General features: G+C 41.1%; 2 protein-coding genes and 1 pseudogene across 3 annotated transcripts in view; all 3 read left to right on the top strand.

The window, feature by feature from the left end:
* The first annotated feature begins 9,959 nt into the window (after positions 1 to 9,959).
* LOC132344316 (cyclin-C-like) lies at positions 9,960 to 35,127 on the top strand (annotated as a pseudogene).
* A 20,422-nt stretch (positions 35,128 to 55,549) lies between these two features.
* UXT (ubiquitously expressed prefoldin like chaperone) lies at positions 55,550 to 61,959 on the top strand. Its single transcript, NM_001037471.2, is given in 7 exon segments — positions 55,550 to 55,570; positions 55,756 to 55,862; positions 56,857 to 56,938; positions 57,074 to 57,141; positions 57,408 to 57,515; positions 61,590 to 61,653; positions 61,869 to 61,959. Coding segments are annotated over 6 exon segments (471 nt in total). The 5' UTR covers positions 55,550 to 55,570; positions 55,756 to 55,764; the 3' UTR covers positions 61,920 to 61,959.
* A 1,134-nt stretch (positions 61,960 to 63,093) lies between these two features.
* ELK1 (ETS transcription factor ELK1) overlaps positions 63,094 to 66,832 on the top strand; it is a 15,480-nt gene continuing 11,741 nt past the window's right edge. The window contains exon 1 of one of the 2 annotated variants that reach the window (XM_010821919.4): positions 63,094 to 63,258. The gene's annotated coding sequence lies outside the window, so the exon portion shown is untranslated. The remainder of the gene's footprint in view (positions 63,259 to 66,832) is intronic. The other variant, NM_001191236.1, reaches the window with a different exon arrangement.

Raw genomic sequence — 66,832 nt, 5'->3', positions numbered from 1 at the left:
TGCTGGGACTGCCACAGCCTGTGCCCTGGCCTACATCAAGTGTCTGCTCCAGCCCCTCTTGCTCCAGCATTGCTCCCCATTGGGGCAAGGCTGCCAGTGCTGAGAGGGGGAAGAGCACACACTTGAAGGAAATGGAGCCAGCTCAAATGCTCCAGACATGCTCCCACAACTTAGGACCCAGCCCCACTCCCAATTGGGTAGTGTTGGCCACTAAGCAGAGGCGAAGCCCTAGCCCACACCTGGCCCTTGCTCTAGCCCCTCCTTCTCCAGTCCCATCTCCTACCAGAAAGGGAAAAATCACAATAGGAAAGGCAAATGTATAAAAGGATTAATGATCACTTAAATAAGCCAGTACATGGATTAAAACGCAATCACCAATACAATATTGTAAAGTAAAAAGTAATAATAATAATAAAATAAAGCAAAAAATAAAAAAAGCAATTAAAAATTTTTGTAAAAACAAATATAACTACAATTAACAGAAAAAGCATAAGCGTGAAGATGTAAAATAGAACATCAAAATCACAAAATGGGGAGGGGAGTAAAAAATGTAGATCTTTTAGAAAGTGTTTGAACTTAAATGATTATCAGTTTATAGCAAGTAAATATAATTATGGATCAACATATATGAACCTCATGGTAACCACAAATCAAAAACCTACAGTAGATACACAGAAAAACAAAAAGAAGGTAATTCAAGCAAACTACAAAAGAAAGTAATCAAACCACAAGAAGAAAAAGACATGAACAAAGAACTACAAAAAGATCATGGCATCCAATCCCGTCACTTCATGGCAAATAGATGGGGAAAAAATGGAAACAGGGACAGACTTTATTTTCTTGGGCTCCAACATCACTGCAGACAGTGACTGCAGCCATGAAATTAAAAGATGCTTACTCCTTGGAAGAAAAGCTATGACAAACCTAGACAGTGTATTAAAAAGTAGAGACATTGCTTTGCCGACAAAGGTCCATATAGTCAAAGCTATGGTTTTTTCAGTGGTTGTGTACAAATGTGAGAGATGGACCATAAAGAAGGCTGAGTGAAGAACTGATGCTTTCACACTGTGTGCTGGAGAAGATGCTGAGAGTCTCTTGAACAGCAAGGAGATGAAACCAGTCAATCCTAAAGGAAATCAACCCTGAATATTCATTGGAAGGACTGATGCTGAAGCTGAAACTCCAATACTTTGGCCACCTGATGTGAAAAGCTGACTCACTGGAAAAGATTGTGATGCTGGGAAAGATTGAAAGCAGGATGAGAAGGGGATGACAGAGGACAAGATGATAGGATGGCATGACCGACTCAATGGACATGAGTTTGAGCAAGCTCTGGGAGATGGTGAAGGACAGGGAAGACTGGTGTGCTGCAGTCCATGGGGTCACAAAGAGTCAGACACGACTGAGCGACTGAACAACAACAAAATTTGCCATGAAGTGATGGGATCAGATGCCATCATCTTAGTTTTTTTAACAATGAGGGTTTTTTTAATTAATTTGCTTATTTTCATTGGAGGTTAATTACTTTACAATATCGTGGTGGTTTTTGCCGTACACCAACATAAATCAGCCATGGGTGTACAGGTGTCCCACCATCCTGAACCCCCTCCTACCTCCCTCCCCACCCCATCCCTCTGGGTTGTCCCAGAGCACCAGCTTTGAGTGCCTTGCTTCATGCATCAAACTTGCACTGGTCATCTATTTTACATATGGTAATATACATGTTTCAGTGTGGGAGAAGGCGAGGGTGGGACGATATGAACGTTGAGTTTTAAGCCAGGTTTTTCACTCTCGTCTTTCACCTTCATCAAGAGGCTCTTTAGTTCCTCTTTCCTTTCTGCCATAAGGGTGGTGTCTTTTGCATATCTGAGTTTACTGTTATTTCTCCCAGCAATCTTGATTCCAGCTTGTGCTTCATCCAGCCTGGCATTTCGTATGATGTATTCTGCATATAAGTTAAATAAGCAGGGTTACAGTATACAGCCTTGACATACTCCTTTCCCAATTTGGAACCAGTCTGTTGTTCTATCTCTAGTTCTTTTTTTTTTTTTTTTTTTCCTCTAATTTTATTTTATTTTTAAACTTTACATAATTGTATTAGTTTTGCCAAATATCAAAATGAATCCGCCACAGGTATACATGTGTTCCCCATCCCGAACCCTCCTCCCTCCTCCCTCCCCATACCATCCCTCTGGGCCGTCCCAGTGCACCAGCCCCAAGCATCCAGCATCATGCATCGAACCTGGACTGGCAACTCGTTTCCTACATGATATTTTACATGTTTCATTGCCATTCTCCCAAATCTTCCCACCCTCTCCCTCTCCCACAGAGTCCATAAGACTGCTCTATACATCAGTGTCTCTTTTGCTGTCTCATACACCGGGTTATTGTTACCATCTTTCTAAATTCCATATATATGCGTTAGTATACTGTATTTATGTTTTTCCTTCTGGCTTACTTCACTCTGTATAATAGGCTCCAGTTTCATCCACCTCATTAGAACTGATTCAAATGTATTCTTTTTAATGGCTGAGTAATACTCCATTGTGTATATGTACCACTGCTTTCTTATCCATTCATCTGCTGATGGACATCTAGGTTGCTTCCATGTCTTGGCTATTATAAACAGTGCTGCGATGAACATTGGGGTACACGTGTCTCTTTCCCTTCTGGTTTCCTCAGTGTGTATGCCCAGCAGTGGGATTGCTGGATCATAAGGCAGTTCTATTTCCAGTTTTTTAAGGAATCTCCACACTGTTCTCCATAGTGGCTGTACTAGTTTGCATTCCCACCAACAGTGTAAGAGGGTTCCCTTTTCTCCACACCCTCTCCAGCATTTATTATTTGTAGACTTTTGGATCGCAGCCATTCTGACTGGTGTGAAATGGTACCTCATAGTGGTTTTGATTTGCATTTCTCTGATAATGAGTGATGTTGAGCATCTTTTCATGTGTTTGTTAGCCATCTGTATGTCTTCTTTGGAGAAATGTCTATTTAGTTCTTTGGCCCATTTTTTGATTGGGTCGTTTATTTTTCTGGAATTGAGCTGTAGGAGTTGCTTGTATATTTTTGAGATTAGTTGTTTGTCGGTTGCTTCATTTGCTATTATTTTCTCCCATTCTGAAGGCTGTCTTTTCACCTTGCTAATAGTTTCCTTTGATGTGCAGAAGCTTTTAAGGTTAATTAGGTCCCATTTGTTTATTTTTGCTTTTATTTCCAATATTCTGGGAGGTGGGTCATAGAGGATCCTGCTGTGATGTATGTCGGAGAGTGTTTTGCCTATGTTCTCCTCTAGGAGTTTTATAGTTTCTGGTCTTACGTTTAGATCTTTAATCCATTTTGAGTTTATTTTTGTGTATGGTGTTAGAAAGTGGTCCAGTTTCATTCTTTTACAAGTGGTTGACCAGATTTCCCAGCACCACTTGTTAAAGAGATTGTCTTTAATCCATTGTATATTCTTGCCTCCTTTGTCGAAGATAAGGTGTCCATACGTGCGTGGATTTATCTCTGGGCTTTCTATTTTATTCCATTGATCAATATTTCTGTCTTTGTGCCAGTACCATACTGTCTTGATAACTGTGGCTTTGTAGTAGAGCCTGAAGTCAGGTAGGTTGATTCCTCCAGTTCCATTCTTCTTTCTCAAGATCGCTTTGGCTATTCTAGGTTTTTTGTATTTCCATACAAATTGTGAAATTATTTGTTCTAGCTCTGTGAAGAATACTGTTGGTAGCTTGATAGGGATTGCGTTGAATCTATAAATTGCTTTGGGTAGTATACTCATTTTCACTATATTGATTCTTCCAATCCATGAACATGGTATATTTCTCCATCTATTAGTGTCCTCTTTGATTTCTTTCACCAGTGTTTTATAGTTTTCTATATATAGGTTTTTAGTTTCTTTAGGTAGATATATTCCTAAGTATTTTATTCTTTCCGTTGCAATGGTGAATGGAATTGTTTCCTTAATTTCTCTTTCTGTTTTCTCATTATTAGTGTATAGGAATGCAAGGGATTTCTGTGTGTTGATTTTATATCCTGCAACTTTACTGTAGTCATTGATTATTTCTAGTAATTTTCTGGTGGACTCTTTAGGGTTTTCTATGTAGAGGATCATGTCATCTGCAAATAGTGAGAGTTTTACTTCTTCTTTTCCAATTTGGATTCCTTTTATTTCTTTTTCTGCTCTGATTGCTGTGGCCAAAACTTCCAAAACTATGTTGAATAGTAATGGTGAAAGTGGGCACCCTTGTCTTGTTCCTGACTTTAGAGGAAATGCTTTCAATTTTTCCCCATTGAGGATAATGTTTGCTGTGGGTTTGTCATATATAGCTTTTATTATGTTGAGGTATGTTCCTTCTATTCCTGCTTTCTGGAGAGTTTTTATCATAAATGGATGTTGAATTTTGTCAAAGGCTTTCTCTGCATCTATTGAGATAATCATGTGGTTTTTATTTTTCAATTTGTTAATGTGGTGTATTACACTGATTGATTTGCGGATATTGAAGAATCCTTGCATCCCTGGGATAAAGCCCACTTGATCATGGTGTATGATCTTTTTAATGTGTTGTTGGATTCTGATTGCTAGAATTTTGTTAAGGATTTTTGCATCTATGTTCATCAGTGATATTGGCCTGTAGTTTTCTTTTTTTGTGGGATCTTTGTCAGGTTTTGGTATTAGGGTGATGGTGGCCTCATAGAATGAGTTTGGAAGTTTACCTTCCTCTGCAATTTTCTGGAAGAGTTTGAGCAGGATAGGTGTTAGCTCTTCTCTAAATTTTTGGTAGAATTCAGCTGTGAAGCCGTCTGGACCGGGGCTTTTGTTTGCTGGAAGATTTTTGATTACAGTTTCAATTTCCATGCTTGTGATGGGTCTGTTAAGATTTTCTATTTCTTCCTGGTCCAGTTTTGGAAAGTTGTACTTTTCTAAGAATTTGTCCATTTCTTCCACGTTGTCCATTTTATTGGCATATAATTGTTGATAGTAGTCTCTTATGATCCTTTGTATTTCTGTGTTGTCTGTTGTGATCTCTCCATTTTCGTTTCTAATTTTGTTGATTTGATTTTTCTCCCTTTGTTTCTTGATGAGTCTGGCTAATGGTTTGTCAATTTTATTTATCCTTTCAAAGAACCAGCTTTTGGTTTTGTTGATTTTTGCTATGGTCTCTTTTGTTTCTGTTGCATTTATTTCTGCTCTAATTTTTAAGATTTCTTTCCTTCTACTAACCCTGGGGTTCTTCATTTCTTCCTTTTCTAGTTGCTTTAGGTGTAGAGTTAGGTTATTTATTTGACTTTTTTCTTGTTTCTTGAGGTGTGCCTGTATTGCTATGAACTTTCCCCTTAGGACTGCTTTTACCGTGTCCCACAGGTTTTGGGTTGTTGTGTTTTCATTTTCATTCGTTTCTATGCAAATTTTGATTTCTTTTTTGATTTCTTCTGTGATTTGTTGGTTATTCAGCAGCGTGTTGTTCAGCCTCCATATGTTGGAGTTTTTAATAGTTTTTCTCCTGTAATTGAGATCTAATCTTACTGCATTGTGGTCAGAAAAAATGCTTGGAATGATTTCTATTTTTTTGAATTTACCAAGGCTAGCTTTATGGCCCAGGATGTGATCTATCCTGGAGAAGGTTCCATGTGCGCTTGAGAAAAAGGTGAAATTCATTGTTTTGGGATGAAATGTCCTATAGATATCAATTAGGTCTAACTGGTCTATTGTATCGTTTAAAGTTTGTGTTTCCTTGTTAATTTTCTGTTTAGTTGATCTATCCATAGGTGTAAGTGGGGTATTAAAGTCTCCCACTATTATTGTGTTATTGTTAATTTCTCCTTTCATACTTGTTAGCATTTGTCTTATGTACTGTGGTGCTCCCGTGTTGGGTGCATATATATTTATAATTGTTATATCTTCTTCTTGGATTGATCCTTTGATCATTATGTAGTGACCTTCTTTGTCTCTTTTCACAGCCTTTGTTTTAAAGTCTATTTTATCTGATATGAGTATTGCTACTCCTGCTTTCTTTTGGTCCCTATTTGCATGGAAAATCTTTTTCCAGCCCTTCACTTTCAGTCTGTATGTGTCCCCTGTTTTGAGGTGGGTCTCTTGTAGACAACATATGTAGGGGTCTTGTTTTTGTATCCATTCAGCCAGTCTTTGTCTTTTGGTTGGGGCATTCAACCCATTTACATTTAAGGTAATTACTGATAAGTATGTTCCCGTTGCCATTTACTTTATTGTTTTGGGTTCGAGTTTATACACCGTTTTTGTGTTTCCTGTCTAGAGAATATCCTTTAGTATTTGTTGGAGAGCTGGTTTGGTGGTGCAGAATTCTCTCAGCTTTTGCTTGTCTGAAAAGCTTTTGATTTCTCCTTCATACTTGAATGAGATCCTTGCTGGGTACAATAATCTGGGCTGTAGGTTATTTTCTTTCATCATTTTAAGTATGTCTTGCCATTCCCTCCTGGCTTGAAGAGTTTCTATTGAAAGATCAGCTGTTATCCTTATGGGAATTCCCTTGTGTGTTATTTGTTGTTTTTCCCTTGCTGCTTTTAATATTTGTTCTTTGTGTTTGATCTTTGTTAATTTGATTAATATGTGTCTTGGGGTGTTTTGCCTTGGGTTTATCCTGTTTGGTACTCTCTGGGTTTCTTGGACTTGGGTGATTATTTCCTTCCCCATTTTAGGGAAGTTTTCCACTATTACCTCCTCAAGTATTTTCTCATGGTCTTTCTTTTTGTCTTCTTCTTCTGGAACCCCTATGATTCGAATGTTGTAGCGTTTAATATTGTCCTGGAGGTCTCTGAGATTGTCCTCATTTCTTTTAATTCGTTTTTCTTTTATCCTCTCTGATTCATTTATTTCTACCATTCTATCTTCTAATTCACTAATCCTGTCTTCTGCCTCTGTTATTCTACTATTTGTTGCCTCCAGAGTGTTTTTAATTTCACTTATTGCATTATTCATTATATATTGACTCTTTTTTATTTCTTCTAGGTCCTTGTTAAACCTTTCTTGCATCTTCTCAATCCTTGTCTCCAGGCTATTTATCTGTGATTCCATTTTAGTTTCAAGATTTTGGATCAATTTCACTATCATTATTCGGAATTCTTTATCAGGTAGATTCCCTATCTCTTCCTCTTTTGTTTGGTTTGGTGGGCATTTATCCTGTTCCTTTATCTGCTGAGTATTCCTCTGTCTCTTCATCTTGTTTAAATTGCTGAGTTTGGGGTGTCCTTTCTGTATTCTGGCAGTTTGTGGAGTTCTCTTTATTGTGGCGTTTCCTCACTGTGTGTGGGTTTGTACAGGTGGCTTGTCAAGGTTTCCTGGTTAGGGAAGCTTGTGTCGGTGTTCTGGTGGGTGGAGCTGTATTTCTTCTCTCTGGAGTGCAATGAAATGTCCAGTAATGAGTTATGAGATGTCTATAGTTTTGGGGTGACTTTGGGCAGCCTGTATCTTGAAGCTCAGGGCTGTGTTCCTTTGTTGCTGGAGAATTTGCTTGGTATGTCTTGCCCTGGAACTTATTGGCCCTTGTGTGGTACTTGGTTTCAGTGTCGGTATGGAGGCATTTGATGAGCTCCTGTCAATGAATGTTCCTTGGAGTCAGGAGTTCCCTGGAGTCAGGGTTTGGACTTAAGTCTCCTGCTTCCGATTATCGGTCTTATTTTTACAGTAGTTTCAAAACTTCTCCTTCTATACAGCACCATTGATAAAACATCTACATTAAAGATGATAAGTTTCTCTACAGTGAGGGTCACTCAGAGAGGTTCACAGGGTTACATGGAGAAGAGAAGAGGGAGGAGGGAGTTAGAGGTGACCCAAATGAGATGAGGTGAATCAATAGTGGAGAGAGTGGGCTAGCCAGTAGTCACTTCCTTATGTGCACTCCACAACTGGACCACTCAGAGATGTTCACGGGGTTATACAGAGAAGAGAAGAAGGAGGAAGGTAACAGAGGTGGCCAGAAGGATAAAAGGGGGGAATGAAAAGGAGGGAGACAGATCCAGCCAGTAATCAGTTCCCTAAGTGTTCTCCACCGTCTGGAACACACAGAAATTCACAGAGTTGGGTAGAGTAGAGAGGGGTTATGGAGGAGACACAGGCGACCTGGTGGAGAAAAAGGAGGGTCCAAAGGGAGAGAGAGCAGTCAAGCCAGTAATCTCACTCCCTAGTGAAAAATGGGTCCTGAAGATTGGGTCCTTAAAGGTACAAAATTGGTAACAAATACATAAAAGCAAAAATTAAAAATCTAGAGTAGAGTTTGGAATTTCAAAAATATGATGTTAAAGAAAAGTAGAAGGAAAAGAAAGAGAGAAAGAACGAACAAACAAAAACAAACAAGGTCGCGAAAATTATAAAGAAAGTACAGGTACAAAATTGATAACTAATACCAGAAAGCGAAAATTAAAAATCTAGAGTAGAGTTTGGAATTTCAAAAATACGATGTTAAAGAAAAGAAGAAGGAAAAGAAAGAGAGAAAAAATGAACAAACAAAAACAAACAAGGTCACGAAAATTGTAAAGAAAGTACAGGTACAAAATTGATAACTAATACCAGAAAGCAAAAATTAAAAATCTAGAGTAGAGTTTGGAATTTCAAAAATACAATGTTAAAAAAAAAAAAAGAAGAAGAAGAAGAAAAATAAAGAGAGAAAACAAACAAACAAATACGAACAATGTCACAAAAATTATAAAGAAAATACAGGTACAAAATTGATATCAAATACCAAAAAGCATAAATTAAAAATCTAGAGTAAAGTTTGGAATTTCAGATATACAATGTTATATAAAAGAAGAAGAGAAAGAAACAGAGAAGAAGAAAAAAAAAAAAGTCACAGAAATTATATAAAAAAAAACTATAGGTACAAAATTGATAACATATACCAAAAAGCGAAAATTAAAAATCTAGAGTAGAGTTTGGAATTTCAAAAATACAATGTTAAAGAAAAGAAGAAAAAAACAACAACAAAAAAAACAAGGTCAAAAAATTATAAAATATATATATATGAAGTTTGCTGAAGAAGAAAAAAATAGGGTCTTTTTTTTTTTTTTTTGCAAAGTAATAGGTTATAAAAGTGAAAATTAAAGGAACAATAGAGGACTTAAATTTTTTTTTTTAATTAAAAAAAAAAGAAAGAATGATCGTAAAAATAATAAAAATATATCTAGGACTTTTTTGTTTTTTTTTTTTTTGTGGGTGTTGTGGGTTCAGTTCATTTTTGGCTAGTTCCTGGGTCAGATTTATATTTCTCAAGATCTATAGGCCCCTTCCTATGTAGTCCGTAGTAACCACAGGGTTTTGATCTATTGCCTGTAGCTTCCAAGGCGTTTCCCTCTGTTATATCTTCTTCTGTTTGCTAGTCTCTTCAGTATCTGGTTTCCGCCCTGACTCAAAGGGCACGGTGGAGGACACTTTTTTTTTTTTTTTAGGCTTACTTGTTCAGTCGCGCTGTGGGGAGGGAGGGAGGGATGCTGCAAACAAATAACACTGGCGTGGGCTCGCAGTGCCTCAGCCACCCTGGGTCTGCCCCCGCTCACGGCGCGTGTAGCCTCCCTGTCCACACTGCTCGGACTCTAGGTTGTTCCGCCGGGAACAATCCGAGGCTGGCCCTGGGCTGCATGCACCTCCCAGGTCCAAGCCGCTCAGGTTCAGGCGCTCGGGTAGTCCTCAGAGGCGCAGACTCAGTTGGGCCTGCGTTTTGTGCTCTTCCCAGGTCCGAGCGCCAATTTGCTCTTCCCAGGTGAGCGCCAATGCTGCGACTTATCGCCTCCCCGCCACTCGGTTATCTGGATGTAAAACCGGCGCACCTTCTCAGGCAGATGTTGACCGTCCAGACCCCCAAGAAGTTTTAGTTAGCAAAGAAGCCTGCTTACAATTTTATAGATAATGTCTCTCTGGGGCTGCGATTGCCTCCTTCCGGCTCTGGCTGCCTGTCACCGGGGGGGCGGGGGGGGGGGGGAAGGTCTGCAGCCGGCTATCTCTGTTCAGTCCTTTGTTCCGTGTGCGGGCCTGGCGGTCTTAGGTTAGGGCTGGCTTTTCGCGTGGTAGGTATCCCACAGTCTGGTTTGCTAGCCCAAATTATTTCACTCAGATAGCGCTCAGGGTATTCAGGCCAGATTCTTACTCTCAGCGATGCAGCCCACGCCGCGCCTCCCTGCCCAGCCCCGGTTTGCTAATGGCGGATGCAGGCGTATCTCTAGTTCTAACTGTTGCTTCCTGACCTGCATACAGGTTTCTCAGGCAGCAAGTAAGGTGGTCTGGTATTCACATCTCTTGAAGAATTTTCCAGTTTGTTGTGATCCACACAATCAAAGGCTTTAGCATAGCCAATGAAGCAGAAGTAGATGTTCTTCTGGAATTCCTTGCTTTTTCTATGATCCAACGGATGTTGGCAATTTGTTCTCTGGTTCCTCTGCCTTTTCTAAATCCAGCTTTTATATCTGAATGTTCTCGGTTCACATACTATTTGAAGCCTAGCTTGAAGGATTTTGAGCATGACCTTGCTAGCATGTGAAATGAGTGCAATTGTGCAGTAGTTTGAACATTATTTGGCATTTCCTTTCTTTGGGATTGGAATGACAACTGACCTTTTCCAGTCCTGTGGCCACTGCTGAGTTTTCCAAATTTGCTGGCATATTGAGTGCAGCACTTTAACAGCATCATCTTTTGAAGTTTGAAATAGCTCAGCTGGAATTCAATCAGCTCCACTAGCTTTGTTCGTGGCAATGCTTCCCAAGGCCCACTTGACTTCATACTCCAGGATGTTATCTGGACCATTAAGATCTTTTTTGTACAATTCTTCTGTGTATTCTTGCCACCTCATCTTAATCCCTTCTGCTTCTGTTAGGTGCATACTGTTTCTGTCCTTTATTGTGCCCATCTTTCCATGAAATATTCCCTTGATATTTTCAGTTTTCTTGAAGAGATCTCTTGTCTTTCCCATTCTATACTGTTCCTCTATTTCTTTGCATTGTTCACTTAAGAAGGCTTTCTTATCTCTCCTTGCTATTCTCTGGAGCTCTGCGTTCAGATGGGTATATCTTTCCTTTTCTCCTTTACCTCTCACTTCTCTTCTTTTCTCAACTATTTGTAATGCCTCCCCATACAACCATTTTGCCTTGTTGCATTTGTTTTTCTGGGGACAGTTTTGGTCACCACTTCCTGTACAATCATACATATACCCCAATGTTCATAGCAGCACTATTTACAATATCCAAGACATGGAAGCAATTCAAATGCCAATTAAGAGATGACTGGATGAAGAAGATGTGGAACATATAACCATAAAAATGAAATGCTGCCATTTGAAGCAATGTTGATAGGCCTAGAGAATACTGTGCTTAGTGGAATAAGTCAGAGAAAGGCAAGTACTAAATGATATCAGTTACATGCGGAATCTATAAAATTAATACAAATGAATGCATGTACAAAACAGGAACACACTTATAGATAACAAATTTGGGTTACCAAAAGAGAAAGGGAAGTGGGGATGGACAAATTAGATGTATGAGATACAAACTACTATATAACCTATAATGTAATATAATCTGAAAAAATACTGAATCACTAAGCTGTATACCTGAGACTAACACAATATTTTAAATCAACTATACTTAAAATTAAAAAATCACTTTCACAAAAAAGTGGAGGAAAAAGGGACAGGGTTTTTTATAATTGGTTTTGGGGAAACTGGGTAGCCATTTGGCAAAAGGTAAAATTAGATTCATATCTCATACCATATAAGAATAAACTCCAAATGAATTAAGAACCTAAATGTAAAAAAAATGTACAAATACTAGAAGAACCAATGCATTTCAAGTCATCGTGGGAAATAATTTCTAACTATGGCCCAAAATCCAGAGACAGTAAGAGAAAAGATTGATACATTTGACTAGATTTAAAATGTATTCATGTGTATGGCAAAATACACTATAAAATCAAAAGACAAACTGGTAGAAAATATTTGCAACATATATCACAGACAAGGACTTTAAGATATAAAGCAGGAGCCAGCAAGTTTTTTCTGTAAAAAGCCCAGTAGTAAATATTTCTTATTTCGGTCTCTTTAACAATCAACTCTGCAGTTGCAGAGTGAAAGCTGCAGAGACAAAATGTAAATAAATGTCTGGCTGTGTTTCAATAAAACTTGATTTATAAAAACTGGTGATGGGGGGATGGGAGTAGGGGACTTCCCTTGGTGATCCAGTGGTTAAGAATCCGTCTTCCAGTGCAAGGGACACGGGTATGATCCCTGGTTGGGGAACTAAGATCTCACATGCTTCGAAGTTAACTAAGCCTGCATGCCACAACTACTAAGAGCCCACAACTTTAGAGCCCATGCTCCACAAGAAGAGAAGCCTACACACCATAACTAGAGAAGCACCCACATATCACAGCTAGAGAAAGCCCACATGCCACAATGAAGACCTAGAGCAGCGAAAATCTGAAAAAAGAAAGAAAAACATGAACAGACAATTCACAGAAAGAAAAGGAGGTGTAAGATGGTGACCAAACATATTTTCAAAGTTCAAACTTATAATTAGAAAAATGCACATTAAAATAACACTGAGATGCCATTTCACATTTGTCAGAATGGTAACAATTAAAAATATGACAAGTTGGTGAGGCTGTGAGGAAACGAGCATTCTAGTATATTTCTGGTGGGAATACAAACTGGTTCAATCCTTCTGGTGAGAAATTGGGCATTATCTAACTAAACTACCTTTATTCTTACCTCATGAATCAGTAATCCCACATCTAGAAATTTACCCTGAAGATCTCCAACAAAAGGAAGATTATGAATGGATATGGAGAGATTTCATACTGTTAAATGAAAAAAGCAGAGCTTTAAAGACTATCTAGAGTGTGCTACCCTTCATAAAAAGAAGAGAATATAAGAAGACACACATGTTCTTGCAAAAGAAATACTGGAGGATAAACTAAAAACTAAAGAGCTCACTTATCAATAGGGGATGGGAAAGGGCTAGTAGGAACAAGGAGGTGAATGATCTTTCTCTGAATATACCTTTTGGTGTAGCTCTGACTCATGGAACCATACTGTTTCACATATCCCAAACAAATAAAAATTAAAATTAACTACAATGTGGGGGTGAATCTTAAATGGCAAACTACCGAATCAGCCTACCTATATTTAAAATGAATAGTATAAAAATAAAATATCTTTATATTAAAAAGTAATCTAAAAATACACGCCCCCCCCCCAAAAAAAATAGTACAACACTAAAGAGGATGGGAAAGAAAATAAATTAGTCTAAGTATTCCAGGTATCAGTAGAGGGCACTAGAAAGACACTGACTTCTCTTCCTGGTTCTGGTGTGCTGCTCTCACCAGGCTCTTGCAGCACCCATGGCTTCTGCAACGCATCCCTAGGTGGACAGCAACACCCAGTAGCCATGAGCATGTGGCACATTCCATAAACATCTTCCCCCATCATCTCAGAAGGCAGATTTCCATCAAGCCCTGTCAATCAGTTGAGCAAACTTCTCTGCCATCCAGTGGGCCATGGTCATGCCCTTTCTAATGAGATCAGATTTCTAAGCCGGGGTGGAGAGATGTGAAATGGCCTCTTTTGCAAGTGCTTAATCTCAGCACTAAGGACAAAAGCTATTACCCATAGTTGCTATTCTTTGAAGTTCTCTTTACCACTTACTAGCCAATCTCCCATTACTCCAATTCCCCGTTATAGTTCAGTTCAGTTCAGTTCAGTCGCTCAGTCGTGTCTGACACTTTGCAACCCCATGAATCGCAGCACGCCAGGCCTCCCTGTCCATCACCAACTCCCGGAGTTCACTCAAACTCACGTCCATCGAGTTGGTGATGCCATCCAGCCATCTCATCCTCTGTCATCCCCTTCTCCTCCTGCCCCCAATCCCTCCCAGCATCAGAGGCTTTTCCAATGAGTCAACTCTTCGCATGAGGTGGCCAAAGTACTGGAGTTTCAGCTTTAGCATCATTCCTTCCAAAGAAATCCCAGGGCTGATCTCCCTCAGAATGGACTGGTTGGATCTCCTTGCAGTCCAAGGGACTCTCAAGAGTCTTCTCCAACACCACAGTTCAAAAGCATCAATTCTTCGGCACTCAGCCTTCTTCACAGTCCAACTCTCACATCCATACATGACCACAGGAAAAACCATAGCCTTGACTAGACAGACCTTTGTTGGCAAAGTAATGTCTCTGCTTTTGAATATGCTATCTAGGTTGGTCATAACTTTCCTTCCAAGGAGCAAGCGTCTTTTAATTTCATGGCTGCAGTCACCATCTGCAGTGATTTTGGAGCCCAAAAAGATAAAGTCTGACACTGTTCCACTGTTTACCCATCTATTTCCCATGAAGTGGTGGGACCAGATGCCATGATCTTCGTTTTCTGAATGTTGAGCTTTAAGCCAACTTTTTTCACTCTCCTCTTTTACTTTCATCAAGAGGCTTTTTAGTTCCTCTTCCCGTTCAGCCACAAGGGTGGTGTCATCTGCATATCTGAGGTTATTGATATTTCTCCCAGCAATCTTGATTCCAGCTTGTGCTTCTTCCAGCCCAGCGTTTCTCATGATGTACTCTGCATATAAGTTAAATAAGTGGGGTGACAATATACAGCCTTGACATACTCTTTTTCCTATTTGGAACCAGTCTGTTGTTCCATGTCCAGTTCTAACTGTTGCTTCTTGACCTGCATATAGGTTTCTCAAGAGGCAAGTCAGGTGGTCTGGTATTCCCATCTCTTTCAGAATTTTCCACAGTTTATTGTGATACACACAGTCAAAGGCTTTGGCATAGTCAATAAAGCAGAAATAGATGCTTTTCTGGAACTCTCTTGCTTTTTCGATGATCCAGCAGATGTTGGAAATTTGATCTCTGGTTCCTCTGCCTTTTCTAAAACCAGCTTGAACTTCTGGAAGTTCAAGGTTCACTTACTGCTGAAGCCTGGCTTGGAGAATTTTGAGCATTACTTTACTAGCATGTGAGATGAGTGCAATTGTGCGGTAGTTTGAGCAATCTTTGGCATTGCCTTTCTTTGGGATTGGAATGAAAACTGACCTTTGCCAGTCCTGTGGCCACTGCTGAGTTTCCAAATTTGCTGGCATATTGAGTGCAGCACTTTAACAGCATCATCTTTAAGGATTTGAAATAGCTCAGCTGGAATCCCATCACCTCCCCTCGCTTTGTTTGTAGTAGTGCTTTCTACGGCCCACTTGACTTCACATTCCAGGATGTGTGGCTCTAGGTCAGTGATCACACCATCGTGATTATCTGGGTCGTGAAGATCTTTTTTGTACAGTTCTTCTGTGTATTCTTGCCATCTCTTCTTAATATCTTCTGCTTTTGTTAGGTCCATACCATTTCTGTCCTTTATCAAGCCCATCTTTGCATGAAATGTTCCCTTGGTATCTCTAATTTTCTTGAAGAGATCTCTAGTCTTTTCCATTCTGTTTTCCTCTATTTCTTTGCATCGATCGCTGAGGAAGGCTTTCTTATCTCTTCTTGCTATTCTTTGGAACTCTGCATTCAGATGCTTATATCTTTCCTTTTCTCCTTTGCTTTTCGCTTCTCTTCTTTTCACAGCTATTTGTAAGGCCTCCTCAGACAGCCATTTTGCTTTTTTGCATTTCTTTTCCATGGGGATGGTCTTGATCCCTGTCTCCTGTACAATGTCACGAACCTCTGTCCATAGTTCATCAGGCACTCTATCAGATCTAGTCCCTTAAATCTATTTCTCACTTCCACTGTATAATCATAAGGGATTTGACTTAGGTCATACCTGGATGGTCTAGTGGTTTTCCCTACTTCAATTTAAGTCTGAATTTGGCAATAAGGAGTTCATGATCTGAGCCACAGTCAGCTCCCAGTCTTATTTTTGCTGACTGTATAGAGCTTCTCCATCTTTGGCTGCAAAGAATATAATCAATCTGATTTCAGTGTGGACCATCTGGTGATGTCCATGTATAGAGTCTTTTCTTGTGTTGTTGGAAGAGGGTGTTTGCTATGACCAGTGCATTCTCTTGGCAAAACTCTATTAGCCTTTGCCCTGCTTCATTCCATATTCCAAGGCCAAATTTGCCTGTTACTCCAGGTGTTTCTTGACTTCCTACTTTTGCATTCCAGTCCCCTGTAATGAAAAGGACATCTTTTTTGGGTGTTAGTTCTAAAAGGTCTTGTAGGTCTTCATAGAACCGTTCAACTTCAGCTTCTTCAGCATTACTGGTTGGGGCATAGACTTGGATTACTATGATATTGAATGGTTTGCCTTGGAAACGAACAGAGATCATTCTTTTGTTTTTGAGATTGCATTCAAGTACTGCATTTCGGACTCTTTTGTTGACTGTGATGGCTACTCCATTTCTTCCAAGGGATTCCTGCCCACAGTAGTAGATATAATGATCATCTGAGTTAAATTCACCCATTTCAGTCTAGGTTCGCTGATTCCTAGAATGTCGATGTTCACTCTTGCCATCTCCTGTTTGACCACTTCCAATTTGCCTTGATTCATGGACCTAACATTCCAGGTTCCTATGCAATATTGCTCTTTATAGCATCAGACCTTGCTTCTATCACCAGTCACATCCACAGCTGGGTATTGTTTTTGCTTTGGCTCCATCCCTTCATTCTTTCTGGAGTTATTTCTCCACTGATCTCCAGTAGCATATTGGGCACCTACCGACCTGGGGAGTTCCTCTTTCAGTATCCTATCATTTGGCCTTTTCATACTGTTCATGGGGTTCTTGAGGCAAGAATACTGAAGTGGTTTGCCATTCCTTTCTCCAGTGGACCACATTCTGTCAGACCTCCCCACCATGACCTGCCCACCTTGGGTGGCCTCACACGGCATGGCTTAGTTTCATTGAGTTAGACAAGGCTGTGGTCCTAGTGTGATTAGATTGACTAGTTTTCTGTGATTATGTTTTCAGTGTGTCTGCCCTCTCATGCCCTCTTGCAACACCTACCGTCTTACTTGGGTTTCTCTTACCTTGGACATGGGGTATCTCTTCACGGCTGCTCCAGCAAAGCACAGCTGCTGCTCCTTACCTTGGACGAGGGGTATCTCCTTACTGCCACCCCTCCTGACCTTGAACGTGGAATAGCCCCTCTCAGCCTTCCTGCACCCTCGCAGCCACTGCTCCTTGGACGTGGGGTTGCTCTGTTATAGTTAGTTACTTGTATTAAATATGCTCTCTACAAACTACTGCATGCTTTCTCTTAATTGGGCTCTAAGAATACATTAGGTAACATTGGAAACAGGAAAACAAGATTCTCAGTAAACTGACTTAGTGCCCAGAACTGGTTTCTCAATACCATTCTCCAATAACAGGAATTAGGGCCTTTTGGGGAAGTGGTTGAGTCCAGGATTGGAGGAGGGAAACTGCAAGATGAACCTGAAACATTTTGTGGTGCCAAGAAGTAAGAACATACTCAATGCAGAGGACAAGGGTTTGATCCCTGATCTGGGAAGATCCCATATGCCTTGGAGCAACTAAGCCCATGCACCACAGCTACTGAGCCTGCACTCCAGAGCCCACGAGCTGCAGCTACTGAGCTCGCATGCCCTAGACCCTGTGCTCTGCAGCAAGATAAGCCACTGAAAGGAGGAGCCCACGCACCGCAACTACAGAGTAGCCACCACTTGCCACAGCTAGAGAAAGCCAGCATGCACCAAAGAAGACCAGTGCAGCAAAAAATAATAAATAAGTAGTTTTAAAAAACTACTCAAAAGACACAGGGCGACTTGAGGGCACAGCAGGGGGAAGGAGAGGGTGGGATGAATTGAGAGAGTAGCATCAAAACATTCATTACCATATGTAAAATAGATAACTAGTAGAAATTTACTGTATAACACAGGGAGCTCAACCCAGTGCTCTGTGACAGCCTAGAGTGGTGGGATGGAGTAGGAGGTGGGAGGGAGTTTCAAGAGGGAAGGAATACGTGTATACTTATGGTTGATTCATGCTGTTGTATGGCAGAAACTAATACAACATTGTAAAGCAATTATCCTCCAATTAAAAATAAAATTAAAAAAATACCTCAGGGCATGTCAAAAAGATACAGGAGCCAACTTAGAGAAGCTCCTAATGACAAAAACTGGAAATTTGAGCAACAAAATATACAATTATTGTATTGGATTATAACCCATAAAATAAATATAAATATCCAAAAGTCCATACTGATATGAATACATGATTAAATAAATTAGTAAATGGGAAAGATGAGACAAATTATTTGGAGAATTTCAAATAATATGTGTATATACTCTCCCTTCCAAGAGGTGGTAGTTAAAATCTTCTCTTCATCCCTGGGGTTTGGAGGGTGCATGTGTTTAGCAACTTGCTTTCTCCTAAGAATAGAGTATAGAATGGGGATGGGGAGAAATTTTACAGTGGAGAAATCTGGCAAATATATACTAGGGAATTGATCAAGATTAACATTATTGTTGATAAGTCACATTGATAGCATGTACCACTGATAGGAAGTGATGAGAATGGTACTTCACTTCTGTGGTATTTCTCCTAAAATCTCAAACCCTAGTCTGGTCATGAAGAAAATGTCAAATAAAACCAATTGAAGAATGCTCAGTCCACCTGACCATTACTCCTCAAAACTGTCAAGGTCATCACAAACAAGGAAAGTTTGAGGAACTGTCACAGTCTAGGAGAAGTCAAAAGGACATGATGAATAAATGTAATGTGGTGTCCTGGATGAGATACTGGGGCAGAAAAAGGACATTAAAGCCGGGAAATGCAAATACAGTGTGTAGTTTAGTTAATATTATTGGTAATGTACCAGTGTTGGTTCCTTAGTTGTGACAAACATACCACAGCAATGCAGGATGTTAACAATAGGGAAAACTGGATGAAGAGTATATGGGAACTCTCTGTAGTATCTTTAAAACTGTTTTGAAAAATAAATCTAAAGCTATCATAGATTTTTAAAGTTTATTTAAACAATAAAAAACGACACAGGAGCCAACCTGAAGGAGCTCCCAATGGACACAGCTGAAACAATTTGAGCAACACAATAAGTGATGCTACTTCAGTAGTCCCTGCCTTGTCAATAGGGATTGTGTCCCAAGATCGCCAGTGGATGCCTGAAACCACAGATAGTATGGGACGTTAAACATACTATTTTTCCCTATACATACATACATGCATATGATATAGTTTAATTTATAAATTAGGCACAGTAAGAGAATAGCCCAACTGTTAGCATTACTATGGCAGAAAGTGAAGAAGAACTAAAAAGCCTCTTGATGAAAGTGAAAGTGGAGAGTGAAAAAGTTGGCTTAAAGCTCAACATTCAGAAAACGAAGATCATGGCATCTGGTCCCACCACTTCATGGGAAATAGATGGGGAAACAGTGGAAACAGTGTCAGACTTTATTTTTCTGGGCTCCAAAATCACTGCAGATGGTGATTGCAGCCGTGAAATTAAAAGACGCTTACTCCTTGGAAGGAAAGTTATGACCAACCTAGACAGCATATTCAAAAGCAGAGACATTACTTTGCCAACAAAGGTCCAGCTAGTCAAGGCTGTGGTTTTTCCTGTGGTCATGGATGGATGTGAGAGTTGGACTGTGAAGAAGGCTGAGCACCGAAGAGTTGATGCTTTTGAACTGTGGTGTTGGAGAAGACTCTTGAGAGTCCCTTGGACTGCAAGGAGATCCAACCAGTCCATTCTGAAGGAGATCAGCCCTGGGATTTCTTTGGAAGGAATGATGCTAAAGCTGAAACTCCAGTACTTTGGCCACCTCATGCGAAGAGTTGACTCATTGGAAAAGCCTCTGATGCTGGGAGGGATTGGGGGCAGGAGGAGAAGGGGACGACAGAGGATGAGATGGCTGGATGGCAGCACTGACTCGATGGACGTGAGTCTGAGTGACCTCCGGGAGTTGGTGATGGACAGGGAGGCCTGGCGTGCTGCGATTCATGGGGTTGCAAAGACTCAGACACGACTGAGTGACTGAACTGAACTGACTGAATATGCCATTGTATGGATGTATCACAGTTTGTTTATCCATACACCAGTTGATGGATATTTGGACTGTTTCCTAATTTTCCCTATTGTAAATGAATCTAAGATTTACTGGATGTATTATAACTCCACCATTAACTTCTCTCTTGTGTTATAGATGGTCAAGGAGGGAAAACAGGAAGCCCAAAGTCACTGAAAGGGAAAGAAAAGTGCAACTTGGAAAGGAGTGTGATTGTGAAGCTTGTCATGGTCCTTGTAGCTAATAGAGGGGAGCTAGAAAGATAAACAAAAAATAAGCAACAGGTATAAATTTTTTTTTTTACCAACTTCAGGATAACAGAGTGAGAGCTTTCCAGAGCAAGTCCCCCCAGCAAGGTACCAAAGTGAAGGTATTTCTGGACCCCACAAAGCAGGGCTTTTCTCTGATATATTTTGGGTAGGTTGGACAGAGAGAGATCCTAGGTCCAGTTTCTTGTTCAGCTGATGAGACTAGAAAAAGTTAGGAAATGGCAAAGGGGCAGACGACCTAGCCATGAGCATTCCAGGTCTCAATTAGGGCATAATCATGTTCAGTCTTTCCCAGGGCTTATGGGGCATAGCTGTTGGAATTACAACTAGGAAGAGAGAAAACACTTAGAGCAATTCACTCTAACTGGCCACAAGTGAATGTAGTGTCCACATTCTGCTATGATAAATATGTCATCCCTGTTGCACATATTATGAAAACTTCTTGTGACAACCCTGTTTTCCATGGTCCAGGACACTCATAAGTCTCCTATAGAAGGAAATCTGCTGGATACCTGCTGAGCACCTAAAAGAGACTTTGGAAGGGAGATTCTGCTGAATCTTGGCATTTCGTCTAGGCAAAACCAGCTAGGAAAGTAATAGGCAGAAAACACTTTCCAACCTATGCACCATATAGTTTATTCCCCACTATATCCCCAAGGGATAGATATTTTTATTATTGTTTTACTGATGATAAAACTATAGCTTAGAGAGCTTAGATTAACGTGCCTGAATTCACATAAATTCTACGGTAGAACCAAATGTCTCTACATGCTGGGGTGCTACTTGAAGGTGCTCAGTAGAGACAGCTAGTCTGAGCTGTCCCCCATCATCCTAGCCAAGTACAAGTGATAGCTGAGAGCAGCAATGTGTGATGTACAGTAGATTTCTTTTCTTTTTCCCTAGTAGTACTGTCAACTTTTGCCTTGTATGTTTTAAGACTATTTTTTTTCATTTTAAAAAATTTTTATTGTAGTTGATTTACACTGTGTTACTTTCTGCTGTCCAACAAAGTGACTCAGTTCTATGTATATATTCATAATCTTAAATATTCTTTTTCATATTCTTTTCCATTATGGTTTATCACAGGATATTGAATATAGTTCCCTGTGCTATACAGTAGGACCTTGTTGTTTACCCATCCCATATATAATTGTTTGTATCTGCTAATCCAAAACTCTCAATACTATCCTATCCCACCCCCCTTCCCCTTGGCAAACACGAGATATTACATATTAATTCATATGATTTTAGAATTAAAAGTTCTTAGTGAACTGAACTCTTTATCACTATGCAGTTATTCTCTTTATTTTTAGTATTTTTGGCCTTAAACTCTGTATTGTCTGATATTAATATAACCTCACCCCTTTGACTTTCCACCTTTTCTGTCCTTATGTTTTAGATGTCTTTATAAACAGATGGTAACTTGCATTTTTTTATTCCAGTGACAATATTTAATATTTTAGCTGGTGAATTTATTCTATTACATTTATTATGATTGTTAACATTATGGGATTTATTTCTACTATCCTATTACATGCTTTCTATTTGTCCTAGTTTTTCTATTTTTGTTTCTTTTTCTTGCTTTCTAGCCCTTTTTTTAAGAACAAAGTTTTTTGTTCTCAATTTTCTATCATTCTATTTTCTATATTCTGACTTGTAAGTTATATATGTCTCTTCTTCTAAGGGCTGTTTGAGCTTTTAAGCATCCATAACCATGTAAATATCTGTGAATATTTTACCTATATCAAAATGGTACAAAAGACTAGAACATTTTAAATCCAAGCATGATTTTTCACCTGTTTACAAAGGGCACAATAAAAACATAAATTCCCAGAAACATTGAAAGTTAAAAGAATGGGAAAAGTAAGCATGGTTAAAATGGCAGGTTTTATATTATGTATATTTTACCACAATAGAAAAGAAGGGAGATATGCCAAATAAATAATAACAAAAAAGTTGATATGATTATATGGATACTAGACAAAATAGACATTAAGGGCAAAAAGAAATGCTCTCTTTCCTGACTGTCTCCAATTTCTGTCCTTCCACTTTCTAACCCACTCCAATCAAGATTTCGTCCCTATCACTACTGAATCTGCCTTTGACAAAGTCGCCAATGACCTTCACAATGTTCAATCCAATGCTAATTCCTCATCTTACCTGACCTAGCATCATTTGTTAAAGTTGATCGTTGTCTTATTGAAACATATTATCACTGCTTTCCTAGATACGATTTTCTTATTTCTCCACTCTCAGTCTTCCTTTGCATGTTACTCCTCAAGCTGTAAAAGTTGCAGTACCTCAGGGCTCAGTCCCCAGACCTCTTTTCTTTCCTATCTATACTCATTCTCTAGGTGATTAACAGCTAGTCTCATGGCTTTAAGTACCATTTATAGGTTCAAGACCCTCAAATTTATATCTATAGCTTTATCTCTACATCCAGACTCGTGGAAAACTGTACACAGACATTCTCCACTTTAGATGCTATATAGGCATGTTTGATTTAACATGTTAACAACCAAACTCCTTTCTCCTTACTGCTGCCATCCATGCCTGGTACTCCCACAGCCTTTCCCGCTAAGGAACTAGAAACTTTGATATTCTAATTTGCTCATGTCAGAAGTACTTAGCCTCTAATTGTGTCATTTTTTACTTACTTTTTCTCTCACATACTACATCCAACCCATCAGAAAATATTGTCAAGAGTTCTATCTTGAAAATATATCCAGAATCTAACAACTGCTGCCACCCTAGTGCAAATCACTATTATTTCTCACCTGGATTTCATAACAGCCTCCCAACGGGTCTTCCTGCTTCTGCCCTCATCTCTCTACAGTCAATTCTAATCATAATAGCCATAATGGTCCTTTTAAAACATAAGTGATATTATCGATATCTCTGCTCAGAACCCTCTAATGGATCCCCACCTCATTGAAAGTAAAAGGCAAAGTTCTTATAGTGGCTTATGAGGACTTATATAATCAGGACGTGCTACATCTCTGATTTTACCTCTTTCCACCCTTGGCTTTATTTGCTCAACTTCAGGCTCACTGTCCTCTTTGCAATTGCTGTAACACCCCACATGCAGCTTCAGAAACTTTTCTCTCTCAATTCACTTTGATCTCTTCAGACCCCTTACCTGGGAGGTTTTTCTTGCCCATCCTCTACAGAATATAAACCTCAGCCTCCCCACTCTTTATCTCCTTCTGCATGCTCTTTCCCTGCACTTAATGATTTATCATCCACCTTCTCCCACCCCACCCTAACCCTGCCAACTATAATGTAAGCACCATGAGGGGGAGATGAATGAAAGAAAATTCATTGTTAGTTCAAAAAGATTTGCTACATAAGCATAAGAGGAACAATTAACCAGAAAGAAATTAAATGTCTAAATTTTTTTGTACTTAGTAAAACTGCCTCAGGGAACAAGAAAAACATGCCAAGATTACAAGGGGAATTTAACAATCCATAATCAAAAGAGAAGATTTCAACATATGTCTAGCAGTAAGTGACAGATTGAAATAAAAATTCAGTGGTACACATTATACTTGAAAACACATTTAACAAGCACAAACAGACATATTTATGAAAATTTGTACTAAAATTATAGAATATACATTTTCAATCAAGTATGCATAATTTTTATTTAAAAAATCCTGCGCTGGGGTTTCATTCAGCTGTGATAAACACAATCCTACACATGAAATGATGATCTAAACCAAAAGCAAGTTTATTTATATCATGTCAGAAGAAGTCCAGAAATAGGCAGTCTGGGATTGATGTAGCCACTCAAAGATAGCATTGTGGAACCAAGATAATGTATTTTTTGTAACTCCATCTTTGGCTTATAGTTTTAACCCTTGTTATGGACCTAATGTTTATGTCCTCCCAAAAGTCATATATTGAAACTCTACCTCCCAATGTGATGGTATTTGGAAGTGGGGCCTTTGGGAAGTAATTGGGGTTAGATGAAGTCATAGGGTGGAGCACTCATGAATAGGATTAGTGGTCTTATAAATATCACAAGAGAGTTTGCTTCTTCTGCTCTACTCTCAGCCATGTGGGGATACAGCTAGAGGTTAACAGTATGCACCCCAGAAGAGGGCCCTCACTAAAACCCAATGTACTGGCATCCTGATCTCAGACTTCTAGCTTCCAAAACTGTGAGAAATAAATATCTGGTTTTTGTAAGCCACTCAGTTAATGGTATTTTGTTACACTGCCTGAGCAAATGGAGATAATCCTTATGGCTATAAATGGCTCCTCCAGCCCTAGGCATTGTACCTACTCTTCTGACAAGAACAATGGGAAGAGACAAAGAGAAAAATGTGAAGAGAATAAGCCTAACGACAGGCTCCCCTTTTTAAGAGTTTCTTTGAAGCACAACCAGTGATATGTGCCAAGATTCATGTCCATTGAGTCAGTGATGCTATTTAACCATCTCATCCTCTGCCACCCCCTTCTGCTTTTGCCTTCAATCTTTCCTAGCATCAGAGACTTTTCCAATGAGTTGGCTCTTCCCATCAGGTGGCCAAAGTATTGGAGCTTCAGCTTCAGCAACAGTCCTTCCAATGAATATTCAGGGTTGATTTACTTTAGGATTGACTGGTTTGATCTCCTTGCTGTCCAAGGGACTCTCAAGAGTCTTCTCCAGTACCACAGTTCGAAAGCATCAGTTCTTCAGTGCTCAGCCTTCTTTATGGTCCAACTCTCACATCTGTACATGACTACTGGAAAAACCATAGCTTTGACTATATGGACCTTTGTTGGCAAAGTAATGTCTCTGCTTTTTAATACACTGTCTAGGTTTGTCATAGCTTTTCTTCCAAGGAGCAAGCGTCTTTTAATTTCATGGCTGCAGTCACCATCCACAGTGATTTCAGAGCCCAAGAAAACAAAGTCTGTCACTATTTCCACTTTTTCCCCTTCTATTTGCCTTGAAGTGATGAGACTAGATGCCATGATCTTAGTTTTTAGAATGTTGAGTTTTAAGCCAGCTTTTTCACTCTCCTCTTTCACCCTCAATCAGGAGGCTCTATACTTCCTCTTCACTTTTTGCAACTAAACTGGTATTGTCTGCATATCTAAAAGTGAAAGTGAAAGTGCTAGTCACCCAGCCATGTCCAAGTCTTTGCGACCCCATGGACTGTAGTTCACCAGGCTCCTCTGTCCATTGACTTCTCCAGGCAAGAATACTAGAGTGGGTTGCCTTTCTCTTCTCCAGGGGATCTTCCTGACTCAGGGATTGAACCTGGGTCCCCTGCATTGCTGGCAGATTCTTTACCATCTAAGCCACAAGTTGTTGATATTTCTCCTGGAAATCTTGATTCCAGCTTGTGAGTCATCCAGCCTGCATTTCACATGATGTGCTCTGCATACAAGTTAAATAAGCAGGGTGACAATATATAGCCTTGTCGTACTCCTTTCCCAATTTTGAACCAGTCAGTTTTTCTATGTAAGGTCCTAACTTGCTTTTTGACCCACATACAGGTTTCTTATGAGACAGGTAAGGTGGTCTGGTATTCCCATCTCTTTAAGAATTTTCCACAGTGTGTTGTGATCCACACAGTCAAAGGCTTTAGCATAGTCAATGAAGCAGAAGTAGATATTTTACTGGAATTCCCTTGCTTTCTCTGTGATCCAGTGAATGTTGGCAATTTGATCTCTGGTTCCTCTGCCTTTTCTAAATCCAGCTTGCATATCTGGAAGTTCTTGGTTCATGTTGAAGCCTAGCTGGAAGGATTTTGAGCATAGCCTTACTAGCATGTGAAATGAGTGCAATTGTCCTGCAGTCTGAACATTCCTTGGCACTGACTTTCTTTGGGATTGGAATAAAAATTGACCTTTTCCAGTCCTGTGGCCACTGCTGAGTTTTCTAAATTGCTGAAATATTGGGAGTAGCACTTTAAACAGCATCATCTTTTAGGATTTTAAATAGCTGAGCTAGAATTCCATCATCTCCACTAGCTTTGTTTGTAGTAATGCTTTCTAAGGCCTGCTTGACTTCACGCTCCAGATGTCTGGCTCTAGGTTAGTAATCACACCATCATGGTTATCTGGGTCATTAAGACCTTTTTGTATAGTTCTTCTGTGTGTTCTTGCCACCTCATCTTAATCTCTTCCGCTTCTGTTAGGTCCTTACCGTTTCTGTCCTTTACATGAAATGTTCCCTTGATATCTCCAGTTTTCTTGAAGAGATCTCTAGTCTTTCCTGTTCTGTTCTTTTCCTCTATTTCTTTGAATTGTTCATGGAAGAAGGCCTTCTTATCTCTCCTTTCTCTTCTCTGGAACTCTGCATTCAGTTGGGTATGTCTTTCCTTTCTCCCTTTCCTTTCACTTCTCTTCTTTCCTTAGCTATTTGTAAAGTCTCTCAGACAACCAGTTTGCCTTGCATTTCTTTTTCTTGGCGATGGTTTTGGTCACCATCTCCTGTACAATGTTACGGACCTCCATCCATAGTTCTTCAGGCACTCTGTCTACCAGATCTAATCCATTGAATCTATTTGTCACCTCCACTGTATAATCATGTGGGATTTGATTTAAGTCATATCTGAATGGTCTAGTATATGACTAAATTATGCCTATTTTCCATTAGAACACATTTATAATTTTGATTAGCAGGAATTCAGCAGACTAGATAATAATAAGAGATCAGGAAGCATATAATTCCACTATATTAAACCTATGGTCATTGAAATGAAATAAAATTTATATTTTAAGGCAGAACAAGAAAAAAAATTAAACATAAATTCTCTGTTTGGACCTCTCCCCTCCCTCCCTAATGTGCAGTCTGCACATTAACCAGAGCTCCTCAAAGATGGGAGTGCCTGCTCAACCATAAAGATCATTTTTTTTTTTCTTCTGACTCCAACAGTGTAACTTCTTAGAAGAATACCATTCTTTCCCAGCTCTGTAGGGGGTCATGTTGACTTGCTGCTCACTTTATATGTGCTCACCTGGACTATATATCCTTGATGAACTTTATATAAAATATCAGTATGTCATTTTGATGTACAATCTTTTGTCTCAAAAATGTGTATGACTGTGCCTTTGACTTCTAACAGCTTTCTGAGAATCTGTTTCCCTGGTTATAATCCTCAGTTTAGCTCAAATAAAATTCCATTTTTTTTCTTCTTAACTGGATAGTTAATTGAATTTTTGTTGACAAACTGCATGTCCAGGATTCTAAATAACTCTTTTTATATTATCCACAAACAAACATTGTTCAGCAATAATCTGAAATATTTCACTTTATGAAGTCAAATGATTGCTATTTTATGTTTGTACAAAAACTATTTTTAAAAAAATCATTTGACAAAGTCAAATTTTCAAATGAGTTTACTGGTGGGTTTTTTAAAGAAATTTTTGATGGATTGCTAATTTTCTCATAGTGCTTAGTTTCAAACTCAACTAACAAAAACAGAAATAAAACTAACACAAAGAAGTTATTTGTGTATAACCATTGCAGACGACAAAGTAACAAAAAAAGAAACAAATTACAATTCATTTGTAAGGCCATAAATTGAGATGTTGATATTATCTACAATTCATGTCTACCAAGGCATTTTCAGAACTTAAACTTGTTGAATAAATATTATAGAATATTTAAAGGGAAAAAGACAAGATTCTAAAATTAGTCTTCTCTGAATTAAAAATGTTCTTAAGATGGATATGAAAAGTCTCAACCAGATACCTGTAATAACAAGAATAACATTCATTCATTGGGAATTCCCTGGTGGTTCAGTGGTTAGGACTCCATGCTCTCACTACCAAGAGCAGGTTCAGTCCCTGGTCAGAGAACTAAAATCTCACAAGCTGCATGGTGCAGGGAAATAAAAAAAAAGAATAACATTCACCTTCTTTAGAACTTGCTTTTACTTTATGATACTAGGAGAATCATTTTAGAAGAAATCATCTTGGAAACCACTATTTTAAATTAAAGCCTTTAAATTCTCAGAACATATTAGAATATGACATTAATTCTTCTTCCAGTTGGTTACAGAAAAATAAAACCACAGAACTCTTCCTATTACCTAATCTAAGGTGACTGCTTAAGAAATAAGTAGTACAATATATAATATAAAATAGATAACTAATAAGGACTTACTTATAGCACAGGGAACTCTACTCAGTACTCTGTAGTAACCTATATGAGAAAAGAATTTTAAAAAGAGTGGATATATGTATATGTATAACTGACTCACTTTGTTGTACACCTGAAACTAACACAACCTTGTAAATCAACTATACTCCAATAGAATTTAAAAAGAGAAATTAGTATAGGAAGCTTAAAGTAGTATCTACTTTCCTTATGTAAGTATGAATATATTTTAACACCATCTGACTGAGCATTTCAATGTTTGAACTGCAGATATCCATTGAAAGGAGGCAATATTTTATCAGCTATGAGGGATATTAAAGGAGAAACACATTTTACCCCTAGAAGTGAGAAAAGTGTCAAACAGAAGTAACACGTGAATAAAAGACTAGTTCCTGAAATAAAGGCATGATATAAGGAGAAAAATAATGTTACTCATTTATTGATACTTCAAACTATTATCACCCATTGTCAGGAATAATGCAATATCTCTTCATTCTTATGTGTCATAATCATCACATATAAAAATACAGACACTGCGTGGTATTAAGCGTTTTTTGGAACTGATCAAGAGTCTATGTCACAGCATGCATAAGTTATTTCTATCAAAACTGTTAATTTATACTGGCACAAATTTTCATTAAGCATACTAATACTTTTTAAATGACGCAATAAAAAAAAAATCCAGTTTCAGGAAGGGAGAGACTTCTAGAATGGCTAAATGACAAGCTTGGCAAATCCTCTCCCCAAAAAGCAATTACAAAAGTGGAAAAAAATTGTCAAAAGACAACAAGTTAAAGACTCTGGACATTGACCAAAATTATACAACAAATTGAAAAGTGCTTATTCAAGAAAATCTACTTGAATCTCAGTAAGAATGATGAGAGTCTGTAGTGTTTTAACCTGGAACTGTTCCTGCCCCTTCTAGCTCCCAGACACAGAAGTATCGCTAGGAACAAAGAGTCCCTAAGAACAAGCAGCTAAGCTGCAGGAGGAGAGTGAGGAAAATTCTAGGCCCAGGGGCAATATCAAAAAACATCAGTGATCTCAGTGATTTACAATCAGGAAGGGTCAACATTATAGCTAGCTCAATACTGATTGGGGCAAGCAATAAACCAGCATGTCTGTCATAAATTTAACAGAGAGATCCAGGGAATGACACAGACACATTACCCCCTGATAAAAACCTTAATTATCAAGTGATCTAGAAGTACTGTACACACAAGCAAATAGGCATGCATCTTCAGGAGAAACTGGAGTTTGCTCTAGCAAGTTGAACATAAAACACTGTAACTGTAGAGAGTAAAAGCCAGGAGATACTTGGAAAATAGATGCACTTTTAATGTGTTCTCCCAAGCTACATAACAGATCCATCAGCAAAAGGTAGCTGCTGCCTTAGTGCCTCAAGGTGTCTAAGTATAATCTTTGACCAATCATTGACTGACAAATAATCTGTGCTGACCCAGGGACTATCCTAACAAGGTCAGACTTAAGTACATGAAAACAATGTTTATAAACACTGAGCAGAAATAAAAGCATCTAGACACTGAGGAAAACACTCTTCAGAATTACTCTGAGCAAGTCACAAATAAAACCATTCTGTAGAGGATGGGAGGATCAGAATACAGAGTTGTTAGAATATGTTATCTAAAATATCCTGTTTTCACACCTCCTGCAAAAAACAATAAAAATTATGAGACATGCAAGAAAACAGAGAAGTATGACTTATATACAGGAAAAAATTATTCAATAGAAGCTGTTTATGAAGGGGTCCAAAGCATCACTACGAACAAAGCTAGTGGAGGTGATGGAATTCCAGGGGAGCTATTTCAAATCCTGAAAGATGATGCTGTGAAAGTGCTGCACTCAATATGCCAGCAAATTTGGAAAACTCAGCAGTGGCCACAGGACTGGAAAAGGTTAGTTTTCATTCCAATCCCAAAGAAAGGGAATGCCAAAGAATGCTCAAACTACCGCACAATTGCACTCATCTCACACACTAGTAAAGTAATGCTCAAAATTCTCCAAGCCAGGCTTCAGCAATACGTGAACCGTGAACTTCCAGATGTTCAAGCTGGTTTTAGAAAAGGTAGAGGAACCAGAGATCAAATTGCCAACTTCTGCTGGATCATCAAAAAAGCAAGAGAGTTCCAGAAAAACATCTATTTCTGCTTTATTGACTATGCCAAAGCCTTTGACTGTGTGTATCACAATAAACTGTGGAAAATTCTGAAAGAGATGGGAATACCAGGCCACCTGACCTGACTCTTGAGAAACCTATATACAGATCAGGAAGCAACGGTTAGAACTGGACATGGAACAACAGACTGGTTCCAAATAGGAAAAGGAGTACGTCAAGGCTGAATATTGTCACCCTGCTTATTTAACTTATATGCAGAGTACATCATGAAAAACGCTGGACTGGAAGAAGCACAAGCTGGAATCAAGATTGCTGGGAGAAATATCAATAACCTCAGATATGCAGATGACACCACCCTTATGGCAGAAAGTGAAGAGGAACTAAAAAGCCTCTTGATGAAAGTGAAAGTGGAGAGTGAAAAAGTTGGCTTAAAGCTCAACATTCAGAAAACGGAGATCATGGCATCCGGTCCCACCACTTCATGGGAAATAGATGGGGAAACAGTGGAAACAGTGTCAGACTTTATTTTTCTGGGCTCCAAAATCACTACAGATGGTGACTGCAGCCATGAAATTAAAAGACACTTACTCCTTGGAAGGAAAGTTATGACCAACCTAGATAGCATATTCAAAAGCAGAGACATTACTTTGCCAGCAAAGTTTCGTCTAGTCAAGGCTATGGTTTTTCCTGTGGTCATGTATGGATGTGAGAGTTGGACTGTGAAGAAGGCTGAGTGCCAAAGAATTGATGCTTTTGAACTGTGGTGTTGGAGAAGATTCTTGAGAGTCCCTTGGACTGCAAGGAGATTCAACCAGTCCATTCTGAAGGAGATCAGCCCTGGGATTTCTTTGGAAGGAATGATGCTAAAGCTGAAACTCCAGTACTTTGGCCACCTCATGCGAAGAGTTGACTCATTGGAAAAGACTCTGATGCTAGGAGGGATTGGGGGCAGGAGGAGAAGGGGACGACAGAGGATGAGATGGCTGGATGGCATCACTGACTCGATGGACGTGAGTCTGAGTGACCTCTGGGAGTTGGTGATGGACAGGGAGGCTTGGCATGCTGCGATTCATGGGGTCGCAAAGAGTCAGACACGACTGAGCGACTGATCTGATCTAATCTGATGATGGCAACAATTTATCAAATAAATAATATCCATGAGGAAAGATAATTATTTTTTAAAGTACCAAATGAAAATTTTGGAGCTAAAAAGTACAACAATTGAAATGAAAATTTCACTGTAGGATCTCAACAGCAGACTTGACCTGGTAGAAAAATGAGTCAGTGAATTTGAAGATAGACCAAAGAAGAATGAAGAAAAATGAAGACAGCACCAGAGACCTATAGGACAACATCAAATGTACCAATATACGTACATCAGGAGTCTCAGAAAGAGAAGAGAATGAATAAGGAAGAAAAAATATTTGGAAAATTATGTCCACTAACTTTCTAAATTTGATGAAAAACATTAACCTACTCATCCAACAAGCTCAACAAACTCTAAGAAGGGAAAATCCAAACAGACCCACACCTTTTAAATACACCGTAGTTAAATTGCTGCAAGCGAAAAACCAGGAAACTGTCAAGAAAAAAACAATATCACAGAAAAAATGAACCACAATGAAATTAAAGCTAATGTCATCAGAAACAATGCAGGGCAGAAGGCAATCAAATAATATTAAAAATGCTGAAAGAAAAACACTGTCAATCAATAACTATATCAAGTTTTGTGCTTCAAAACAAAGGCAAAATATTATCTCTGCCTATTCATGCCACTGTAGTTTCAGGGAAAGTTGTATGGGAAGCCAGGAGTTTCATGCCTGCCCTGAAGTAATGAGGCTGCATCTCCTTATAATGCCAGAAGACACCTAGACACTCTACAAGGAACCTGGACTTCCACACCCAGCAGTAACAAAGATCCTACCCACGGGTGTCAGTGGAGGCCACATGGGAAGCAGCAATGAGACCCTCACCCCTTCCTAGCCAGGACAGTCTCTGCAGAGGCTTAGTGGTTAGTATTAACTCCCATCTCTACCCAGCAGTAATGAGGTACCCCCATCCAGAGTATCACCAGAGGCTATGGGGTAACTGGGACTTTGACCACAACCTGGTTGTAATGAAGTAATACTGCCTTTTTGATATCTGCATGGTGTCTCATACCATAATACAAAAAAGTGAAGGATGCAATAGAAAATCACTAGGAATACTAGGAATGAGGAAAATCTTAAGTTGAATGAAGAAAAATAATCAACAGATGCCACCATCAAGATGATACAGATGTTAAAACTGTCTGACAAGAATTTTAAAGCATCCACCATAAAAATGCTTCAATTATGAACACACTTGAAACAAGTGAAAGAAATACAGAATCTAAGCATAAGCAAAGAAACAAAAGATATAGATAAAAACAAATTTTATAATTGAAAAATATAGATTGTGGAGAAATTGAACCTCTTCTGGGTATTTATCCACATTAAATGTGTAAATTGTATCTCAATAAAACTATGACCAAAAAAGAAAAATACAATAACTGAATTAAAAAAAAAAAAAAAACTCAAGGGGCTCTCACCATCGCTGCTGAGGAGCAGAGCTGAGCCCATCAGATCAAGGAGCATGGTAACCGGGTGGGCTGGGTCTATGGTCACTCTGTGGGCTGCTCAGCTGGCTGGTGCTTTTTTATCAGGGCAAGCTGTGTCCCATGGCAGGGAAATTTTGGCAGAGCTCACACTATTTGCAATGGATTTTTGATAAACAAGATCTGTTGAAGGAACATCAAAAGGATTTAAAGTTTCTCTCAGTAAAAGAGTATTAAAAATTACAAATATTTTTTACAAATGTTATCCAAGCATTAGGTGAACATCCTAAATTAAGACAAATCATTGCCACTTCTACGGTCTATTTCAAGAGATTCTATGTAAGGTATTCTCTGAAAAGTATAGATCCTGTATTAATGGCTCCTATCTATGTGCTTTTGGCATCCAAATAGAGGAATTTGGAGTAGTCTCAAATACAAGATTGATTTCTGCTGCTACTTCTGTTTTGAAAACTAGATTTTCATATGCCTTTCCAAAGGAATTTCCTTATAGGATGAACCATATATTAGAATGCGAATTCTGTCTTTTAGAATTAATGGATTGTTGTTTGATAGTGTATCATCCTTATAGACCTTTGCTCCAGTATGTGCAGAACATGGGCCAAGAAGACATTTTGCTTCGCCTTGCATGGAGGATAGTGAACAATACCTACAGAAGGGATCTTTGCCTACTGTATCCTCCTTTCATGATAGTTTTAGCTTGCCTGCATGTAGCCTGTGTTCTACAGCAGAAAGATGCCAGACAGTGGTTTGCTAAGCTTTCTGTGGATATGGAGAAGATCTTGGAAATAATCAGGGTTATTTTAAAACTGTATGAGCAGTGGAAAAATTTTGATGAGAGAAAAGAGATGGCAACTATTCTTAGTAAGATACTGAAACCAAAACCTCCCCCAAACAGTGAAGGAGAACAGGGTCCAAATGGAAGTTAGAACTCTAGCTACAGCCAATCTTAAAACATTCTGAAGAATTTCATAGTGGACCAGTTGGAAATAAACCACTGGACAGATTTCAGTAATGTCTTCAATGGAACACAAATGAATAGCTTGTTTCTGTCAAGCATGTTGGGAAGTTATTTTATTTTTGCAAAATGTTTTTCTTACCTAATTTGATTCTAGTACATAATTGATTAAAATCTATTGTTTATGAAAGTTTGGAAAGGTTCTAAGGGGACCTACAGAGAGACATACATAGACTTTTGAAAATTAATAGCTTCTGATTAGTAAAATTTTTCTTAATTTGGATAATAGAGATCATAGCTTTTTGTTAAGCCAGAAAATATGAAACATAATTTGTTTAAAATTTTCTTTGGTCAATGAATGACCAAAAAAGGAAATAAGTCAAATATATGAGGATTTTTTTCCCTCTCCTTAAGTTAAACTTTAAAACTGTATTTAAGGAATCAAATCTTACAAAGTCCTGGAAAGTTTTGGTGGTGATGATGATAATTTCAGGAAAATTAATCAACTACATATGATTTTAAAATGTATTTTATTCACTAGTTTTGGTGTCTTTCCATGGAGGATACTAGCCCAGCCTAGCAGAAAAGTGCAATATGTACAGTGTACTTTGACATTTTAAAAGTTATACTCCATAACCATTTTGAAATGCTGGGCAAACAGTTTTAAAAATTGCATTTAATTCAGTTAATCAGGCATTTTGAAAGCTAACTGGAGAAAAACCGTAATATGGTTGAAATTTGATAGCATTTTAATGTTATTTTTACTGTGGAGTTTTTTATGTGATATACAAACCCTAGTTTATTTTTGTGTCTTAGTGTGGACTTATAGGGCTTCCTTGATAGTTCAGTTGGTAAAGAATCTGCCTGCAGTGCAGGAGACACCAGTTCGATTCCTGAGTCAGGAACAGATTTACTACAGGAATCCTGAGCTAGGAACACAATCAGGTTTCAGGCCAGTTAGATACTGGCTGTTTTTAATTCTCATCTGAGTGTAGGACGTCAGACTAAATGTTACATCAGTGGGACCTTGCTGTCTGTCAGTCAGTCAGTCAGTTCAGTTGCTCAGTCGTGTCCGACTCTTTGCGACCCCATGAATTGCAGCACGCCAGGCCTCCCTGTCCATCACCAACTCCCAGAGTTCACCCAGACTCAACGTCCATCGAGTCAGTGATGCCATCCAGCCATCTCATCCTCTGTCGTCCCCTTCTCCTCCTGCCCCCAATCCCTCCCAGCATCAGAGTCTTTTCCAATGAGTCAACTCTTCGCATGAGGTGGCCAAAGGACTGGAGTTTCAGCTTTAGCATCATTCCTTCCAAAGAAATCCCAGGGCTGATCTCCTTCAGAATGGACTGGTTGGATCTCCTTGCAGTCCAAGGGACTCTCAAGAGTCTTCTCCAACACCACAGTTCAAAAGCATCAATTCTTTGGCACTCAGCCTTCTTCACAGTCCAACTCTCACATCCATCCATGACCGCAGGAAAAACCATAGCCTTGACTAGACAGACCTTTGTTGGCAAAGTAATGTCTCTGCTTTTGAATATGCTATCTAGGTTGGTCATAACTTTCCTTCCAAGCAGTAAGCATCTTTTAATTTCGTGGCTGCAGTCACCATCTGCAGTAGAAGTTATTAAATTACATGATTGTTTTCTTCAGACTTGAAGGAGAGTGATAAATAAAATTTGGAGTCATAGGATATTGATATACAATTTAAGGATTAAAATTTTTCATAAATCAACTGTGAAAATGGATTATTAAATTAAATGTTAACTTCCTAGTATAAAACTGCAAGAATAAAAGTAAATTATCCAGCTTAAAAAAGAAAAAACAATGGATGGGGTAAAAAACAGAATAGAGAGGACAGAAGAAAGGATCAGTGAACCCAAAAATAGAACAATAGAAAATACCCAATCTGAAAATAGGGGAAAATAGATTAAAAACAATGAGTGGAGCCTCAGGAACTAATAGAACTCCAACATTTGTGTCATCAAAGTCCTGGAAGGAGAGGTGAAAGAGGGAAGGTCTGAAAAACTAAACACAAAAATTATTGAAAGCAAAGAGAGAGAAACAATACTTTATATACATGGGGAAACAATTTGGATGACAGTGAATCTCATCAGAAAACATGGGGACCAGAAGGAATTGGCATAGCATTTTTAAAGTGATGAAGTAAAAGAAATGTCAACCAACAAGTCTTTAACCAGCAAAAGTATCCTTTAGGCATAAAAGGGAAATTGAGACATTCTCAGATGAAAAAAATCTAAGAAAATCTGTCACCAGCAGACCTATTTTGAAAATATGGCTAAAGGAAATCCTTGTAACACAAAAGTAATGATTAAAAAAAAGAAATCTTGGAGCACAGGAATGGAAGTCAAAACAACTGAAGGAGTAAAAACAGAATAAATAAAATAGATTTGACATCTCTTGAGTTTTCTAAATCATGTTTGAAGCAAAAATTATAACATTGTTTGATGTGGTTTTCAATAAACACTTAATATTGTAAAAGGAGGAGTATAAAGAAACAAATGGAGATAAGGACTTTACATTTTACTCTGCTGGCAAAGTAGGGGAAAAGCATGGTGCATACACACAATGGAATAGCCATAAAAAGGAATAAAATACAAATAAATGTTAAAACATGGATGAATGAACCTTGGAAACATGATAAGTAAAAGAAACTAGATACAAAAGGTCACATATCACATGTTTCCATTTATATGAACTGTCTAGAATATGCATCTCTATAGAAACAGGAAATAAATTTGTGCTTGCTTAGGGCTGGAGTGGAATGAAGACTGGGCACAAGAGTTCAATTTGGGGTGTTGAAAATGTTTTAAAATCAGATTGTAGTGATGTTGCACAACTCTGTGAATATACTAAAAACCATTGAATTGTACACTTCAAATGTATGGATTTTATGGCATGTGAATTATATCTCAAAAAGGCTGTTTCTAAAAACATTGCAAACTTAAGTGTAAAACATAACACTACACAACTTTTAGAATAAAACACAAGAAAAATTCTTTGGGAGCTAGGCTTGTGAAGACGTAACACCAAAAGCACAATCCAAAAAGAAAAATAATCAATAACTTGGACTTCAAAAATTAAAAAACTTTTGCTCTGTAGAAGACTCCATTAAGAGGACAAAAAGAGAGATGGAGAAAATATTTGCCAACCATATAAATTACAAAGGATTTGTATCAAAAATGTCTAAAGAACTCTGAAAACTGAAAAGTTTAAAAAAATATCTAAGTAGGAAATGAGCAAAGGATGTGAAAAGACATTTCACCAGAGAGGATATACGAATGAGAAACAAGCATAGGACAAAATGTTCCACATCTTCAGCTATCAGGGAAATGCAAACTAAAGCCACAATGAGATATTAACACACACCGATTAGAAGGGCTAAATTTTTTTTTTTAATAGTGACGACACCAAATGCTGGCTTCCCTGGTAGCTCAGATTGTAAAGAGTCTGCCTGCAATACGGGAGGCCCAGGTTCGATGCCTGGGTCGGGAAGATCCCCTGGAGAAGGAAATGGCAACCCACTCCAGTATTCTTGCTTGGAAAATCCCATGGACGGAGGAGCCTGACGGGCTTGGCGGGCTACAGTCCATAGGGTTGCAAAGAGTTGGACACGACTGAGCAGCTAACATTTTCACTTTCAACACCAAATGCTAAAGAGGGTGAGATAAACTAGGTCATTCATATATTGCTGGTGGGACTATAAAATGATACAGCCACTCTGGAAACACAGTTTGGCAGTTTCTTAAATAAGTTGAACATATACTACCATGCAGTCCAACAATTGTATCCCTAGACATTTATCCTAGAGTCATGAAAACTTAAATCTACACAAAAACCTGTATGCAATTGCTCACAGCAGCCTTATTGGTTATAGCCAAAAATAGGAAACAACCTAAATGTCCCTCAATAGGTGAATGAGTGTTGTTGTTGTCCAGTTGCTACGTCGTGTCTGACTCTTTGCTACCCCATGGACTGCAGCACACCAGGCTCTTCTGTCCTCACTATCTCGCTGAGTTTGCTCAGATTCATGTCCATTGAATCAGTGATGCTATCTAACCATCTCATCCTCTGCCACCCACTTCTGCTTTTGCCTTCAATCTTTCCTAGCATCAGAGTCTTTTCCAGTGAGTTGACTCTTCCCATCAGGTGGCCAAAGTACTAGATCTTCAGTTTCAGCAACAGTCCTTCCAATGAATATTCAGGGTTAATTTCCTTTAGGATTGACTGGTTTGATCTCCTTGTTGTCCAAGGGACTCTATGAGTCTTCTCCAACACCACAGTTCAAAAGTATCAGTTCTTCAGTGCTCAGCCTTCTTTATGGTCCAACTCACACATCCATACATGACTACTGGGAAAACCATAGCCTTGACTAGACAGACCTTTGTCGACAAAGTGGTGTCTCTGCTTTTTAATATACTGTCTAGGTTTGTCATAGCTTTTCTTCCAAGGAGCAAGTGTCTTAATTTCATGGCTGCAGTCACCATCTGCAGTGATTTTGGAGCCCAAGAAAATAAAATCTGTCACTGCTTCCACCTTTTCCCCTTCTATTTGCCATGAAATGATGGGACTGGATGCCATGATCTTAGTTTTCTGAAAACTTTTTTTCTGAAAAACTTAAGGGTTAACACACTGCAATACATCCAGACTAGAGAATGTTACTCAACAACAAAAGAAAGGAAGTGTTGATAACCAGCAACAACTTGGGTGGATCTCAAGGACATTACATTGAGTATATAATTCCCTTTATAAGACATTCTCAAAATGAAAAAAAATTATAGAAATGGAAAACAATTTAGTGGTTGTCAGGAGTTAAGAGATACTAGGGAGAGAGGTGGGTGCAACTGGGAAAGGGTGACATGAGGCAGATAATTTCAACAAGAGGATATTTCTGTATCCTGATTGTAGTAGAGGTTATTGAATCTGCACATGTAATAAAATAGCATAGAACTATATACACACATCATACTGATGTCAGTTTCCTCTGTTTGATATCATACTATAGTTACATAAGATTTAACCATTGCAGGAAACTGGGTGAAGGTGCACAAGACCTCTCTGTGCTATTTTTGCAAATTCTAGTAAATCCACAATTGTTTTAAAATTAAAAAAAATTAACAAAGACAAAATACATTTCTAGAGAAACAGAGACTAAGAGAATTCTTTGCTGGGTGATATGGCTTACAAGAAATCATAAAAGAAGTTTTAGAATTTTATTTTTATACTTTATTATTTTGAGGCCATGTTGTTGAGTACATACAGGCCCTGGATTATAATTTTATGGTTAATTGTTCATTTTCTGTTATACAGATGTACCTTAATTAGACCCATCCTCCACTGATGGACATTTAGGTTGTTTCCAATATTTCTCTAATACACACAATGCTGCTGTGCATGTTTTGACTATATTTCAATACATAATAGTGCTAATATATCTGTGGGATAATTCCTAGAATTGGAATTGCTGGGTCAAAGAGTTACCTGTGCTTTAAAGTTGTTAAAGATGTTCTAAATGAAAAAGTTCTGGAGATGGATAGTGGTGATGGTTGTAGAACAATGTGAATGTACTTAATGCCACTTAAGTACATTTAAAAATAGTTAAAATGGTAAATTTTACGTATATTTTACCTCAATAAACAAAATAATATATATATATATATATATGTATGTATCCTAGACTTCCCTGTTGGCTCAGTGGTAAAAGAATCCTCCTGCCAATGCAGGAGACATGGGTCCTATCCCTGGTCAGGGAAGATCCCACATGCCGCAGAGCAACTAAGCCTTTCACAACAACTACTGAGGCCATGTGCTTCAACTACTGAAGCCCGCATGCCCTAAAGCCCGTGCTCCACAAGAAGAGAAGCCACTGCAATGAGAAGCCTGCACACCGCAGCTAGAGAGTAGCCATCACTCAACACAACTAGAGAAAAACCCACTCAGCAGCAAAGACCCAACACAGCCAAAAATAAAGTGTGTGTGTGTGTGTGTGTGTATTTGTGACCCTGTGGACTGTAGCCTACCAGGCTTCTCCATCCATGGGATTCTCCAGGCAAGAATACTGGAATGGGTTACCATTTCCTTCTCCAGGGGATCTTCCTGACCCAGGGATTGAACCTGGGTCTCCCGCATTGGAGGCAGACGCTTTAACCTGAGCCATCAGGGAAGCCCTGTATATGTGTGTGTGTGTGTGTGTGTGTGTGTGTGTGTGTGTGTGCATGCTAAGTGGCTTCAGTTGTGTCTGACTCTTTGCAATCCTGTGGACTGTAGCCCGCCAAGCTCCTCTGTCCACGGTATTTCACAGGCAATAATACTGGAGTGGGTTGCCATCTCCTTCTCGAGGTCATCTTTCTGACCCAGTCACATTTGTCAAAAGACTTCTAAGAAGGACTCATCTTTCTTTATCTACTTGCATCTGAAACATTGTGGCAAACATGATTTCTCACAGATTCTATGATAAAGCTGGTGAAATCTTTACCCAAGCATAGAAATAAATGCTTCTTTAGTAGACTGACTTCAGGTGTAGCAAGCATTTAGTGAGCACCTATTATAAAATGGAAACAGTGACAGATTTTATTTTCTTGGGATTCAAAGTCTTCAAAGGCTTCAAAGTGGATGGTGACTGCAGCATAAAATTAAAAGACACTTGTTCCCTGGAAGGAAATCTGTGACAAACCTGGACAGCATGTTAAAAAGCAGAGATATCACTTTGCTGACAAATGTCCACATAGTCAAAGCTATTGTTTTTCCAGTAGTCATGTAGGGATGTAAGAGTTGGACCATAAAGAAAGCTGAGCACATAAGAGTTGATGCTTTCAAACTGTGGTGCTGGGGAAGACTCTTGAAATCCCTTGAACAGCAAGATCAAACCAGTCAATCCTAAAGGAAATTAACCCTGAATATTCATTGGAAGGACTGTTGCTGAAGCTGAAGCTCCAATACGTTGGCCACCTGATGCAAAGAGCTGACTCATTGGAAAAGACCCTGATACTGGGAAAGGTTGAGGGCATGAGTAGGAGGGGGTGACAGAGGATGAGATGGTTGAATGGCATCATTGACTCAATGGACATGAGTTTGGGTAAACTCTAGGAGACAGTGAAAAACAGGGAAGCCTGGTGTACTGTAGACCATGGGGTCGCAAACAATCAGATATGACTTAGCCACTGAACAACAACAGCAAGAAGAAAACTAACACTATTAATTTTATATTAATTATCACCTTATGCTTATGTAAGGACAGACTAGTATCTACATGTATTTTACACATTCATGATATATGTTTTTCTTAATTTTTTTCAATATTTCTAGTCTACATGTTCCATCTGCAAGTTTTTTCAAGTTGTTGCCAACCTCCAAAAATTCTTCCAATATATTTATAGGACCTACGCAGATCAAACAATAACCCTGTTGTTCAAGGGCCAACTGCATTACAAATGTTTCTGGTCTTTTCCAGCCTGATAGATGAAAGAGAATTTCATATCTTTATCTTGCATTTCTCTATTATGATTTAGAATGAACAATTTTCATGTATTTGAAAGTGATTTGTATATCTATGAATTGTCTCTGTCTAGTTTCTTTTAAATTACTGGCCTTTTATATTGATCTATAAGAGCTCTTTATGTATTGAGTAAACTAGCTATTGATTATATCTCTTGAAATTTTTTCTTTGCATTTCTCATTTGACTTTATGGCTTTTTAAGTTAAACGTGACCTGCCTCTTGAGAAACCTGTATGCAGGTCAGGAAGCAACAGATAGAACTGGACATGGAACAACAGACTGGTTCCAAATAGGAAAAGGAGTACATCAAGGCTGTATATTGTCACCCTGCTTGTTTAACTTATATGCAGAATACATCATGAGAAACGGTGGGCTGGAAGAAGCACAAGCTGGAATCAAGATTGCCGGGAGAAATATCAGTAACCTCGGATATGCAGATGACACCACCCTTATTGCAGAAAGTGAAGAGGAACTAAAGAGTTCTTGATGAAAGTGAAAGAGGAGAGTGAAAAAGTTGGCTTAAAGCTCAACATTCAGAAAACAAAGATCATGGCATCTGGTCCCATCACTTCATGGGAAATAGATGGGAAAACAGTGTCAGACTTTATTCTTTTGGGCTCCAAAATCACTGCAGATGGTGACTGCAGCCATGAAATTAAAAGACGCTTACTCCTTGAAAGGAAAGTTATGACCAACCTAGACAGCATATTCAAAAGCAGAGACATTACTTTGTCAACAAAGGTCCATCTAGTCAAGGCTATGGTTTTTCCAGTGGTCATGTATGGATGTGAGAGTTGGACTATATACATTTGAATCAGTTCTAATGAGGTGGATGAAACTGGAGCCTATTATACAGAGTGAAGGAAGCCAGAAGGAAAAACATAAATACAGTATACTAACGCATATATATGGAATTTAGAAAGATGGTAACAATAACCCGGTGTACGAGACAGCAAAAGAGACACTGATGTATAGAACAGTCTTATAGACTCTGTGGGAGAGGGAGAGGGTGGGAAGATTTGGGAGAATGGCATTGAAACATGTAAAATATCATGTAAGAAACGAGTTGCCAGTCCAGGTTTGACGCACGATACTGGATGCTTGGGGCTAGTGCACTGGGATGACCCAGAGGGATGGTATGGGGAGGGAGGAGGGAGGAGGGTTCAGGATGGGGAACACATGTATACCTGTGGCGGATTCATTTTGATATTTGGCAAAACTAATACAATTATGTAAAGTTTAAAAATAAAATAAAATTAGAAAAAACAAAAACAAAAAAAATAAATAAATAAAAATAAAATAAAATTAGAAAAAAAAAAAAAGAAAGCTGAGCGCCGAAGAATTGATGCTTTTGAACTGTGGTGTTGGAGAAGACTCTTGAGAGTCCCTTGGACTGCAAGGAGATCCAACCAGTCCATCGTAAAGGAGATCAGTCCTGGGTTTTCATTGGAAGGATTGATGTTGAAGCTGAAACTCCAATACTTTGGCCACCTGATGCGAAGAACTGACTCATTTGAAAAGACCCTGATGCTGGGAAAGATTGAGGGCAGGAGGAGAAGGGGACGACAGAGGATGAGATGGTTGGATGGCATCACTGACTCAATGGACATGAGTTTGGGTAAACTCCAGGAGTTGGTGAAGGACAGGGAGGCCTGGTGTGCTGCGGTTCATGGGGTCACAAAGAGTTGGACACAACTGAGCGACTGAACTGAACTGCATATATTAATTTTATGTACACAATGTACCAATATATTCTCTCATGACCGGATAATTTTGTTATGATTAGAAAGGACTTCACTCTAAGAAAACAATGAAAGATTCTTTCATTTTTTTCTTCTAGTATGCTCATAGTTTTATTTTTACATTTAAATCTTTAACCCATCTGGAATTCATTTTAGTGTAGGAAGTGAAGGAGAGTTCTCATTTTATAGTTTCCTGCTGAGTGCCATGAAATATTTACTTCTGATAAATTGGTATGATTTTCCCTCATAAACAATACAAATCACACAACCAATGAAAGAAACTTTCACATACTGAGGTATGGAGAAGTCATTCTGGTTTATACATAAGTTAACTTGAATTTTATGCTAACTAATACAGCTTGTTTGTGGCCTGTCAAACTTACATTGTACATCTGCTTCAATTATTAAAGAAAAGGGCACATTGACCAGAAGTAAAGAATATCCAGATAAGATAAAGACTAAATGCCTCTCTTCCTGAGATGCCAGTGCTGGTACTCCTTCAATGATAAGACTCCCTTCCCAGGTGCCAAGAACATACAGACTTGCTGTATATATGCTGGTCTGTTTATTTTTTACACACTTTGAACAAAGTATCCCTGACTTGTTTGATGTTCCTTGTTCTGACAAGATATAAAACTGGGCTGAAAACCATGCTGCTCCAGAGCAGTTCCTCAGAGCTATCTGAGAGAGATTGCCTTCCAGGCTATCGTCCTCAATTTGGCTCAAATAAAACTCTTTTCTATTCCTGTTATAGATTGTTTATTGATTATTTTCATCAACATAACTGACCCTTTTTGCTACAGCTGTAAGAAAATCAGAGACAAATTCACAGCTAAACATATGTGAATTTCATGCCTACGTCCCAGTCTTCTCTGATGTTAATATTTTGCTTGCTTTGTGTTTTCTGTGACCCTACCTTTACTTTTCAATTTAATGGGATGTATTTTTGTCAGGTTCCAAATATCCAGTGGAAAATAAAGTAGATGGTGAATGAACAACTGCACTATAACTCTTCTGGGTTTCAGTCACTTCTTGCTCTTCTTGGGTAAAGGCAAAGGCAGAGATCTCTAAGTCAGACCTGTGCGAAGTTACAGGATAGAAGGTTGGATGGGAGGAAGAGAAAATAGAGATATGAGAGCCTCATATCTCCCAGAAGCCTGAAAACATCCACCCGTAGGCTAGGTAACAAGTTGCAATGCAAGTTAAAGCCAAGGACACCCACGTTGCTTATAGCTCCAACCTATGTATTGATATGATTGATATAACTGATATGATTGTGTAAAGCTAGGGATGGAAATTTTTTTCTGGAATGGGCCAGATAGTAAATACTTTAGAATTTTCAGGCCATATGGTTTCTTTGGCAACTACTCAACTCTGCCATTGTAGTGATGACAAATTGAAACTGTAATGAAATAATCACAGTTTGCATGGTAAGTCACTTCAGTTGTGTCCGACTCTTTGCGACCCTATTGGCTGTAGCCTGCGAGGCTCCTCTGTCCGTGGGATTCTCCAGGCAAGTATACTGGAGTGGGCTGCCATTTCCTCCTCCAGGGGATCTTCCCAACCTAGACATAGAACCTGAGTCTCTTATGTCTACTGCATTAGTAGGCAGGTTCTTTACCAGTAGAGCCACCTGGGAAGTCCATGAATAGGAATAGAAAAGAGTAAAACTGAGCCAAACTGAGCACTGCAGCCCAGAAGACAGCCTCTTAGATAACTGTGAGGAACTGCTCTGGAGAAGCTTGATTTTCAGGGCAGTTTTATATCTTGTCAGAATAAATAACATCAAACATGTCAGGGATACATTCCTTCAAAGTTAAAAAAAAGAAAAAACAGATCAGAATGTACAGAGCAAGTCAGTAATGGCCTTGGCACCTGGGAAGGGAATCTCATCATTGAAGGAGTACCAGCATTGGCATCCAGAAAAGGAGGTATTTAACATTTATCTTATTTGCATTTTCTCTATTTCTTGTCAGTGTGCCCTTTTCTTTAATAATTAAACTAGATGTACAATGTCAATTTGACAGGCCACAAATAGGCTGTTTTAGTTAGCATAAAATTCAAGTTAACTCATGTATTAGCCAGAATGACGTCCCCATACCTCAATATGTGAAAATTTCTTTCATCAGGGTAAATGAATGAGTGTGGCTATGTTTGAAATTTTATTATTGGACACTGAAATTTGAATTTCATATAATTTTCATATTGTAGGGTAAGGGAATTAGAGAAAGTGAGGTTCGGAGAAAGAACGAGACCGACACTTTACAGGAACATATCACCTTTAATGAGACAAGAAGGGGCAGTAGTCAGATTAGTGAGCTGATGCACTAACCCAAAAAAAGAGTAAGTATATATAGGCATATATGTGGAAATCTACTGTCTTAAGGGGGCCTGTTCTTCTCCAAGGTTGTTCGGATTAGTTATCTCTTAAACGGCTAGGGCAAGGAATTCTGGAGATCGACCAGAGGCTGGGACCAGCTGGGAGATGGACGTAATCAACCTTAATGTCCATTTTTTTCTTTGGGTGAGAGAATTCTTTGTTTTGCATAGAATGGTGGGGAGGACCCAGAGGGGAGTTTTAACTCCAGGCTATTTTGAGCCACGTAACTTTGCTTCATTCCAGACCCTAAGGAATACATATAAAAAGAGAAAGATAAGTGGGAGTCATTAAAGTTCAGGGCTTCTTCGTGCTGATAAATGAGGGTCAGGGGTTTGTGGTCTGGGACAAAGGAAGTCTAAGGCCCATAGTGTTGATTTTCTCTTCTAGCCATCAGGATCTCGAGCAAAAGAACAGTCTTGACTTGATCTCGGGAAATGGCTCAGATTCGGTCTTGGAGGAATCCCTGGAAAAGATTAAACAAACAAGGCCCAAAGGTGAGTAGGAGGGTGATAAAAATGAATGGTCTGAAAAGGGGTAAAAGTTATAAAAGGTTCCCTGTAGCCACAGGGTGAAGATGTAAATCTTCAACGTGTTCGAATGTGGATCCTGGAGCACTTGAGACCCAGATATCTGCCAGAAGTTGTTCCAGGAATAATTGCAGCCGTGAAACCAACATGCTCATCTATAGCCAGTTGGGGCCGGTGGAAGCCATGAGAACTTTAGAGTTGAAGGGCCTGTGTGAGAAACTTGATAAGTATTAGTCTGGCAAGCATTTTCATCATTGGACTGCATAACCTTTTTTAGCTGAGTGATGTGTACCCAAGGGGTGATTTCTTTTAATTTTGCAGCAGTAGGGGTCAACAGAATTACCGTGTAGGGACCTTGCCATTTTGGGGTTAGATCTGAGTGGAACTGAGTTGTCATATAGACTTTGTCTATTTGAAAGGATGGGTATGGAATGTGGTTGAGGGAGTAAGTCATTCATATGTTGCCAAAGGGCATCTCATATCTGGACAAGGAAAAGGAAGGTGGTATGGCAGTTTGGGACCATCCTGGGAGTGGGGAAAACCTAAAGGTACTATGGGCGTCCCATACATGGCCTCAAATGGACTGCTTTTAAGGTGTTTTTTTTTTTTTTTTTTTTTTGGTAAGGCCCGGTCCTTTAAGAGGGCTTAAAGGGAGGAGTTTTGTCCAGTCCTGATGAAGTTTGCTCGTTAATTTGGTGAGAGTTTCTTTTAGGACTCGGTTGGCTCTCTCAACCTTACCGGAAGACTGAGGATGATAAGGAATGTGAAACCTCCAAGGAACTTGAAGCAGTATTTTGGGTGATTTGGGATGTGAACTCAGGCCCGTTGTCAGACTGGAGGGAGGAAGGCATTCCAAACCTGGGGAGGATTTCAGTAAGAATAAGGTGAGCCACAGTAGGGGCTTGTTTCATTTATTAGTAGTCAAAAAAGCTTCGATCCATCCAGAAAATATATCTATGAAGACTAGGAGAAATTTAACCCTTTTTACAGTGGCATGTGGGTGAAATCTGCCTGCCAGTCTTGTGCAGGAAGATGTCCGTGAATTTGGTGGGTGGGGAAAGGAGGGGGGCAAATGTTAGAGTTAGGATTTGTCTGCTGACAAATGGCACAAGTTTGGGTCAGATTATTTAAATAAATTACATCATCCTTAGTCAGTTCAGTAAAGTTCTGAAGGAAAGCCTTAAATACCTTTGCAGAGGGGTAGAAAGTGAAGTGAAGTCACTCAATCGTGTCTGACTCTTTGCGACCCCGTGGACTGTAGCCCACCAGGCTCCTCTGTCCATGGGATTCTCCAGGCAAGAATACTGGAGTGAGTTGCCATTTCCTTCTCCAGGGGATCTTCCCGACCCAGGGATCGAACCCAGGTCTGCCACATTGCAGGCAGATGCTTTAACCTCTGAGCCACCAGGGAAGCCTGAGGGGTGGAAAAGGGAATATAAATATGAAAGTAATGTGTAGATGTTAGGCTTATCAATTTGGGCTATAGTAAAGACAGGACTAACAGAGGCAGCCTGCCGCTTTGCTTCATGATCTGCTATATTGTTATAAAAGGAAATAGGACCATGTCGCTGATGTCCCTGGCAATGTATTACAGCAGCTTGTTTGGGGAGCTGAGCTTCATGGAGGAGTTCAGAAATAAAAGAACCATTGAGAATAGGTGTGCCCTTCTGAGTCAGGAATCCCCTCTCCCTCCAGATTATAATGTTAGAATGTAATATGTTATAGACATACTTGGAGTCAGTGTAAATGTTTGTCTTTTGGTCTTTGGCTAGGGTCAAAGCTTGTGTAAGAGCTATCAGTTCAGCCTGTTGTGAGGATGTGTGAGCTGGGAGTGTGACTGATATGATGAGGCAAGGGGGGATAATTTTATCAGGCTGTCCCTGGACTATAGTGTATCCAGCCCCAAATGGGGCTTGTTTCTGGGCACTGCCATCTATGAACCAGTATGGGACTTTGGGGTCATTAAGGGGCTGATCGGTTATATGTTCAAAGGGATTAAGTGTCATATCTAAGGTCTGAACACAGTCATGAGATAGGTGTTCTGCTTCTGGATCTGGTGTAGGGAGTAAGCTAGCAGGATTAAGAGGTTTACAAGGCATAAAAGAAAGGGGTGCGTCTAAGAGGTGTGCGTGGAGGATCTGTAATTGAGCAGGGGGCAGAGAAAGGAAAGCCCGATGAGAGAGTAAATCTTTGAAGGAATGAGGTGAGCATACATTTAGAGGAGCATTTTGGGTTAATTTTTGGGTTTCAGGTATTAAGAGGGTAGTTGCAGCTAAGGCCTGGAGACAAGGTGGCCATCCAAGTATGACAAGATCGAGTTGTTTAGATAAGTAAGCTAGAGGCCCCCATACGTCCCCCCCTTTTTTTGGGCACAGAATCCCTTAAGTCATGTCCTTGTCGAGAATGTAGAAAAAGGAAAAAAGGCTTGGCATAATCAGGTAAGTAAAGAGAAGGGGCCTGTAGTAAGTGTTTGATAAGAGTCTGTATTGGGGTGTGGAGAGAGGTGGGGGCCAATAAGGGTTCATCTGAGTTTCCTCGAGTAACTTGGTAGAGAGGTTTTGCGTGGAGGTCAAATTTTGGGACACATATTTGGAAGAAGTTTAATAGACCTAATAGAGAAAGAAGTTCCCTCTTGGTTTGGGGCCTGGGGGTCTGTGTCAAGGCTCGAAGTCTCTGTGCTGGAATTATTTTGGATATGGGAGTGAGAAGCAATCCCATGTAATTGACAGTGGTGAGAAGAATTTGTGCTTTGGAGAGCGCAACTCTGTAACCCCAGTTGCCTAAGGCATTTAATACTGTTGCAGTGTGGACTAGGCAGTTATGGCAAGAGGAACTACATAACAATAAATTATCTACATACTGGAGTAAGATAGTAGAGCCTAGGTCTAAAGTTTGTAGGTCCCTTTGAAGGGCTTGACCGAAAAATGAGGGCTATCTCTAAACCCTTTGGAAAAGGCAATGGCAACCCACTCCAGTACTCTTCCCTGAAGGAGCCTGGTAGGCTGCAGTCTATGGGGTTGCTGAGAGTCAGGGATGACTGAGTGACTTCACTTTCACTTTTCACTTTCACGCATTGGAGAAGGAAATGGCAACCCACTCCAGTATTCTTGCCTGGAGAATCCCAGGGACAGAGATGCCTAGTGGGCTGCCGTCTATGGGGTCGCACAGAGTTGGACACGACTGAAGCAACTTAGCAGCAGCAGCAGCTAAACCGTTGCGGTAAAACGGTCCAAGTTGATTGCTGAGATTGATATGTGTCAGGGTCCATCCAGGTTGAAGGCAAATAGGGGCTGTGAAGAGTGGTGTAGAGGTATAGTAAAGAAAGCATCTTTGAGGTCCAATACCATGAAGTAGAGTGTGTCAGGGGGAATATGTGAGAAAAGGGTATAGGGATTAGTGACCACGAGGTGTACGGGTATTATGGCCTCATTGACCTTGCAAAGATCTTGGACTAGACGCCAGGAGTGGGGTCCCTTTTTGACTGCCAGTATAGGAGTATTATGAGGAGAATAGATAGGCCACAAAAACCGGCTTTGAGCAGGTGGGAGATTATTGGTTTAAGTCCTTGTCAGGATTCTATGGTCAGGGTATATTGAGTTTGGGTTATTACCTGAGAGGGATTCTTAAGAAAAACCTGTACGGGGGAATGGTGTCAAGCTACCGATGGGGCTTCAGTGTCCCAGACCTGAGGATCTATCGGGGGAAGGTCAGTGGGCAGGTTTTGGGAGTGAGGGCTGGCCAAGGGTTTGGGTGCCCATTTGGATGCAAAGAATTGATAGGGGATCTAAGAATGGGAGGTTTATAGAAGTTTGTGGCTTAGCCAGAAGATCACGTCCCATCAATGCCATTGGGCATTGAGGAACTACTATAAAAGAATGTGTTAGTGTTGCCTTACCAAAGAAACAAAGGAGAGGAGGGGTTATTTTGGGATAAACGGGGATGCCTGAGACCCCTTCAATGACCACTTCTGAATGTTGGAGAGGAACCTTAAAGGAGGTTAAAAGTGAAAAGGCCACTCCAGTGTCTATTAGGAACGAGACTTTGTGTACGGCCACCGTGCCAATTACCCAAAGCTCCGAGTCTGTCTGTACAGGGCAGACTTGGAGTCTGGAGCTTGGGCTCCGTCACTGGAATAATTCAAGCACAATTGGATCATCTCCCACCTCATCTGAGGAACCGTGGTCTGGGGTGTCAGGGCCCCCCTGAGTCTGGTTTCTGGCCCATTGTTATTGGGCCTGGGGTGGACCCGGAGACTTGGTGGGTAGTGTCTCAGAGCAATCCATTTTCCAGTGGCCCCATTGTTTGCAGGTGGGGCAGGGTTTGGTGGGTGGCCAGGGGTTTGGGCAGGACTTAGCCCAGTGTCCCATTTGGTTACATCTGAAGCAGGGGCCTGAAGGGTTAGGTCCCATATGGGTGGGCCTAGGTTGATGGGCCAAAGGGGTTGAATTTTTTTCTTGACTAGCTGCAGTGAATAAAACATATTTGGCCATTCTTTCCATTTCTTTTTCTTTATTTCTTTTTCTTTCTTTGCTTCTTCCTCCTTATTGTTGAAAACTTTAAAGGCTATTTCTAGGAGATCTTGCTGAGGGGTTTTGGGGCCCTTCTCTAACTGGCATAGTTTTTGGTGAATATCGGGGGCTGACAGGCTTATGAACTAGACTTGTAGGTACAGAAGTCTGGCAGGGGTGGAAATATCTAAATTAGTATATTTCTGGACTGCCTCAATAAGCCATGGAAGAAAAAGAGCAGGATTTTCATCTTTTTCTTGAGTCACTTCCCTAATTTTATCATAGTTAACATGAATGTGAGAGCTTTTTAGCATTCCTTCTAATAAACAGGTAATCGTATGGTGCAGATACCGGATGCTGACATTACCTGCTTGATATGCCCACCATGGCTCCGTTAAAGGGACTATATCATCAGCCACCAGATTAGTCCTATCTTGGTTATGGAGCTGATCAACATGAGTCCAGGCTGCCTGCCATATCTGTTCCTTTTCATCAGGGGATAAAGTGGCATTTAGGATGTAGTAAAGATCATTTTAGGTTAAATGATATGCTTGTGTAAGGTGGAGGAATTCTTTTCTATATGTAGTAGAATTTTCTGAAAAGGATCCCCATTTTTCTTCAATTTGGCTCATATCAGAAATTGAAAAAGGCACACGAACCCGTGTAGGGCTCTCCGGTCCCGCTACCTTTCTGAAAGGAAACATATGTTTGCTTCGGGTCGTGGCCAATGTGGGGGGGTGTAAATCTCTTTAGGGGGTTCGGAGTCATTGCTTACTGTTTTGGAGGAGGAAGGGCTAGAGGATGGGATCTCATCTCTGGAAGTTTCTTCTCTGGGGTGGTAGGGAGGAGGCTCATCTGCCGGGTCAAAATTGGGGCCTGAGGGTTTAGGGGGCCTTTTAGGGGCTTTAGATTTGGATTCTTTTGTAATGGACGGGGAAAGAGAGCAGAGGAGGATTTGATAGGTAGAACAGTCCTTGCAGAGAGAAGGATGGCTTCTAAGATCCCAGAAGGCTTGAATATAGGGGACCTCCGACCATTTGCCATTCTGTTTGAGGAAGTTAGTGAGATCTGATAAAATACTGAAATCGAAAGTCCTGAACTCAGGCCAATGGTTTTGGTTATCTAGTTTGTATTGAGGCCAAATTTGAGTACACAGTGACTCGAGTTTATGAACCTTGAGATCGGTCAAGAGTAGAGGTTTGAGGTTTCGTTTTATGCAGGCCAAGGGAGAGTCCCATGGGATGAATTGGCTTGACCCCATAGCAAATGGCTAGCGACTGTCCAGTCGAGAGAAAAGATGTCACCTAATCTTTTGACTAGGCAAAGAGAGAGAGAGAGAGACTCTGAAGGAGGGAGGGGCATCCCCCAAATACCTCCCCAGAGGGCCTTTTGGCTGGAGGGTTCCCCAGTAACCCGGAAAGGACGATAGTCTATGGTGCCCTAGAATTTACCTGGGCTACTGGGTCAGGCGAGAATTCATGGTGGATGGAAGGAGGTCGAATGGCAAAAGGCCTCTATCCTGGAGTTGGTTGGTCTCAAGGAAAAGAAAGTGTAGAGAAAAGAGGAAGAGAGAGAGAGAGAAAGACCAGTATTCCTCGGGTTACGTGGAAAACCAATAAAGCCCTTACACAGGACTTGTACCACTCACAAAGGCACGGGGCATCCTCTCGAGGAGGTCTTGAAAGCCCGAGCAGAAAAGTGAGCTCGGCAGGCTTCCATGCTCCAAAGAGCTGGCCATGGAGAACAAGAAGGAACCTCAACCTCCCGGGTTTCGGCACCAAAAAATGTAGGGTAAGGGAATTAGAGAAAATGAGGTTCAGAGAAAGAATGAGACCGGCACTTTACAGGAACAGATCACCTTTAATGAGGCAAGAAGGGGCAGTAGTCAGATAAGTGAGCTGCTGCACTAACTAACACAAGAAAAGAGTAAGTATATACAGGCATATATGTGGAAATCTACTGTCTTAAGGGGGCCTGTTCTTCTCCAAAGTTGTTTGGATTAGTTATCTCTCTCTCTCTCTCTTTTTTTTTTTTTTTTGGTGATGACTGACAGCGTTTATTTAACGATCTTTTTACCTAGATATGTCTGTGAGGCTCCCGAACGGAGACAAATAAAGTCAATATATTTGCACAGTGCATTTTTCAAGGCTCTTGACTTATTGGGCCCCTTCAGGGCCCAGGTTCCCCAAACTAGGGAAGTGGGGAGGATTAATTAGCTAGAATGGGGGAGGGGGGCAGGAATCCCCGGCTGGAAGTAACTCCACCAGCTTCGGTTATCTCTTAAACAGCTTGGGCAAGGAATTCTGGAGATTGGCCAGAGGCTGGGACCGGCTGGGAGCTGGGCATAATCAACCTTAATGTCCTTTTTTTTTTTTTTTTTTTTCAGGTGAGGGGTCTTTGTTTTGCATAGAATGGTGTGGAGGACCCAGAGGGGAGTTTTAACTCCAGGCTGTTTTGAGCCATGTAACTTTCCTTCACATATGTCACAAAATACTCTTTTTACTTTTTTTCAAGCCTCTAAAAGATGGAAATAGTACTCTTAGCTTGCAGACAGCAGTAAAACAAGGGTCAGCAAACAGTGGGCCACAGTGTGCTGATGTTGATGTAAAATTTGGATGAGGAAGTTTGTTATTGGAAGTAGATATACAATTGTCACTTAACACTTGCTTTACAATGCAATGATCTCCCTTAGATCAATAAATTAAGTTCTAGAAGTTTGTCACAAGAAAACAAACATGGTTGCACACAAAATTTTGAAAACAAAGACTGTTATCTTATTCTGGATTATAACAATGAAAAAAACTGGACACATCCAAACATCGAGGAACAGAAGACTGGCTCAAAAATCTGAGGTCATCCAAAAGATGGAATGCTATGCAGCCATATCAACAATTATTGGATGGTCTGAAAGGAGAGAAAGCAAATGCTGTCAAATATTAACATTTGGTGAATCTAAGTAAAGGCTATATGGGCATTCAGTGCCAACTTTCATGTAGGTTTGACATTTTAAAATGAAGTTGAAAACGTTTTGAAACAGAAAAAAAGTTTTTAAAAAAGAAATCTTACATGGACTCCATAATAAAAAATGGGTTTTTGTGAAATGTAAGCTAATAAACCATCTCCATCTCATCAGAACTCTGAGCTCTCCATGTTAAATAAAGATAATAAATGTAACACCCTTTTTTCCACAGGAAAATTGTATAGATTAACTAGATAATATTTCTACCTACCTACTGTCTCTTTTGATCAAACTAAATATAATTGTAACTATATGTAACATGAGATGATTTACCAAAAATAATTTTTTAAACTCACAAAGTTTTCCTTGTAATCATCTTGTTCTAAGGGTAAAGAAAAGTTTGACTTGCTCGTTTTGAGCATTTAAAACAAAGCTTGGTTTTAGACCGCAAACCCACAAATTATCTGGGAAAACTTCCCTGATATGGTGGGCGCTCTAGGGCCTGCAGGCGGGAGTATCATTTGGGAGATCCGGCATTGGAGTTCTTCAGGCCTGGACTTACTGAGTTAGATGCTATTATTTGAAAATCTAACATAGGAAATAAATCCATTCGGTAATTTGAGTGCATAAAAATAAATAAAAACTTTACACATTTAAATAAAAACATAGGAACTCTTTCTAACGACAAGATAACCTATCTTGGGCAAAGGACTTCAGCAACCCTCCATTTGACGCCCCGATTAAATGACGTGATCAGCCATGAAATTAAAAGACGCTTACTCCTTGGAAGGAAAGTTATGACCAACCTAGATAGCATATTCAAAAGCAGAGACATTGCTTTGCCAACTAAGGTCCGTCTAGTCAAGGCTATGGTTTTTCCAGTGGTCATGTATGGATGTGAGAGTTGGACTGTGAAGAAGCTGAGCGCCGAAGAATTGATGCTTTTGAACTGTGGTGTTGGAGAAGACTCTTGAGAGTCCCTTGGACTGCAAGGAGATCCAACCAGTCCATTCTGAAGGAGATCAGCCCTGGGATTTCTTTGGAGGGAATGATGCTAAAGCTGAAACTCCAGTACTTTGGCCACCTCATGCGAAGAGTTGACTCATTGGAAAAGACTCTGATGCTGGGAGGGATTGGGGGCAGGAGTAGAAGGGGACGACAGAGGATGAGATGGCTGGATGGCATCACTGACTCGATGGACGTGAGTCTGGGTGAACTCCGGGAGTTGGTGATGGACAGGGAGGCCTGGCGTGCTGCGATTCATGGGGTCGCAAAGAGTCGGACACGACTGAGCGACTGAACTGAACTGAACTGATTAGACATAGTGCGTTATCAACCTCTGCTTGAACTCCAGTCATGGACTGTGGGCTACAGAGCTGGAGTCGTCAAAGGTGCATGTCAGAAAATTTGTCTCCTTTTCAAAACTTTTTTTTTAATGCTGACATTTATTTCCATTATTGGAAGTCAAACCCAAGCTTCCCTTGTGAAAACTCAAAATCCAGGGCGATACTTGCCTTTTTACAGACCAGATTCATAATCTTTTCTTGCCCGACTGCTTCTGAAGCTCTGACTTTTAAATACCCAAAGCTCTACTCGCTCTGTGTGTCCCGCCTCCTCCGGAACCCGCCAAATCCCATCAAACCCCACCCCCAGCAACAGTGCACTATCCCCATAGGCTTGTTGCGCAGTCCAGGTTCCCACGCTCTGCAGCCTTCCTTAATCAGCGGATTTCTTAAAGCCCAGCCCTTTCCTTCTCTCCGGCGATTTTTTCCGTTCAGGACCGCCTCACCCCACCTGGTTATTTGGTTGGCCAGCGCCCCCGTCGTACGTCATTTACCCGCGCCACCCGGAAGCCACGGTTCTTACTAACAGTTCTTTTTGCCGGCGGCTTTCAGGTAACGGCCGCACTTGGGTGTCCCTGTGTGATGGGGTCCCAGAGCTGGGAGGGGCGGAAGGCTGAACTCTTGGCATAAGCCGGACGACCCAACTCCCAACACTGAAAAGGTGCAGTTGTACTGTGCTTGAGACCAAACTGAGACCAGTGGTCTTCAACGTGGTCTTCTCCCTCCCCATTCCTCAGGAGCCCATCATGGCGACGCCCCCTAAACGGCGGGCGGTGGAGGCCACGGCGGAGAAAGTGCTGCGCTACGAGGCTTTCATCTCTGACGTGCTGCAGCGGGACTTGCAGTAAGTGACAGAACAGGGGGCGGAGCGATTGGAGCGGTCCACGTGGTGAGCGGGGCGTTCGAAGTCAGGGCCTGGCCTTCTGATTGGTGGGTGAGGCGTTCAGAGCCCGGCCCCGTGCGCCATTCGAGGAGGAAGGAGGGGCGATATCCGGGGTGCAACGTGGGGTGAGGAGGGAGACACGGTGATTTAATGGTGCCTGTGTCCGCGCTTGCGCGGCTTCCGATGCCCCCTAAAGGGTTAAGAATTAGATTTCTGAAGCTGGAGTTTTCAGGTTCGAATCCTGGCTTGACCATTTTGCTTTCCGTGTGAACACATACTTTGCCTCCACTTTCTGTGCCTCAGTTTCCTCATCTGTGAAATGGGGAAGTTAATGCAACCTTCCTCACGGCAGTGGGTTTGGGTTTTCAGTGTATTCAGTCCTTGTAAAGGGTTTAACTTGGATACTAGAGGCTCAATGAGTATAAAAAATTATTATTACTGTCATTATTAATCTGAGCAGGAAGGAGAGTGTTCAGGTCTAGGATTATGAGCATCCTAAAAGAGACTGAGGATTTTTTTCTAGGGTGAGAATGGCATATTCTGATTGGAGGGAGGCATTGGGAATAGAGTGTAATAATAATACTCATAAATAAGAGCTAACGCATATAGAGAACTTTGTTTGGAGGGCACTATTCTAAATGCCTTATAGTAAATACTCATTTAATCCTCTTAATGACTCTATGAAGTAATACTCCTCATTCCTATTTTAAAGATGGGGAGATTGAGTTCCAAAGAGGTTACTCACTTGCCAAAGTCACACAGCTAGTAAAATGGAAAGCCTGGATTCAAACCGAAGCAATCTGACCCAGAGTCCAAACCTTGACTTCTGCACTAAAATTCCTGTTTAGACCCTGGTGACAGGAGAGTCTCAGGGGGTCATGATGTGAGATATTCCAAGAGGGACAGGGTTTCCTCTTGGTCACCATTTTACTCTTGTCCTGTCATGTCCCATCAGAAAGGTCCTGGACCATCGTGACAAGGTATATGAGCAGCTGGCCAAATACCTTCAACTGAGAAATGTCATTGAGCGACTCCAGGTAAAGATGCCAGGGTTAGGTACTGTCTTTTTGTGGGCAAAGGAGGGGGAAGAGAGGAGATACCCAAGACCAAAACCTGTCACCTGACCTAAAAGTTGACCACTGATCCCTACCTCTTTTTCCCTGGCCCCACAGGAAGCTAATCACTCGGAGTTATATATGCAGGTGGATTTGGGCTGTAACTTCTTCGTTGACACAGTGGTGTGAGTGTCTACCTGCCCCTCTGAGCCCACAGGGTTCAGCTTCCCTTTTCCTTCATTCAACAAATATTTTTGTTAGTATTTGCTATGAACCCGACACTGCTCGGTGCTAAAGATGTGACAGTAAATAAAATAGGACAGATTCTCTGCCCACCCTTACCTTCGGTTTGGGGAAGATGTGGGGTGGGGAATAAAAGAAATGTTAAACTGTGTAGTATGCTAAACAGTGACAAGGACTTCTCCACTTCCTATCACCACTGTTTCCTTAGCCCAGACACTTCACGGATCTATGTGGCCCTTGGATATGGTTTTTTCCTGGAGTTAACACTGGCAGAAGCTCTCAAGTTCATTGATCGTAAGAGCAGTCTCCTCACAGAGTAAGTCCATTGCATGAGGATACTGTCTAAAACACCACCATTTGTAACCCTTCTTCCCCCTTTCACCCTGGCTACCTGGGATGGTACCTAGGAACCACTTTCCCCTCTCTCTAGGGGAGAGAACAGTGGGGATGCAAAGCTTAGCCCCAGGTGTAGCACATAATAAGTACTCAATAAATGGTCTCTGTATTGTTCACTCACACAAAAATTTATTGGGCATTTGCTGTATGCCAGGCTCTGTGCTTGGTGTTGGGGAGGCAGCATGAACAAGACAGAAGAATTCCTTGAAAGCTTATATTCTACAAGGGCTATAACTGTTACACATCAGCACAGTTTTGACCAGATCCTGGAGGTCTCAGTCTGTATATCAGTAACAGTAAAACAAGTTACCTCTGACTTCACCTCCTGCTAATTTTCCTGCTCATTCACTGTGCTCTCATCACACTAACCTTCACAGGCTTCTTTAAATGCCCACAGAGTGATCCCACCTCAGTACAATTGCAGTAACTGTTCTCTGTCTGCCTACAGCACTTTCCCCTCTGATACATGCATGGCTTCCTTTCTCCTTATTCACTTGAAGTCTTGCTTAAATGTCACTTCCCATAACCTAACTTGAAAATTTCAACCCTTGGCACTCCTGATTCCCCTCCCTTGTTCTACTTTTTCTTTTTTTCCATAGCACTTATGACCTCCTAATGTTTACTGTGTGATTTACTTTTTTGTAATGTTCATTGCCTGCTCCCATTAGGATATAAGCTTTGCAAACGGAGAGATTTTCTCTGCATCTCAAGTCACTAGAATAGCACAAAGCATATAGGAGGCACCCTGTGTTTGTTGAATGAATTTCAAAGCATATGCTGGAAATAGATTTAAGTGGGGATTGAAGGATTAGTAGATCTCTGTTGGTGGTGATGGAGGTAATGTGGGGATAAAGGATGAACTCTGATGAGTGTAAGGTTCTATGCAGGAAAGGGGAATTGTGATTGTGGAGAGATTTCTGAAATGTGGCTAGGGAAGGCCTTCCAGAGGAAGCAGCATTTGAGTTCCTTGGTTGAGTGAACAAACCATAGGGCTCTCTAGGGAAGAGCATTCCTGGCAAGGGGACCAGTGTGCCTGCCATGTTAGAGGAACTGCTGAGAATGGTGAGCATTCAGTCACTCAGATGGAGTGAGTGAGGGGACGCTGAGAAAATACACTTAGATTAACAACATCTCACAAGTGTGAATACTACTGATCTAAAATTCTACCTTCTAGGTTATATTTCCCTTTATGTCTCGTTCATTTCTTCCAGAGTTGCCTACCTTAGGTTTTAGTAATTCTTCTCTTTTCAGACCTTTTCGAGGTTTCAGTATTCATAAACTCAAATGAGCCTCAGACCTGTGGAGATTTCTAAATCTTAGTGATCCGATCAGTTGGTGAATAGTTTGGTTGAGGGGACTGCTTTAATAGGCCAGTATAATTCTGAACCAGCAGCCATTTAGACCAAGTCTGTTTTTGGTTTTTTTTGTTTTTTTGTTTTTAATGACAAAGCCTTCCTTATTATGTCACCGGATTCCTGAGCCTTTCAAATAGATTTTAATTTTTTGAGACTTGATGTGTTTCCCCAGAATGAGGTATTTGTCATTGCCTGCTCCGTTTGGTCTTTCTGATTTATTGATCTGGTCTAATAGTGTGATGAGAAATGTGAATTCCTTACTGTGCTAAGTCGCTTCAGTTGTGTCCAACTCTGCAACCCCATAGACTGTAGCTGGCCAGGCTCCTCTATCCATGGAATTCTCCAGGCAAGAATACCAGAGTGCGTTGCCATGCCTTCCTCCAGGTCATCTTCCCGACCCAGGGATTGAACCCACGTCTCTTACATCTCCTACATTGGCAGGCGGGTTCTTTACCACTAGTGCTACCTGGGAAGCCCATGAATCTCTTTACTTTATTATAATTAGTAGGACTCCCTAGTAATTGAAAAAGATGAAGATTTGAGAATGCTTGATTGGAAGTGGGGTGTGAGAAAAAGGAGTCCAGGTCTTCAGCTGAGCAAAGGATGGAATTGCCCTTTTATGAGATGGAGAAGATAAGGGGAGAGCAGATTTGGAGGGGAAAATCAGGAGTTCAGTCTGGGACCTGTTAAGTGTGAGGTGATCATTAAACATTGAAGTAAGTTTTCTGACTATGTAGTTAAAACTCCCAAGGCTGGAATTCGGGAGAGAGGGCTAGACTAAAAATACAACTTTGAAAAAAAAAGAAAATACAACTTTGAGAGATAGTGATATATAAATGGGTTCATACTATTTTTTCCCAATTTAATATCCTTTGTTGTTGCCTTCTACTTTTCTTAACAGTATTTCATTTCCCTGAAACTGACTCTTACATTGACAGATAGCTCAACACAGTAAAATCCATATTCCTCTCATAATATCAAGATTACATGATCTGTCCCCTACCTACCTCTTGGATCCTAACTTGTGCCACTTTTCTTCCACCATTCACTTAGTTTCTAACACTCTGGCCTCCTGACTATTCCTTAAAAAGCTCTTTCCTGTCTTTTGGACTTTTTGTGGAAAAGACTATCTCCTACTGTTTTACTCATTCTTCAGAGGCCTTCCTTGATCCTTTGGGTGAATTAGGATTGTTTGGGTGAGACTGGTGCCAGTTGGCATAGAGAGAAAAAAGTGACTGGTTCATGTAAATGGCAACCCAATCCAGGATTCTTGCCTGGAGAATTCCATGGATGGAGGAGCCTGGTGAGCCCCAGTCCATGGGGTTGCAAAGAGTCCAACATGACTGAGCAACTAATACTTCCACTTTTTTTCTTTCATGTAACTCAACAGCCCAGAGCCGGCATGGTTTCAGGCAACTCTGGCTTCCCAGTCACTTAGACTTGGTGTCTTCCTTGAGTTCTCTTTCTCACGCCCAACACCCTCCTTTGGTAAATCCTGTTGACTTTACCTTCAAAGTGAAAGTGAAGTCGCTCAGTCGTGTCCGACTCTTTGCGACCCGTGGACTGTAGCCCACCAAGCTCCTCTGTCCATGGGATTCTCCAGGCAAGAATACTAGAGTGGGTTGCCATTTCCTTCTCCAGGGGATCTTCCTGACCCAGGGATTGAACCCAGGTCTCCCACATTGCAGGCAGACGCTTTAACCTCTGCGCCACCAGGGAAGCCCCCATGTATCCCAAATCTAGTCATTTCTTATCACCTCAACTGCTGCCACTGTGGTCTGAGTCTGCCTCTCTCACCTGGACTGCCTCCTCACTGGACTTCCTCTTCCACACTAGCTGTCCTTATCCCCAGTCAGTTCTCCACACAGCAACCAGATGGATCCTCTTAAACCCTAGTCATGTCACATCCCTTCTCTGATCACAATCCTCCTCTGGCTCCCATATCACTTAGAATAAAAGCCAGAGTCCTTACCATGGCCTGGTAGGTCTTACATGATCTTTCTCCCCTGCTTACCTCTGTGACCTCACCTTCTACAACCCCCCTTCACTGATCCTTCTCCAGTCCTGCTGGCCTCTCTGCTGTACCTCAGACATGCCAGGTGCACTCCCACCTCAGAGCCTCTGCATTTGCTGCCCCTTGTGTCTGGAACACTCATCCTCTATCTAGCCACACAATTCGCTTCTTCATTTTAAGTCTTTACTCAAATGCGCTTCTCCATGAAGCCATCCCTAAGCACTGTAATTAGAATTACAGCCCCCCACTCCGGCACTCGTTATTCTCTCTTAACATTTAATTTTTTCATTGTACTTATAACCATCTGACAAACTGCATATTGTATTCCCATCATTTTCCCCCCATAATGAGAATTTGAGTTCCACAAGGCCAAGATTTTTGTTTGCTGTGTTTGCTGCTATCTCCCAGTAACTAAAACGACCTGGTGTAGAGTAGGCACTCAGTAAATGTCTCTGAATCAGTGCAGTCCAGATGGCAGCCAGGCATCTCTGCATAGGAGCAGCTCAGGTAGTAGGATGTCCTACCACCTACCGTGTGGAAGTCATACAGAATGTAGGTAGTTCTTGAAGTGATGAAGCAGCATCATCCTCCTGCCCACTTCACCTTTCTTGTTTCTTTTCTCCAGGCTCAGCGACAACCTCACCAAGGACTCCATGAATATCAAGGCCCATATCCACATGTTGCTAGAGGTGAGAGCAGCTCACTCCATTCCCAGACTCTATCTCCAAATGTTTAGGGTGGTGACCCGAGAAGGAGAGAGAGCCAGAGATGGGAAGGACCATATTTTCGTCTAAACTGGAGTCAAACTGGAGCCAGGCTGGCTCAGAGGGAAGAGAGTTCTGAGCAAGCCTGGGATGGGGCCTGGACCCAGTCTCTGTTCAGTCTCTTATGTTCTCTTTTTCAGGGGCTTAGAGAGCTACAAGGTCTGCAGAATTTCCCAGAGACTCAGCACTGACTTCTTCCTACCTCCCCTGACATTAAAGAGCCTGAATGTCTTTGAGTCACACGGCCCTTCTTTCCCCCCTTAACCCCTACTGTTTGCTAAAGTGCCCTGTTTCTAAAGCACAAAGTACTAGGAGGCCCAGAAATCCGGTCTGTGTGGGACCATTAATGCACCACTGAAGTCCTGCCATTTGACTTCTGTGCCCTCTCTACCGTTGCCTTGGCAACCTGGGCCCCCACCTGACCCATTTCTTTTCATGTACACTACTCTGAATTACCAGAGAATGGGCCGATTCACGGTGGAGGTTTGTTCCCCAAAGCAATTCAGCCTTTCACTCCTGGCCGGAAGGTTTACCTTTCTCCCACACCCCAATCGTTCCTCAGGTACCTTAAATTACACTCACGCCCATCTAGGCTCAACCTTGGCCTTGCCCCAGCCGCTAAGAAGTTCCAGCTTCCAGCAATAGGGCTGATCCCGCCCTCCCTGGTCTGGTTTCTATTCTAGGTTGAGTCCAGCTTCCGCCAATCCATGCAAAGCCAGGTTCCGCCTGTTTGTAACTGGTTGCAGCTCGACCCCGCCCCCGTAGGTATTTAGTTTCCCCCACTCAGCACACACTTTTATATGTCTGGCAGCTGCTCCGTTCTAAATTCGTCTTTTCCAGCCAATCACTACACAGTTACCCTGTCCGCCTACGCAGTACCCAGACCTCCTCCCTCTGGGCTGGTATGCCTGTGTACTTCTATACAAGTCTTGCTTCCGCTGAGCTGCGTGGAGTTCGGCACCGCCCCGTTGGGGTTTTGGCAGCCGTCTAGGGAGTCGCTCGGTAGCCAATCAGCAGAAAGCAGGACCTAATCACCCGTATCCTCGGAGGGTGGCTGTCTTCCATCAATCCCATATAGGCCAATCCATGCGAGGCAGGCGCCCCCAAAACCTTGTCAATCGCCCCCGGCCTATCAGTCTGTCTTGAGCCAATCAGCATGAAGCACCGCAGAGCCGAGCTCTCCTCTTCGGAACCCAGGCGGCCATCAGCGTTCCATCAGTTCCCCTCGGGCCAATCACAGCATAGGTCTGTGGAGCAGTGCCCGCCTCCCCAGCCCTGGAAGCCGCGCGGTCGATCCATGGTACTTTGGCCAATTAGCGAGCGGCAGAACGCTCGGCTCCTCCTTCACGGGCCCACGTGAGCGATGAAGAAACGCAGGGGCGGCTTCTAGGTGCTGCCGCCGCCGCCGCCGCCGCCGCCTCCGCCGCCGCCGCCGCCTCCGCCTCGGAGCCCGGGCCTGGGGGGCGGTGGGGCAGCGCATGGAGCCCCCGCCCCCCGGAGCTGCCAACACCGCCGCTGCTCTACGCGCAGGTGAGTCCGGGGCCTGGAGGTTGGAGGGCCTGGTCCATGACCCCAAGTATCCTTCCCGCCCCCGCGGGGGGAGGAGGGGAGATGTGGCTTGGCCCAAGCCCTGCGAGTGTTCGGCTCCCCACCACCGCCACTACGGCTGGTGGACTTGCCTGTGGCATTGTCCCCTCCCATCGCCCCTTGTAGTGGATCTGACCGTGGCCTAACCCCCCTTTCTGTTTTATAATGGATCAGTCTTCGTGCTTGTGTTTCTCCCCACCCCACCTTACAGTAGACTGGTCTGTGGTCTTGCCCCCCCACCCCACGCTTATAGGGAACCAGTTTGCGGCAGTGTCCGACTCCTTGACCGTAGGTGCATCTGAGTGTTTGTATTTATCCTGTCCTCAACTTTCAGGGGCCCCTGCTGTGGCCTTGTTTTTCCACCCTTACTGTTCCTGTAGTTAGTCAATCCGTAGCGTTGTACCCTCCCCCCCCCAAACAGTGAGTTAATCTGTGAACTTGTATTCCTGCCTCCAGTGCATCAGTTCATGGATTTATCACACACACACCACTGTACAGTGGATCCGTCTACATGCTTGTTTTTCACGTGCCCCTGCTTATTAGCCCGTTGCCTTATTCTCCCTTTTTTGTAAACTGTCACTCCAGTCCTTGGGCTTCTCCCTTCCTTAAGAGTGGATCAGTTTAGTGCGTTTTATCTCCCCATTTTCAGTAGCCCAGTCCATGGCCTTGTCCCCCTCTCCTTTTAATCAGTCTGTGGGATGGCTCTCCACTATTGTGCAGGAGTCAATGTGCTTTCTGATCTCCTTGCTCCTAGTAAATAAGGTGAGCCTTTACACACATACACACCTTTACTGTGGATCTGTCCATTGGCCTTCCTGCCACCCTTGTGCTTGGGTTCACACCCTTCCCTTCTGTTATAACCTCCAATGAGTCCAGTGCCTTGTAATCCCTCCAGGAGGGTCAACATGTGTGCTTTTATTTTCCCCCTCCTTTCATGGTGGTGGATCAGTCCATGGCCTTCCCTGCCACCCTCCCTCCTTCTTAATCGTGGATCAGCCTGTGTGCTTGTTGAACTTAGGTCTTTTTTTACCCTAGAACACACTTTCTCATACACACTTTTAACCACTGAGACATCCTACCTCACTCCAGTAAATGAATACATTAGTGATAGTGATATTGCCAATAGATGCTAACATTTATTGAGCACCTACTTGTACCAGGCAAAATGCTTTATGTTATGAGCTTTTTTAATCCAGCCTTTAAGATAGGTACTGAGGGAATTTCAGCATAGGGATACCTTACTCAAAGGTGATCCAGTAGGTATCAGATTAGATTGCTCCTCAGAACATAGGATAATTTTTGACGCTTTCCTCTCTCACTTCATCTCACCCCACTTGAGGCCCCATTCCTTAAAAACCAAATTAGTTCCTGTCTCCACGCTTTGGTTTTTGCTGTTCCCTCAGCTGTCTCCATTCCACACCTTGTCTCAGGACATATCCACACCTGATCCCAGCAGCTATGTGACCTTTGTGATTTAACCACTTTCTCTCGTGTTTCCTCATTGGTAAAGTGGGGGAATCAGAACTAGAATCCCCTCCAGGGTAAATAAAGAATGTGCGTGTGCAGTTGCTCTGTCATGTCCTATTCTCTTGCCACCCCATGGACTGTAGCCTGCCAGGCTCTGCTGTCCATGGAATTTTCCAGGCAAGAATATTGGAGTGGGTTGCCTTGTGAATTAATAAAACAAATAACTTCTCTGACCTTACCTCCTACCCACCCCTAACTCTGTTCCAGCCACAATGACCTCACTCATCCTCAGAAATACCAGGCGCAATCCAGCCTTGGGGTCTTTGCCTTGCCTATTTTTTCTGCCTGGAACAGTCTACCCCCATCTCTGCATGGTTCCTTTCAGGACTGTGTTCAAATGTCACCTGTCCCTGACCATCTGAACCTGCACACCTAGCAGGACTCAGGCCCCTTTTCTGCTTTATTTCTGTTTTTGCCCTTTATCACTGTCAGGCACTCTGTTTACCAATTTATCATATTTGTCTTTCCCCATTAAAATAGGAGTCCCATGAGGAACTCTTTCTGTCTGCTTATTCATTGCTAGGTCTCCAACACCTAAAATTCTTACCTAGTACTTGATAAGAATTTATTGCACAAATGAATGGAGAAAATAACAATTTCAGACAAATCAGAGTTGGGGACAGATGGAGATGAAGAGGCCATAAGAGAGTTAGTTAAGAGGCTAGTCAGGACTGTTTATTCAACAAAAACTTACTGAGCACCAGGCATTCTTCTAGGTGGTGGGGACATGAAAGGGAACAAAACAGGCAGAAATCCCTGCCTTTGTGGAGCAGACATTTGCTAAGAGTGCAGACTATATAAATAAGTCAATCTAATTAGTATGTTAGACAAGTGCTAAGGAGGAAAAGTGAAGAAGGGAAGGTAGGAATAGAGTATCAGGGTGGTTGGAATCTTAGGCACAGGGCAGGCCTCATTTAGAAGGTGATGCTTGAATTAAGGCTTGAAGGAGTTCAAGAAGGGACCCATGATGTGTAAGGGAAGAGTGTACCAGGCAAAAGGAACAGCCAATGCAAAGGCCCTGAGGAGGGATTGTGCCTGGCGTGTTCAAGGGCCATGAAGGAGGCCACCGTGGCTGGAGCAAAAGTCCTTTACATATCAGTTCAGTTCAGTTGCTCAGTTGTATCTGACTCTTAGTGATCCCATGAACCACAGCATGCCAGGCCTCCCTGTCCATCACCAACTCGAAGAGTTTACCCAAACTCATGTCCATTGAGTCAGTGATGCCATCCAACCATCTCATCCTCTGTTGTCCCCTTCTCCTCCCGCCCTCAATCTTTCCCAGCATCAGGGTCTTTTCAAATAAGTCAGCTCTTCCCATCAGGTGGCCAGACTATTGGAGTTTCAGCTTTAACATCAGTCCTTCCAATGAACACCCAGGACTGATCTCCTAATGTCTTTGCTTTTTAATATATTGTCTAGGTTGGTCATAACTTTCCTTCCAAGGAGTGTCTTTTAATTTCATGGCTGCAATCACCATCTGCAGTAATTTTGGAGCCCCAAAAAATAAAGTCAGCCACTGTTTCCACTGTTTACCCATCTATTTGCCATGAAGTGATGGGACCAGATGCCATGATCTTAGTTTTCTGAATGTTGAGTTTTAAGCCAACTTTTTCACTCTCCTCTTTCACTTTCATCAAGAGGCTCTTTAGTTCTTCTTCACTCTCTGCCATAAGGGTGGTGTCATCTGCATATCTGAGGTTATTGATATTTCTCCTGGCAATTTTGATTCCAGCTTGTGCTTCATCCAGCCCAGCGTTTCTCATGATGTACTCTGCATATAAGTTAAATAAGCAGGGTGACAGTATACAGCCTTGATGTACTCCTTTCCTTATTTGGAACCAGTCTGTTGTTCATGTCCAGTTCTAACTGTTGCTTCCTGACCTGCATACAGGTTTTTCAAGGGGCAGATCAGGTGGCCTGGTATTCCTGTCTCTTTCAGAATTTTCCACAGTTTATTGTGATCCACACAGTCAAAGGCTTTGGCATAGTC

The sequence above is a fragment of the Bos taurus genome, chromosome X (assembly GCF_002263795.3).
Source record: "Bos taurus isolate L1 Dominette 01449 registration number 42190680 breed Hereford chromosome X, ARS-UCD2.0, whole genome shotgun sequence".
In the NCBI taxonomy this organism is placed as follows: domain Eukaryota; kingdom Metazoa; phylum Chordata; class Mammalia; order Artiodactyla; family Bovidae; genus Bos; species Bos taurus.
The sequence above is the reverse complement of the archived record's forward strand: the minus strand, read 5'-3'. Positions and strand labels throughout refer to the sequence as shown.